Source organism: Nicotiana attenuata, chromosome 1, assembly GCF_001879085.1.
Source record: "Nicotiana attenuata strain UT chromosome 1, NIATTr2, whole genome shotgun sequence".
Lineage (NCBI taxonomy): Eukaryota > Viridiplantae > Streptophyta > Magnoliopsida > Solanales > Solanaceae > Nicotiana > Nicotiana attenuata.
Window position 1 is genome coordinate 17,335,143 of NC_031989.1, and position 71,064 is coordinate 17,406,206.

Genomic DNA, 71,064 nt, shown 5'->3' on the forward strand with positions numbered 1-71,064 from the left:
ATACACTAGGTCTAATAAAACCTTATCTAACAAATCTTGTAATTGTTGCTTTAGCTCCCTCAACTCTGCCGGTGCCATTCGATATGGGGGTATCGATATGGGATGTGTGTCAGGTAGCAAATCAATACCAAAGTCTATTTCTCGTACTAGAGGCAATCCTGGTAAATCCTCAAGAAATATATTAGAAAATTCTCTCACTACTGGTACATTTTCTATACCAATTGTTTCCTTTCTTATATCATTTACAATAGCTAAGATACCCAAGCAACCTTTCTTCAGAAGTTGTTGAGCCTTCATAAAAGATACAATTTTGCGAGTCTCTGGAACCTGACTCCCTCTTAGAATAAAACTGGGTTCATTTGGTATCCTAAACTTTACTATCTTTGCATGACAATCGACTATAGCATAGCAAGAAGATAACCAATCCATTCTCATCAACATGTCAAAGTCAATCATATCAAGTACAATAAGGTCAGCTAGAGTATCTCTACCCTCAACCCGAATCTGACAAGCACGATACACGTATTCAGCTAACAGAGACTCTCCAACAGGAGTAACAACTAGAAAAGGATCATTAAATAGCTCAGGTTGTCTACTAAACCTCAAAGCAAAGTACGAGGACACATAGGAGTGAGTAGATCCCGGATCAATCAACGCAAGTGCATCAAATGAACAGATAGAAAGAATACATGTAACCACAGCATTCGAGGCCTGAGCATCCTGTCTAGTAAATGCAACAACTCTCACCTGACCTCTACCAGCATTCCCTTGTCCTTGATTAACAGTAGCACAGTCTCCAGAACCTCGACCTCTATTTCCTGTACCTGTAGCACATGAAGTATTACGAGTAGTCTGAGTTGGTGCAGCTTATCTAATAGAAGCCTGGTTGAAATTTCTCGGAGGCTGAGGGCAATCCCTCAAGTGATGCCCCAACTGTCCACACCGAAAGCACTCTCCAGTTAGAATACGACACTGGCCCAAATGTGATCTACCACAGGTCTGGCAGACTGGAGTAGTGGCATATATCTGCCCAGAATTACGATGTCCAGAAGATGATGTTCCCCTATTGCCCTGTATATAATGTGGTATGTATGTGGATTGTGAAGACAAATGTGTCCCTGTCTGAGAACCCTGTTGTTGTTGTCCTTGATTTCCTGCTCTTCGATTTTCACTAAAACCGCCACTGAAAGACCCTCCTATCTTGGCGTTCTTACGTAAATCACTAGTTGCACGCTCATCCCGTCCCTTGTTTTTAATCTTTCTAGTAAGTTCGACTATATCAGAGTAGGATAAAGTTTTCATCTGTGGGGCTACTGCAGTGTATAGACGACCAACCAATCCATCAACAAACCTCTGAACTCGAGCTTCTTCGGTAGGCACTAAGTAATGAGCATATATAGCCAGCTTACAAAACTTAGTGTTATATCTTGGCACATCCATATTTGGAGTCTGAACCAATCTCTCAAAGTCTCTAGCATATTTTTGCATCAGGCTATCTGGAAGAAAATGATTCTTGAACAACTTAGTGAACTCGTCCCATGTCAGTGGTGCTGCTCCTGCTGGCCTTCCTAGCAATACTGTTTCATACCATGTGTTGGCCAAATCCTCTAGTTTGTATGCTGCGAGCTCCACGGCTCTCTCACTAGAACATCCCAGAGCACGTATGCCTTGAGTGTCCCATCCAAGAAACTTTGAGGATCTGCTGAATTATCAGAACCTGTGAATTTTGGTGATTTCAATTTCAGGAACTCTTGTAGGGATACTTCCTTATTTCTGAAAGTCTGAGTCTGTGCAGGTGTTTGTGTCCGTTAAGTAGCCTGAGGAGCTGAACTTCCACCCTGAGTAGGCACCAATGCCTCTACACATTCAATAACCTTGCCACTGCGTATGCAGGTAAGGCAACAGTAGGTACAACAGTTGGCACAGGTGGTGGAGCGTCCTGAACTCCCTGCCCTTGCACTTGATCTGGCATAGCAGCTTGGGGTTGACCCATGTTCCCAACTTCAGGTTGAGAAGCAGTCTGTCTTCTAGTTTGATGAACCCCAACTTGACCGCCACCCGGGGTAGTACCACGTCCAGCACCACGTCCAGCAGATGAGGGTGTACGTGTCCTAGCCATCTGTGAAAGAAATATTCCAAAGTCAATCTCAAGTTATCTCCACGCACGATCAAAGAATGAAAGAAGAGAAAACATTCCTAGATGTTCAGTAGCTTCAAGATCATAAGTATGGGCGTCTACATACCCATGAACAAGACTCTACTAAACATTGCTCCATGACTCGGGACTTAAAGCCTAAGCTCTGATACCAACTTTGTCAGGATCCAATTTAGGATCATGACCGGCACTTAGGAGCAACTGCCTCCAAGTAAGCCTCATCGGTATTTTACAGAAAATCGGGCAGAGTTTTTCCTATTTTTGGACTATCGCAAAAAATTTCTCTGTCTCAAATCAACAACCAAACATCCTAGTACCATACCAAACAATTGACAACTTGTCAATTAACCAAAACAAGTCTCCACCATAACTAAACCACCAACTAACCACTAGAAATACTAATTTATCTCCAACTTTGATAAATGAGAACGATACTCAACATAAGACTATAATAACAAAAGAATACTCATGACACTAAAATAATGACTATGGAGCGACTCTAAGAGTTCAAAGAAAAAGATCATAACAATAAATAAAATCTCTGCCCATGCGAACAAGTGCGAGGCTCACCAAGAACTATCAACCTGTGCGCTCTAATAAACGAAATTCTCACCTGCGTCAACTGCTGTTTCTGTAAAAAAAAGCTAGCGGGGAATGAGTCGCTAGCTCAGTGAGTAATAACAATTAACCATAACCGTTTTTATTGGGGACAAATAGAAAACATGCTAGTATATTAAACAGAAATTATCATAAAAATGCTCTTTCAGAAATAATAAATAATTTTCAGTCTCATCATGCTTTTCTTGTAGTATAATACAATTAACAATTCAGTAATAAGCTCAGTAACTACTGTATAATATCAATATTCACATTTGGGAGGTTTCAATGAACGGATCATGTAATCGGTATAAATGTGACTTCTTCGCAAGAAGTCAAATATAACGGTAGTCCCTACTCGAGGAAAATCGGTAACGGTATGCTAGTTCTACCTTCCCACTAGCAAGGGCTGTAACGGTAATATGTAATTACAAGGTGCACCAGGTCTAACAAACCCGCCGTTAGTTACGGTATCCTTCAATGTCTACTCTCATTTATACTTGTCTTTGTTATCCGTATATACTCGTAGAAAAAGTATTTTATAATATAGGGCATTTCGGTTCTTATCAAATCATGTAATTTTATTTCAATGACATAAAATTCACGTAATGGTAAAACGTATCCAGTGACCACAAGAATATTTTAACAACGATAATCATCTCAAATGACTATTTCTGTATCATATCGAGTAAAAGACTTGTCCCACATGAAACTCAAAATAATCGGTAATATATTCATATTAAAAATTATGTGTAGATCATGCAAGTTATGAAAACACAAATTACGGTAAGATTACTACTCACAGTACTCGTGCCGAAATACCAACTGCTTCACCTCAAGCAACTCGTACAAATTCCTCCAATCAATCTATAATTACATAATATCGATCTCATGTTAATTTCCTTATTTAGGCTAATTCATAGCTATTTTTGAATACCCAATCATCGGGGTTCATGTTTGGGTCTTAATTTGTGGATTTATATCTATCCACATATGAGTAATTACTAATTTATCAACTTCAACCTATTCATATAATTTATTACTCCAAATTTCATAAAGTTCTATTGATTCTTTAGGAAGAAAATTCTCAATTGTGTGAATGAACTAGTGTAATTTCTATTACTCTGTAGAATCTTTCAATCAAGAGAATCGAAATTAAAATCTACTAGAAGAAGAAGTTCAAGTAATACCCGTAAGAGAAAACTAGTGCTTAAAATTCCTCAACAGTTATAGCTATGGCTTCAACGCACTGCAGCCACTTCTTCCTCCTTTTGTCTTTTCCTTCTTTCTTTCTCTGCGTTTTTTTTTTTTGTTTTTCGTTTCTGCTGAAGCTTTTCTTCTTTCCCCTTCCCTACCCCTTGTTTTGTTCTTTTCCCTTTTAGTTCATAGAATGGCTTCGGCCCTTTTGTGCTTGCATCCCCTTTCCTTTTTTTCGTTGTTTTGTTTTATTTGTTAGTTCCTTTTTTTTGGGGATTTTAAATTATTTTTTAAATGTCCAATACGTCCTCACTTAAAATATTAGGATATTACAGTTGTACTCATACTACACTTTGCACTTCTTGTGCAGATTTTGGTATTAGTCCTAGTTGCCCCTGAGGTGCATTATCTCGGATCAGCTGACTTGGAGACTCGAGGTAGATCTGCTGGCGTCCGCAGACCTTGAAGTCCCCTTCCATTTCCCCTTATTTTCTGCTCTTTTCATTTGAGACAATTATACTTATTTCAGACTCTATTTGTAGAAATTCTAAAAGCTCGTGAATTGTGACTCCAGATCCGGATTGTACTAATGGTTGTTATGTTATTCCGCACTCAGCTTAGGTTTCATTTTGGTTCAATTGACTTTACATATTTATATTAATGAAAATTGGCTTAACGATCCTCTAACGTTGGCTTGCCTAGTAAGTGAAATGTTAGGCGCCATCACAGTCCCGAAGGTGGGAATTTCGGGTCGTGACATAGGCGGAGGGTGCTGACCATTGGAGCAACCCCTCTTGTCCCCAAGCATCCTTTGGGGACGGAGGGTACTGACCATTGGAGCAACCCCTCTTGTCCCTTAGCATCCTCTGGGAGGCGGAGGGAGCTGACCATTGGAGCAAACCCCTCTTGTCCCTAGCATCCTTTGGGAGGTAAGAACTTGTCCATTTACTGGCCAAGAAGAATGGTCAGAATACCAAAAATAAGTTACCGACTGTATATCGTTTAATTAGATTACTTCCCCCACTTCAGAATGTAATGCAGTTCTTTAATGTTGTCCAGAACGGCAAGAGTTAAAAAACTAGGCTCATAATTTCTTTGTCGTGTCTAAGCGGAAATGGCCAAAGTAACTTACATATGTATCCTTAATTAATTACCTAATTGATAAATAAGTTATAATTAAATAACGATCATGGAGCCAATGTCTAACCAAAAGAGGGGGCAATGATAAATGAACTTTCTTTATTAGAAAGCAGAACAAATTAAAGGGGAAAACTTAGTGTTGACTAATTTCACAAATTTTCGTTTAAATTTAGGATACTTATAAACTTGGTATAATGAGTATAAAAAGTAAGGTTGGTGTGACGATCAATGAATTATTGGCAGCAGCGTTCATCAGTATTGAAACCTAACTTTATCTAATAAAACAACTATTTTAACTTCACGTAATCAATTTATTCAATAACAATGCATAAATACATAGCTAATTTAGGAAAATATTAGTAGGACATTCTTTTAGTTTTTTCTTCCCCTCGTTTTCCATAACTTAAACTAATAGTCAAAAACCTTGTTGAGAGTTTGTTGGAATATAGTAAATAAAGTCATACTCCTATAGATACATTCTTTTGGCCACCAAAAAATGGAAGCTTGCGTGAAGTTCAGTATTATATATATGTATATATATACTAGCAATCAATATATAGATATATATTAGAAGTACGGTTTTGCTCAGACGTAAAAAAGAGTTTATTGAGAAGAGCAAATTAGCATGGAGGAAAAGAAGTACGTAGTTGAGGTTGAGAAAGGTAAAGAAGGCAGAAATGGAAGGCCATCAACAGGACCTGTTTACCGTAATGTGCTAGCCAAAGATAGTTTCAGGCCTTTATCTCATGGACTTGAAAGTTGCTGGGATATTTTCTGGTTAGCTCCCTTTTTAACTTCTTCATTACACCACCACCAACCCCTCCCCCACCCCTCCCCGCGCCCTCCCAAAAACACACAAAAAGGCAGCCCGGTACACTAAGCTCCCACTATACGCGAGGTCCGGAGAAGGGTCGGACCACAAGGGTCAATTGTACGCAGCCTTGCCCTATATTTCTGCAAGAGGCTGTTTCCGCGGCTCAAACATGTGACCTGGTCACAACTTAACTAGGCTCCCCTTCCCCTCCCAAAAACACAAATACTAGTAATAACAACTGACCTCATCCTCTATACTCTTTAAATTTAAGTTATTATATATACTGATACTGTGTAGTTTTTACATTGTTAATACAATTTAACCCGGGGTATATAGCATGTACGTTATCATTTTTACTTGGGTACAGGTTAATAATTATCAAATTTATTTACTTGTAATTATCTTAGAAGTGACCTGCTAGTGTAAGCTGTTTCATCAAAAAGTTAGATTTTTTTTAGTTCACGAGCTGCAGTTAATCTTAACTTGACTTTTTGTTTTGGTGCAGTGAGTCTGTCAATAATTTTCCAGATAGCCGAATGTTGGGTGAGCGGGAAATGTTCCACGGTCAGGTATGCATCCTTTTTACTTTCAACCCATATTTTTATTTATTTATAAGGAGGCTACAGATCCCCTTATGTATTTCTGGTTCTGCAGATTGATAAAGAAATTAAAATTTGCCACTTGTCTTTATGAAAATTCTTAAAATCCATGAATGACTTCTATGAACTTCATGTTTCAAGTAACATAATGAACGACATGACTTGGTGTTAATAAGGTTTTGGAATCAACTCGGATTACACATCTTTTAGCGGAATCTTTCAATTTCTTTGAGAGAAAAATTCTGGTTCTTTTAAGCTCAGCTTCTTGAAGAATTTTCTTCCTTTTATTGTTGCTGATAATGTTCTTGAAATTTCCATCATTTTTGTGTCTTTGTAGGCAGGTAAATACATTTGGTTAACTTACAGGGAAGTGTATGATCAAGTGTTAAAAGTTGGAGCTTCTATTCGTGTCTGCGGTGTTAAGCAAGTAAGCCATTCAGACTTTAAAGTTGAACAATGACAGAGAACTTCATTCAATATAGAGTGTTATGCAATTTTTGAGTTAATATTTAGAAGACATTTAACTCATATCTCTTAACAAGCTTAGAAAACATTCATTGAAACTTGTTACAGAAGAGATGCAGTTTTGTCAGAACCATGGACTAAATTCTTTTATCTGATGAGTTTTTATCTGATTGCTTATATACAGGGTGGAAGATGTGGTATATACGCGGCCAATTGTTCGAACTGGGTCATAAGCATGCAGGTATATATATAACTTCCAATATACTTAAGTTTCTGAATACAGCGGTTCTGTTGTTTGCTTCATTTGCGTTATCTGTCCAATAATATGATACATGTCATATGTTGGAGCTGGAGTATCCCGCAATGTACACAGAACAAATGAGGTCTTTCCCCTTCTCTGGTTCTGAGACAGTGGCATTGGTGCAATATAGGACTATCTTTTGAGGCCATCATGACCATTTTCTTTTATAGTTTTTTTGTCATCGCCTTTTTGCTTATACTCTTGTTGCAGCATCTGTTCTGAACTCTTCCATACACTTGATTTCTTCACTTCTGGTTTGTGTATGAGCGGTAGCTCCTGCAGTTTACTGTCCAGGGGGATATTTCAAGGAAAACTTGTCAATAATTGGATGATAAAACAGATAAATTTCATTACATGCATAATAAATCTTTCGCATGAATTGGATAATTGTGTTATTCAATGTTTTTTCTCATACATCAGCTAGTATATGCTGTCCAAATAAGCAAAATGGTCTACTTATTTTTGCAGGCCTGCAATGCTCATGGTCTCTATTGCGTCCCCTTATACGACACTCTAGGTAAGCATGTTACCTCTCCAGACCCTCTCCCCTTCTCTTCCTGAAAGGAAACACAAAGTTAAAGAAGATGCTTCAGTATTAAGAAAATCCGAAAGAGGACAATATATGTTAGCATGAGTTAGCATATTGTTAGGACTTAGGAGTAATGTTTTCGGTATATCTTACAAATTGCATTTATCAGGACATAGCATCACAGCTACAAGAAAGTATGTTAAACTATCTTGATATGATGTCTAAATGGAGAAACCGTGATGGGAAATCTAGATAGTCAATTTATGTAGAGTTGTAAGGATTGTTTGAGCAAAATGTGTTATTTCTGTTAGTGGTATATAAATAGGTACTAGCAAGATATCGTAGGACAGCAGTAACATATAGACATAGTCAAGTCAATTCAAAAGGGACTGTGTCATTGTTTTAATTAGTTTGACAGGAGTTTGCAACATTTTGCATCATTTTTTGTCAGAGACAAATATAATGTTTGTGTAATCATAGCTAGGAATAGGTTGATTAAGATTTTCATTTGGTATTCTAATACTATATAATTGTTCTCACTCATTGTTGGAGCAATATTATGGCTTCAGGTGCTGGTGCAGTTGAGTATATCATTTGCCATGCAGAAGTTTCCATTGCTTTTTCAGAGGAAACAAAAATTTCCGAGGTAATAACAATCACACTACATTATGACACTTTATTTAGTTTTTGATCCACTTCACTAGTCTACATCTCTCCTATTTTTCTTCATATTCTTGTATATTTCTTTGTCCGCCTGAAGTTCGCTCCATCAGGAACTGACTGTTTACTTTTGGTACATTTTAGGTGCTCAAAACTTTTCCTAACGCAGGAAAGTTCCTAAAAAGTAAGTAACTACTGTTTTAACCTCTTATGATTAGAGCAAGAATCGGCTTAAAGGTGCTAAGTTTGTCACTCCTTTTGTAGCTCTTGTAAGCTTTGGTAAGGTCACACAGGAACAGAAAGACATGGCTGGAACTTTTGATTTGAAATTGTATTCTTGGGATGAGTTCTTGCTACTGGTGAGTTACTTGGCGCTATCATTACAGTTACGTCTTCCTCCTTTTTTGTCTATGGTAGAGAAACATTCTTCACAGGCTGAAATTTTTCCTGGATTTCCCACTTCCTAGCTTTTGCCTTTCTTAATAACTTTTAGTAGAGTGTGTGTGTGTGTATGTATATATATTTATATATGTCAAACAAGGAAGGCCTACTTATCTTATAGTACTAATTTCTACTGCTTTCTGTCCTTTTTGTTCTAATTCACATTTCAACTTTGAGTTATTATTGAGGGAGCAAAATGTTCGGGGTCTGTCGTTTGTAGTGTCACACCTGTACCACATTGAAAGGGTAGGATAATGCTTGGTATATTCACCCTAGATCTGTTTTAACAATAGGGCCTGAATCCAACTCCATTTTCCGGAACGTGCTCATCCTCTTATGTTCATAACTGGGTATCAACTTCTATCCAAGACAATTTGAAACTTACGGTTATTGAAACATTAGCATATATATCAGTTATCAGCTTTCATATACCCTTCAAGTAGGTTTTCACTTTCAAAAACAGCTTTCATTATAAATTGGTCAGCATCAACCAGCATACTTGGTAGCTATATTCCTATTATTGGAACTAACTTTACAAATACTATATTTTCCAGTTCCATTTTCTGTAATTTGTATTCATATTCAGCTTTAATCTGCAGGGAATACAAGAGAAATTTGATCTTCCTGTTAAAAAGAAAACAGATATCTGTACAATCATGTATACAAGTGGAACAACTGGTGACCCAAAGGGAGTCATGATTTCCAATGAGAGCATTTTATCCCTTATTTCTGGAGTGAACCACCATATGGAGACCATGAATGAAGAGGTAATATAAATGATCCTTGTTCTGTTTTCCAAGGCAGCAGAAAGTCTTCAGTAGTGTATCAATCAGGATTTATGCAAGTATATGTTTCATATATATACACATATATACTGTATATTCTATTATGTTTTAGACTGTTTATTTATTCTTTTTATTCAACTTTTTCATGTTCATTTAGTGTGGTCATTTACAAATCTCTTGTGGTATGCAGTTCACTGATAAGGATGTATATCTGTCGTACCTTCCTTTAGCACACATATTTGATCGGGTCATTGAAGAATTATTCATTTCCAAAGGTGCATCGATAGGTTTTTGGCATAAGGTAAGTGAAGAAACATGGAGAATTTTAGTGGCTTGAAATACTTGAAAATAACGACGCTTTATTAACTGAATCCTCAGGATGTTAAACAACTGGTTGATGACATCAAAGAGCTAAAGCCAACTGTATTTTGTGCAGTTCCACGTGTGCTGGACAGGATTTATTCAGGTGAAAGCTACAAGCTAACAGCACTGCGTAATATTTTACTATAGAAAGACAGCCATGTGCTTAGGATGTACTTTACCATTGTTTTTGAGGGGGGTTGAGACTTCCTAAAAATTGGTCAAACCCAAAAATCCATTTCACTACCTCTGGAATTCTGCTAGATGTTCTACATTCTGTTAATTTAGTTCTTGAAAGCCATTTCTTACGGTGCCAAAAGTTAGTGTAGGATAAACTCTCTCTTTCCCTTTCTCACTAGGATTTAAGGAAAGCATAGCTGTCGGAACAGGGTAGACAGGCTTGCACACTAGATAAATAATCTAAGATTTAGACAATGTCATCTCATCTCTTTATTTCTTTTATGTATTGATTCTCAGACAATGTCATCTCAACTGCCATAGAAGACTGTCACTTTAATTGCTACATGAACTTCTCCTTTTTGCTTCCTACAAAGATGCTCTCAGATAATCTCTATTCATAGCAACAGATTCTTGTACTGTTTTGCACAATTCAACTAAGGCACTGAAATTTTAACTATTTTCACTTTCAGGTTTGGTGGACAAGATTTCTTCTGCTGGTTTCCTTAAACATAAACTGTTTAACTTTGCTTTTAACTAGTAAGTGCCCATTTCGTTCGGTGTGCTTCCTTCTTTTGTTCTGCACTATTTTCCTTATTGTGGTAGAATATAACAATCAGGGTGATATTTGAATGGTAAAAGCTTTATTTAGTTGATGACCTTCCCGATGTGCTGCATTACTTGAGTTTATGTCTGTGAGACTGCGACTGAGCCGGATATGTACATCTGACACTCATAACGCTGTTTCCTTTATAGCTTATAGTTGCATATTGAAACAACAGAAATTTGCTTCTAATTATAGTTAAAGCTTAATACATGTAGAGACTCCTTACTGTGTAAAATTTTCGATGTGCATAAAAGACCATTCAGATAAGTTAGTGCAACGATTTTACTATATTGGAAATATCACTAAGAGCTTTTTTATTTGTACAATGATCACATAAAACACATTTTCTTGCAGCAAATTGGGTAACATGAGTAAAGGGTATAAACATGCAGAGGCAGCTCCTATTTTTGACAAAATAATTTTCAACAAGGTAGGAAACAATTATATGTTTCTCAGCAGCTTCTTTTCATCCTTTTCTCCCCATCTTTTGGTGTCATAAAGAGCAGTGTTCTACAGTGATTTGTTAATGCCTTATGTGATGATTATTAATTTAGGTGAAGGAGGGTTTAGGAGGAAACTTGCGTCTCATTCTGTCGGGAGCAGCACCTCTCTCTTCCACTGTTGAAACCTATTTACGAATTGTGACATGTGCCAATGTTCTTCAAGGATATGGTACTCGTTATTATTTATCAGAATTTTCTACTTACAAAGAGTTTTCCTAATGTATGAAAGTAAAAATTCATTAGGTACTAGTATTAAATTCTTATTTAAATATAATAAGCATGAATAAGATGCTAACTTTTCTATGCAATTCTTGGAGTATCATTTGTTTTTTCTTTGTTCCCAAATTCATCAGACAACAAGCTGTTTTCTGATTTTTATGGATACCAATCAGTCAGAAGCCTTATAAATGGTTTCTGTTTCCACTTTCAGCAACCTGAATTTACATCAACAACTTCTTTTAGGCATAAGTCATAAAAGAGCTTATATTTTCAGTTAGTTGCTACTCTTTCCCTTTCTTTTGTTGTTTGTTCAGTTAGACTTTGCACGGAGCTATTAATGAAGTTTTGAGTTGAAGACGAAGAAACGTTGTGAACCAACTCTAACTTCTCGGTATATGCTGTAGGTTTAACGGAGACCTGTGCAGGGTCATTTGTTGCAAGACCAGATGAACTTGCAATGGTTGGTACTGTAGGTCCTCCTTTGCCAATTATAGATGTGTGTCTAGAGTCTGTTCCTGAAATGGGGTATGACGCCCTTGGAAATACCCCTCGTGGAGAGATATGTATAAGGGGCAAGTGTTTATTCTCAGGATACTACAAGCGCGAAGACCTCACCAAAGAGGTGTTGGTCGATGGCTGGTTCCACACAGGTATCTTCATATTTTCAACCCAATTACATGTTTTTGATAGCTTGCCTCATAATGTTGCTTACAATAAACTTGCAACAGGCGATGTTGGTGAATGGCAGCCGGATGGGAGTATGAAAATTATTGACCGGAAGAAAAACATTTTCAAGCTCTCCCAAGGAGAATATGTTGCAGTTGAGAATCTGGAGGGCATTTATTCTCTTGCCTCTAGTGTGGATACGGTATGTTTATTGTATTTTACAGATGACTTGAATTATAATGTTGGGTTTCTACCAGAAGAAATCACATAATAATAAACTCAGTTAGTTTTCACTCATCCCCCTTAAGTTGTGTTCTGTTTGTCCTTCAGTATTAAATGATCAAATCCACTCTAGACAGAGTTGTATTGTCACATTTTATCTTGATGAATTCTTCTGCACAATTGAAACAGATATGGATCTACGGTAGTAGCTATGAGTCATTTCTTGTTGCCGTTGTGAATCCCAATATGGGTGCTCTTCAGTCCTGGGCCGAGGAGAATGGACTGACCGGGGATTTTGATACTATATGTGAAAACCCAAAGGCAAAAGCATATATTCTATCAGAACTAGCCAATACTGCTAAGGAAAAGAAGGTCATCCCTCATCCTGTATCTACATATAGACAGCAAACTCCTTTGTTTTATTCATATTTAGATAGTTTTAACACTATACTGAATGTCTACGATTGACTGTTTTTAAATGACTATATATATGTGATTCTGTTTACAGCTGAAAGGCTTTGAGTTTATCAAAGCTGTGCACCTTGACCCTATACCATTTGACATGGACCGTGAACTTCTAACCCCAACTCACAAGAAAAAGAGGGCCCAATTTCTCAAATATTACCAGGTTTGCTACTCTCCTTCTCCCAAGTTAGATTTAAGGCGTCCATATAGCTGGAAAAACTGAGTTTTTCTGCAATAGGGTCTGTTAACATGAGTTTTTTTGTTTTTAAGTTGGAAGCCAGACTCTTGTTTATTGATGACGCAGAACTAACATGAAATTGCAGAACATCATTGATGCACTGTACAAAAGCACAAGATAAGCAACCAGACACCTTGACTTCACATCCGAGCTGGATATAAGTAACTATATTTATATCTACGATGACAAACTCCGAATGCAGTTTTCTACCAGCTCATATTTATTAGTTGTAATTCATTCTTGATTGTACCTTATAAAAGTCCAATTATGTAATGCTAATTATATTCCTTGCTATTTCTTCAACAATTGAATGTCTCAGATACCTTTCATTTACTGGACACAAAGTTCTTTTTTGTCTTTATCTTCCAAAGATCAACTCATCCAATTTGGGAATAGAGGAGTTGCCAGATAATCTAACCTACCCAAGTAAAGATATCTTGATTGCGAATCATTTCAGAACCCCAGGCATATAGTGGTCTAATCTATCCTATTTTTTGTATTTGTGTTATATTAAATGACCAATTTACAAATGTGTCCAGAAATGGACTTCAGAATTCCAATTTGACTAGACTGTGACACCATGTAAAATTGCCAAAACTTATTGAAAGCCATAGTTTATCAGAATACATTTTACAAGGCAGGTGCAAGATGCCTGTTATATTCAAGGTTTCTATTGTATAAAGCAGACTCGTGTTAGAGACCAACGATAAAACCAAACTGCAGCAACCAGGTCACAAATGAGCCTCTTATTCTAGCTAGACTGCCCACCTTTTGGGCTAAGAGCTAAAATCAGGTCAGTAAGGGACATAACCTGGGAGATAATTTGGCACCTCTCAAGGCACGCAACGCGTTGATAGCAAACCTTGATGCATAAATGGTAGCTCCAAGACTTGGTAAATTTGCAGTCTCTTTTGCCAATACAACCTTTAGTCTATCTTCTTCTTCTCTGAAGAATTTTTCAAGCTTGTTCCTGCAGTGTCTGCGCCATGCAGCTTGTATAAAGCAGGCTGCCCATGTCCTCCAGTGCTGTGAATAGAATTTGGAACAGCCAAAAGTACATTGAAAGTGCTGAGGGCCTTTTCAAAAACCGATAGCAGCCAAAGGATTCTCTTCTTATTTTTTTTCCTAAAAAAAACCATCTCAAGGTGGCATGAAGCCTGAATTTAGCAAACAAAGAAAAAACTCAAAAATAAAAGTCATACATACTGGCCTAATTCCCTACAAAGAATTAGAAGACTGCCTTATCACTTTTATATATTTGGTCTTTTTTCCGACTATATATTTGGTCTTTAATTACAATTAATGTACATACCAAAAAACAAAAAATAAAATTGGTGTCAGGAACCATTAGTCCTCCGTTACTGAAAAAAGGTTTTCAAGAAAACGGAAGGTACATAAAAGAGAGAAGTGTTAAAAAGAAATACAATTACCTATGTGCCCCTAAAAAGGAACTTCTGTGTTGATAAGTAGTCTAAGTTCGACTAATATAGTTTAGTACAAATACAGTAACTAAAGAAATTAAAGAATGATTTCTACCTAATACCAATGTCATATTTATCAAAGTCTAGTTAGTCCTATAAGTTTTTAGTTCTCCACGATTGTCACAAATCATTTGGGATCTATTCACAATTACGCAAGTTGCAAGACGAATTCAACTACCATATCTCTTAAAAAAAAAACATGGACACCAAATTTTTTGACACGATTGTGTAGAAAATGAAGAGTGTGTGGATAGATGAAAAAGAATAAAATTATTGGGACCAAATTGAATATAACACCAAACACCAAGCACCCATGACAGAATTTATCCTTCTTGTTTCATATTCACAGTCATAGAACGTCGTCGTAGCCTAACATACAAATATCTCCCTCTCAATCTCAAACGTTTACCCTTAAACCCTCCGAAGGAGGGCGCAAATAAGGCTTAAACCCTGAAAAACCCTATCCTCATTCTTCTCCTTCTTCGAACCCTAATTTCCCCCCATATATTTATCTCCGTTTTCCATGCCGTTCAAGCTTTTACCACAGCTTCGTTTCTTCAATTCTACATTTCCAGTTACCCATTTTCCCACCATGAAATGCAATTCTACATTAAAGCCTAAAACAGTACCCGTTTTATCTAGAATGTTCCCTCACAAGCTCAAGTATCGGTCAATTGGATTTCCAATTTTACCAACTCAACAACAGGAGCTCCGTAGGTTCTCGTCCCGCTCAGGGAGACCAAGACCCGGGTCGGGTTTGGGTCATGAGGTGCGGGTTTCGAAGAGCTTGATTGAAGATGAAGCTGAACTCAGTGATTGGGTAAGTGGGTTGAGGTCTGATTCGTTTAAGAAAACTCAGGTGTATAGTGATAGTGATGATAACGATGGTGGTAGGGGTAAATTTGGTAATAGGCGTGGTGGTGGAGAAGAGAGAGGTGAAAAGAGAAGGAGAGATGTAGATTCTGATGATTTTAATGGGCCTGGTAGGAGAAGTGGAGGCCCAATGCAGTCAAATTCGAGAAATGGAGGGAGGTTTGGAAGTGAATTGGACGGTGGAAGAAGTGGGGGAAGAGGTCAAATGCAGTCAAATTCGAGGAATGGAGGGAGGTTTGGAAATGATAGAGGGAGTAGAAATGAGGGTAGAGGAAGTGGAGGTCGAGATAGGATGGTGTCGTCCCCAAGGGGTGGAAGGTTTGGAAGTGATATAGGTAGTGGAAGTGAGGGTAGGAGAAGTGGAGGCCGTGATCGGATGGAGTCGTCTCCGAGGAAGGGAGGGAGGTTTGGAAGTGATATAGGGAGTGGAAGTGAGGTTAGAAGAAGTGGAGGCCGAGATCGGATGGAGTCCTCTCCGAGGAAGGGAGGGAGGTTTGGAGGTGAAATGGCAGGTCCCAGTGACAGTAAGAGGGGTACGGGCAGGGTTGGTAGTGGATATGGTAGAGATATGGGAGGACAAGGTGGTAGTGATAGGTTAGGGAGGAAAGAAGGGACGAGTATGGGGCGAGGGAGTTCGACATTGTTAGATGAAGATGATACAGATAATGAGGATGAGGATGAGGGGGAGGAGGAAGAGGAAAGTGGTTATAAGGGGTTTCGAGATTTGATTGATAGTGAGGAAGAAAGTGAAGAGTCTGATGAAGATGATGAGGTTGAGGATGGAAAAATGTTCTCTTTGGAGAAGGAGGACATTCCAAGGGCATCACACCCCCGCTCAACTGGAAAAAGTGATTCCCACCTCACTAAGACCAGGTAACTCATAAACACATGACTAACCATGTATTCTGCAGCATGCTGATTGTTAGAATCTTTTTGAGTAGCTGTCTGGAGCTGTTAGAAGCATGCATAATGAATAAATAATAGCACTCGGAATTATGTGCCAAAAGTTGCTGAATCTGTTGCTAGAAAAGCAATGTGGATTTTGGTGGTTGTTGTTATTCAGTACTTCAAACTCAGATTTAGATCTCTGATAGTCGTGAGGGGGGGATACTCTTAAAGAAAGTAGAAAGAGATAATGCGGGAAGGACTGGATTCTTGTTGTGTGTGCGATTGGATTAATGACAATTTAGTGGATAATATATCACCAAATATTATGGGAAGAAGAGAGACACTGTATATGCTTAATAATAGTGTAGGAAAACATAAACAAAGGGGACCAATAAAGAAACGTAGATGAAGGTGTTGAGCGCGTGAATGTGCAGAGTTGCTCTTTTGCTTGTCTCTGTATGAACTGAGGAATTTTGCCCAAGGATGTGGTACATTGTCCAGTTTTAGATGGATCTTCTATAGAACCTTTCATTCTTAAGACAGTTATACTGTAATATTTTTGTTCATGCTCCAAGTAACCAAGTAACCTCAAGGAAAAGTAATTTTCTTCCGTCAATTTAAATATCTTTTATTCTATTAGATAATATTTTTATCCTTTTCGCTGCAGATTTGATAAGTTTCCAATCTCTCCCTTGTCTCTGAAAGGAGTTAAAGATGCTGGATACGAGACGATGACCGTAGTGCAGGAGGCAACCCTTCCTGCTATTCTGAAAGGTTAGCCTCTTCATCTTTTGAAGCTTGAAGCATAGTGTGTTGAGATGACATTCATCACTTAATATATAGAGGTTAAGCACTATTATATGTGTTAATGATGACAGTGCCTGTTGTGATCAATTGTATTTGGTAGGCAAGGACGTTCTGGCCAAGGCAAAGACTGGCACTGGCAAGACTGTAGCATTTTTGGTAAAACACTATATCTTTTCCATCAGAGAGTACCTATTGATGCATGAACAAGAAAAAAATGTTGCATGCAATTCCATTTACAAAAAAATATATACTCACTTGTGTCATCTGTTATCGTTGGTGTTCCGTCTTCTAAAATGTTTATAACTTCCTTGGTGACCTGCGTAATTACACATCTCTACATCCTGGATTTCGTGGAACAGGGCTGACGGAGACACCATTATTCGAACTGTAGGATGAGTATCTTCATGTTGTAATGTTACCAATATGTGTATTCTTTTGGTTTGTCGAATGTGTAAGCTCTCTTAGAAAATGGAATTGCTCTACTTAAAGATTTGAGTGAGAACTCCAAACCTTTGTCCCGTTACAACAAAAAAATAACTTTTCACTGGTTTAGTTTGTCACTTTTGGTGTTCCATTTCCTATAACTTCCTTGGTGACTTGTGCAATGGATGATGAGTATCTTTGTTTTGTTCTATCACTAACATGTGGATTCTTTTCATTGTTGAATTGAAAGAAAAATGTAGTTCACCATTCTTTGTCTTTGTTTAAACGTGAAAACTCATGTACTAAACATCACCGTGAGAATTCCCCACCTTGTCTTTAAACAATTGCATTAGTGGATTTTCCTAAGAACTACATATTAAAAAAAAACTCTCCAAAGTACTGCACTTCATCAATATCAGATTGGATATAGCTTGAGAAGGTCAAGGAAGATACAGTGTTATCAAAGGCGCGCTTAAAGCCCGATTAAGCCCTGAAGCGAGGCTCAAAACATGTTGAGCGCTTCGCTTAGCGGGCGCTTTAGCCTTGCTATCAAGGCTTTAAGACATACTTTTCTTTGCTAATGAGCGTAATCTGGAAGAAGCGATACTAAACAATCGATATTTCACTTTATCGTAAATTTTCTTCAATTTCTTTGTCCATATATTTGGTATTCATGCTTGTTGATATTAGTCTTGGACTACACATACATATTTTTTCATTTGCGCCTTTCTTCATTAAAGCCACGCTTTATTTGTGCTTTGTGCTTAAAGCCCCAACAGACCTTAGAGCTTTTTTTGCGTTTTTCGCCTTTGATAACATTGGGAAGATATTCTCTGGAACAAACTACATGACCTGTTGTCATAGTTTGAGAGTAAAAACCTTTGGTATAAACAATAGTACTTCTATATTAGGGGATTTTCATAGTTAAGTATCCATATAAATTTTCCTATGTCTAGCAACAACAACAACAATCCAGTAAAATCCCACTAGTGGGGTCTGGGAAGAGTAGTGTGTACGCAGACCTTACCCCTACCCCGAGGGGTAGAGAGGCTGTTTCCAAAAGACCCTCGGTCAAGAAGACGAAAAGAGACAATATCGGTAACACCAAAAGACAGTTTTCCTATGTCTAGCAGTAGCATAAAAAGAAAATAACATTCACCTTTCTTTCGTTGTTAGCTCTTATTTCATGAAAATGATTAATAAAATATTTACCAAAAGATATCACAAGATAGTTAATTGGACCTGTTTGAAGTTTTGAATAAAAGTTTTTCAGTTTTTTTTATTTCATAGAAATTCATGAAGTTACCCTGTATGTCACGAAACAACAGATTGTATACAGTTTTGACTTTACTAGTTAAAACTATTTGATCCAATTTTAACGAGTTAAATAAATTTTTAAACATGAATTTTCTTTTGGTGAACAAAAAGGTGATGATAGCCTGCTTATTTTGAGTGCCAAATTGTACTATGATTATATATGACCTTACAATTCTCAATATGCTGGTTGATTATTGTTCTTTGGTAAAACTATGTGCTGTCTTCAAACTCCGCCTCACACTTCAGAAAAAGCATTATATACAACAAGAAATGGACAAACTAGGGAAGCTAAGACATGTAAGTAATAATACTTAAGGACAAAGTTGCATCTATTTTGGGTCATGTACTTTGCCTTCTGATAGTATTAGCTTTAGATCTTTTGCGTATTGCATATAAGCAACTTCCAGTAATTATCAGATTTTCTGGTAGTCAACATGTCTCATTTGTTGATAGCTGCTTTTCACTAGTAAAGTTCTTTCCTTTTAAGAGAACCGGAAAGGAGAGACTCTAACAGCCATTTTCTGATTGAGTTATGACTTCGAAAATGGATTCTGTTTACGTAATCATTTTATTTAATAAATATCAACTCTGTTAACTTAAGTCATGTTAAAGTTTCTCCAAAAATTGATATAGAGTTTGCATAGTCATTTTAAAATTCTCTGAGAAAATAGCTGGCATCTCTGCGATCATGTCAGCCTAATCATTCCAATAATTTGAATTTCAGCTTCCTTCAATTGAAGTTGTGGTAAACTCACCCCCCAACACTCGTGATCAAAAGAGGCCACCAGTTCTGGTGCTTGTGATATGCCCTACCAGGGAGCTTGCAACTCAAGCAGCTACCGAGGCCAACACCTTGTTGAAATATCACCCTTCAATTGGGGTTCAAGTTGTTATAGGAGGAACACGGCTTGCACTTGAGCAGAAAAGGATGCAAGCAAATCCATGCCAGGTAATTAATTCATTGTGAAGTTCCTGCTTTATAAAATATGCGTTGGCTCTTTTGATAAATAAAGCAGCAGCTCTCTATCCGAGAAGAAGAATTTAATTAGAAGAAAATTCTGATACGTTAGTAAAAACATCTTAAGTTTTTGGCGTCTCAGAAAAGGAGGTTTGGATGACCAGAATCTAATAGAACTTCTATATTTCTACAACGATTATGCTTGTGTATTGGATGTAATGTTTCAGGCATGGGGTCACAATCAGTGTTGTCAAAGGCGCGCTTAAATGCGACACTGAATAATTGATATTTCACTTTATCGTTATTTTTCTTCAACTTTTTTTGTCCATATATTTGTTATTAATGCTTATAATTATTGGTCTTGGACTACATATACATATTTTTACTTTTTTCTCCCGTTGCGTCTTTTTTCATTAAAGGCCATGCTTTATTTGCCCTTTGCGCTTAAAGCCCCAACGGGCCTTAGAGCTTTTTTGTGCTTTTTGCCTTTGATAACAATGGTCACAATAAGGGTAAATTAGGCCCTAGATGATTTGAAAAGTGCTTCTCGACTTGTGATTCCTTATTGATCTCACAAAGCACCTTGTTATATCAATAGTCACGGACCTCTTAGTTTAGTCGTAGTCATCTTTTGTATGCATTCTTCAGACTGAGTAAGGCATGCTTATGAACTTTCTGTGGGATAAAGTGGCAGACAAGTCTTTGAGAAGGTACAGATGGGTGTGTAAGAGGCCAATTTTTGAACCATCCCAGTGCATCCTATCATTGAGAATGAATAAATTTATTATTTATAGTCATGATTGTCTCTCTCATCACAAGCAAGAATGGGCGTAGTCGCAAGTCAGCGTTTAACCAATGATCAATTAATAAGAAACTAGAGCATCATGGTTGCTTCTATGCTTCCAAATCTGCTTTCTTTGTTTAGTTCTGTTTTGTCTTTATATCATGGATACTGATTGAATTTCACTCCAGAAATAACTACTAATGTCACTTGTCAAAAAAGAAATAATTACTAATGTTTTCCAATATGTGACTCAGATACTTGTGGCGACACCTGGGAGGCTCAGAGATCACGTGGAGAATACAGCAGGATTTGCTACACGATTGATGGGTGTTAAAGTGTTGGTGCTTGACGAAGCTGATCATTTGTTGGATATGGGATTCCGTAAAGAAATTGAGAAAATCATCTCTGCTATTCCAAAACAGCGCCAAACACTTCTCTTCTCTGCAACAGTTCCGCCAGAGGTATTTAATTTAATTACTCTCTTGGAGTAAGTAGTATGAAGAGATGGAACTGAATTAACCTTTAACTTTGCAGGTCCGTCAAATTTGCCATATTGCTTTGAAAAGAGATCATGAATTTATCAATACTGTTGAGGAAGGCAGTGAAGAGACACACGCACAAGTAGGTCTTGGTTATTTCTTAGAGTTCCTAGAACTGATACCTTTGTTGGATATGACTTGACTTTTTAATTGTTTCTGAAATCTTCAGGTTCAGCAGATGCAGCTGGTTGCTCCTCTAGAAACACACTTTTCGCTCCTTTATGCTCTACTAAAAGAGCACATCGCTGATGACGTTAACTATAAGGTATTATACTTCGAAATTACTATATTTATACACATTTGTTTCTTCGGTTTCTCGAGGGGAAAAAGGAAAAGTAGGTCAATTTCGGTAGCTTGGAAAGTCAAAATGGTCTTGGTTAGTCACATCTATTATGATGCTCTTCTGGTACTTGAAGATACCGCTCACTGGTTAATGTTAATGATCTGCTCTTTTTATCCCAAAGTACCCCAAAAAAAAGATATTTGAATTCTTAGTAGGTTCTGCCATCACAGCTTACTTGTCATATATGCTATATTTGTTTTTTTGAATGGTAAGTACTCTTGTCATATATTCTATATTTGAATGGGAAGTTCAAATAACAATAACTCGCAAGTGCTTCCAAATTTCTTAGACTCTGATGCTTGACTGCAGGTTCTTGTATTTTGCACAACTGCAATGGTAACAAGACTCGTCGCCGAACTTCTTAGTGAACTTAACCTAAATGTCCGGGAGATTCATTCCCGTAAGCCACAAAGCTATAGAACAAGAGTTTCAGATGAATTTCGCAAGTCAACAGGTCTTATTCTAGTTACCTCGGATGTCTCTGCCCGTGGAGTAGATTATCCAGATGTCACCTTTGTTATACAGGTATGTATTGTCAACTTGGATTATATGTGATGTCACCTGCTCTATCTGAAATGTCCTTAGTTCAGTCTAGTGTTTAAATTTCTCTTCCAAGCCAAGGCTGATATTTGTGTTTGTAAACATAAGTTGTGTCAAAACCCTCTTACCTGACACGAGTGATACCAAAAACTTAATCAACCTTGATTCTATCATCCAAAAGTCTAAGTTATACATTCGTTGTTCAGTTGGAAGTGTTTTCTTACCAGAGTCTTTTTGCTATTCATCTGGACTGATTTCTTAGAAATCAAGCTTTATATATATCGTCTTTTCAACTGCTTATTAATGGATACCATGCGTCTGTAGGCTTATGTCGACTCTTTACTTTTGTAGATTGGTGTGCCAGCTGATAGACAGCAGTATATCCATCGTCTAGGTAGAACTGGGCGGAAAGGCAAAGAAGGACAAGGCATTTTATTGTTGGCTCCATGGGAGGAATACTTCTTGTCTACAATTAAAGATTTGCCCATATCAAAGGCACCCGTACCTTTGATTGATCCAGAGACCAAGAAAAAGGTTGGTATCAACTTTATGTGAAGCATGTTTCTTTCTAGCTAGTGGCACAATCTGAAGCGTGAAGCTGAATCTGGAGTACTTTGTTCTTGAACTTGTTTAATTCCTTGTTTTTCTTTTTCTATTTTATAAATAATATGTTTTTGATAATACCAAGATTAAGCCAACATATATGCTTGTGTAGGTGGAACGTGCATTATCCCATATAGATATGAAAAGCAAAGAAACTGCATACCAGGCATGGCTTGGTTACTATAACTCCAACAGAGCTATCGGTAAGGACAAGTACAGACTTGTTGAACTTGCAAATGAGTTTAGTCGGACAATGGGGCTCGACAACCCTCCAGCGATTCCAAAGCTTGTTCTTGGGAAAATGGGCTTGAAAAATATTCCCGGACTACGTTCCAAGTAAGTTGAGATAGCGTTGCTTCTTCATATATGCATACAAGTGTATATATACATAGTGCAGGTCACACAATGCAACAATTATTATTTTTAGCTTAGTGCTGATTTTGCAATGTTTGTAATCTCGCTACTAGGGAGAATTGAGAGCCTACAGAAACATAATTTTGGAGTTCCTTTTTGCTAACAGGCAAGTTGGCCTTTCCTCTTTCTAGTTATACTATATTGATTCTTCATTCAGTGTGCGGGAATTACAGAATCGTAGTTTTGTTATCTAACTTTTCATAATGTGAAGTCAAAACCACAAATGGCGCTAACAAGTTAATGATGTGTATCTAACTTGTGGGAGGACATCTTGAAGTTATTTTCAGAAATTCTTGAATTTGTTGTTATCTAACTTTTGCGATATTGAAATGAAATAAACATGAACACAGTGGGAATGAAGGTGTAGCTGACATATATATATATGTGTGCGCGCGTGTGTGTATGTGTGTGCCACTTCGTGAATTATTATAGTTATTTCTTTTTTAGGTTTATTCTTTTCTTGAGAAATTGGTTTAATGCTCCTATTGCTATTGACAACATCAAGTTCTAGAACATATGACTGACCCCTTCAAGCCCAAATTGGCTATCACAATTACAACGGTCAAGAGGATTTATGCTTATATCTATCAGATACGGGTATGTTCTAACAGAAAAATTAGTATTTTCCTATGTGTATTGAGACCAGTTATGATTTGACCCCAACTGTGAAAACGAGAAAATCATTGGCGGCCCCAATAAAGGGATTTTCCATATAGAAATCAAGGTCGTACTAATGTAAAAGGTAGAGCAAATGCTGCCCAACCCCAGATTTGATTCAGGAGGCACTAAAGTAATCTGTGGAAAATTGTTCACAAGGATGGATGGAACTGGCTCAACAAATTTTTTCAAATAATAGGATCTAAATCGTAATATATAATTCGATAAGTACCTGCACCATATGGATGAACTTCAAACTATAAATTTAAAAGTCTCAGTAAATTCTTTTTTTTCCTGTGTTCTGGATAAGGTGATTACATTGTCTAAATACGGCAATAAATTTGATGCGTAATTGACATATGACTACGAACATTTATTGGATAAATAAATAGGAATCTGTACATGGTATGTGAGAGGGAACTCTTAGAGTCAATTCCCTGGATGGTCATTCATGTTGTAGAAATAACTTAAGAAAGTCACTTTTGTTTTTTCTAGGACAATAAAATCACTCATGTTTGCTTATATATCTCAAAAGGTCACTACTCACACTCTCACCTAAATCATTTGCCATATCATTTAAAATGCCTATTTATACAAGAATACCCCATTTTGTAATTATTGTTTAGGATAATGAAATCACTCATGGGCATGTTTTTTTTCTAGTGATGATCTCTGCTACTCTTGTGGTGGTTTTACTTTTTAATTGTGACCACTTCTAAGGATCGTTACAAATTATTTTCAATTACAGTACTAGTTTTACGGACTTTAATGTCGTCAGAAAAAGTCTTTTGTGATAACTGATATTTTTTTCATTGATTATGCTGACTGACAGTCCTATTTCTTGTTAGTGTTTTGAGACAGTTTTTTTACGATATTCGATATTCATTTAAGATATAAAATAAATTTAGAATCTTGTCACTATATTGTCATTCCAACCTAGCCAAACTTGCCTTTATTCAAAGTATATGTCACATGACTTCGATTAATGGCTTGTCCCAACTGATAAAACCTCCCGCTACGGTAATTACCTCTCATAATTACTACTAAATCTTATATTGCCTTATTATCATAATAAGCTTTTGAAAAGTGGTCCTTAAAAAACAGTCATTTAATATATATTTTAGATTTTGGATCGAATGGTTGCGGATTAAAAAATAGGTTATTCTTGTATAAATAGGTATATTACATGACATGGCAAATTATTTTTGTGAGAGAGTGAGTAGTGACCTTTTAAGATATATAGGCAAACACGAGTGATTTTGTTGTCCTAAAAACAAAAGTGACTTTCTCGAGTAATTTACATAACATGAATGACCATCCAGCAATTGACTCGAACTCTAATTAAGTTGGTTGGACATTCATGACCCAACAGGGTGTTACTTCTTGATAAAAAAAAACGTGTCAAATTCAAGTCTCATTATTATACGGTAATATAAAAGGGGGAAGTGCACGGTTGGCCACTAATAACACATATATTTACTTTTAAGCCACCATTTAAAATGTCTTTAGTCTTTAGCCACTGCTTTAATAAACTTTAACTGCCCGGACGAAAATACCCTTCTCCTCATGTCCTTAACTTTTGTACTTAACTTCAGGACTTCAGGACTACATGATTTAACTTTTGAACTTGGAACTCTAAGTTCAGGACTTCAGGACTACATGTCCTTAACTTTTGAACTTGGAACTCTAAGTTCAGGACTTCAAGGCTACATGTCCTTAACTTTTGAACTTGGAACTCAAACTTCAAGACCAAGCGTCCTTAACTTTTGAACTTGTAAGTCAAAGTTAAAGGACCTATTGTCCTTAACTTTTGAACGTGTAACTGTAAGTTAAGGACTGTTTGTCCTTAACTTTTGAACGTGTAACTGTAAGTTAAGGACTGTCTGTCCTTAACTTTTGAACTTGGAAATCAAAGTTAAGGACCCATTGTCCTTAACTTTTGAACTTGTAACTGTAAGTTAAGGACTGCCTGTCCTTAACTTATGAACTTGTGTCCTTAACTATTGAACTTAACTTTAGGACTTCAAGACTACATTTCCTTAACTTTTGAACTTGAAACTCTAAGTTCAGGACCATGTCCTTAACTTTTGAATTTAACTTTAGGACTTCAGGACTACATGTCCTTAACTTCTGGGAAGGAATTGCACTTCCTGTTTACTCAACACTCTTTTTCTTATTTTCACAACTTTTAGATCTAAAAATAAATTCAAGGAGCTAAGAGCAAATTCAAGGAGCTAAGATATAAACGTTATTTGTATCTTTTCACAAAATAATAATAATAATATTAATAATTGCAATTTATATATAAGATTGATGTCAGGTTCGGCTTGGATGCAACATTGATAAGACAAATCTACATAACCTTTTCATTATTAGTCTGATGAAAATACAAGTGACGACGATTTGTTTTCTAGAGAATGAAACCAAAATTCTCTTTGATTACTCTCAGATTCACAATACATGTTTATTCCCTAGTAAGCTTACATAAGGCGAATTCAAAATAGTCGCTTCGTTAGACTTCAAAAACGGATGGTTAAACAAAAAAAGTAAAAGGTTAAATGCCAGAAAGGAACGAAATATTCTTTTAATAAATTAAGAACACTGGGAGCGGGTGGTTGAGGCGAGGGTGAGGGAGATGACGTCTATATCAGTGAACCAGTTCGGTTTCATGCCGGGCCGCTCCACTACAGAAGCTATCCACCTTGTCAGGAGATTGGTGGAACACTTCAGGGATAACAAGAAGGACCTGCACATGGTGTTTATCGACTTGGAGAAGGCGTACGACAAGGTCCCAAGGGAGGTGCTATGGAGGTGTCTGGAGGCGAAGAGCGTGCCGGAAGCCTACATCAGAGTGATCAAGGACATGTACGATGGAGCTAAGACTAGGGTTAAGACGGTGGGTGGCGACTCAGACCATTTCCCGGTGGTTATGGGGCTTCATCAAGGATCTGCACTTAGCCCTCTTATTTGCTTTGGTGATGGATGCTATAACACGCCATATTCAAGGGGATGTGCCATGGTGTATGCTATTTGCTGATGACATAGTCCTGATAGACGAGACGAGGGTCGGTGTTAACGAGAGGTTGGAGGTCTGGAGACAGACTCTCGAGTCCAAGGGTTTCAAACTAAGCAGGGCTAAGACAGAGTTCCTGGAGTGCAAGTTTAGCGCCGAGCCGAGCGAAGTAGGCAGGGACGTCAAGCTTGGATCTCAGGTCATCGCCAAGAGGGACAGTTTCAGATATCTTGGGTCGGTGATTCAGGGGGACGGAGAGATCGACGGGAATGTCACTCACCGTATAGGGGCAGGGTGGTCGAAATGGAGGCTTGCATTAGGAGTCTTGTGTGACAAGAAAGTGCCACAGAAACTCAAGGGGAAGTTTTATAGAGCTGTGGTTAGACCTGCCATGTTGTATGGGGCTGAGTAGAACTCCCATGTCTAGAGAATGAAGGTTGCGGAGATGAGGATGCTCGGGTGGATGTGCGGGCTCACCAGGTTAGATAAGATTAGGAATGAAGTTATTCGGGAGAAGGTGGGGGTGGCCCTAGTAGATGAGAAGATGCGGGAAGCGAGGCTCAGGTGGTACGGGAATGTGCGGAGGAGAAGCCCCGATGCCCCGGTGAGGAGTTGTGAGCGGCTGGCGGTGGTTGGCGCGAGCCGAGGCAGAGGGAGGCCCAAGAGGTATTGGGGAGAGGTGATTAGGCAGGACATGGCTAGAATGCGGATTTCCGAGGACATGGCCCTTGATAGGAAAGTCTGGAGGTCTAGTATCAGGGTTGTAGGATAGGGGCTTCTAGAATTTTTCGTACTTCTGTCCCGAGGCTGGGGGGGGGGGAGGGTTTGGTAGGGCTCTCCATAGATGATATGTGTATTGTATTGTGCCCCCTTATGGTAGTTACTGGTCGATATATTTGCATGCCATTTTATTTATGGTTTATGTTTAGATAATTATTTATGTGATTTCTGCTGGAGTTACTAATGCTCTTTTGTTTTTTGTTTTTGTTTTCCTTTTCCTTTTCCTGAGCCGAGGGTCGATTGGAAACAGCCTCTCTGCCCTTTCGGGTAGGGGTAAGGCTTATGTACGTATTACCCTCCCCAGACCCCACCTTGTGGGACTATACTGGGTAGTTGTTGTTGTTGTTGTTCTAACATTGATATTCATTCGTAAGTCAAGTATATGTTTGAATCAGAGTTATTATCAAAAGGGAATTGATCAAGTACAATTATAAACGCAGGTGCAAATGTATTGGCCAATACTGGCGCCAGAACTTGAGCAAAGTTCATTCCCGTTGTATTTTTGAAAGCATTCCATTCCCGTTCAATACAGTTCTTCTCCCTGACATGAAAGAGATAGAAGAAAGGGTAACACAGTCTTTTCATATTAATTTTAATAGACTAGTGGCTACTATTGCTAAGCATTAAAAATGCTGGATAAAAAGTAAATACCACTTTAAAAAGTGGCTACCCCATACAATTTTTACAATATAAAACTCATTAAAAATGCTTGACGTTTAAATATATAGCAAATGAAACCAAGAAACATCACATAGGAAAGAACGCCAACATAATATATAGAATATTTGAATGATTTCCATGAAGGCATGACAAAAAAATGAATCGACGTGGATAAAAAGAGAGCAATGACCTCCAAAATTTATCCCTTCCTGTTATATGCACAATTAAGCTGCCTTGCGTCTTAATAATATTCACAATATAATTTACTTATGTATTTTGATTTAACATAATATTAAAAGTTGTAGTTATCTTAGAATTTATTTCAAATATTCAGTCGCTGTACAATGATTTGGTCTTCCACAATTCTAATACGAAACTATAGTGGTTACTTGCTACCTCCCATCGATACAGATACCAATTACCAAGTAACTGTAGTAAGGCTTTGCCTCTGCTGAAATTTAAACACGAGTCTCCCGTGGTATATTCCAGTTTCATTGATGTTGAGTGTGTGCTTTCTAGAAGCAATAATATGACAAGATCCTTTCACCATTGCATGAACCAAAAGAAAACTTACTGATGCGCAGAAGCACCTTGAGTAGTAGCACAGCAGATGAACCATCATGTTTGTAAACGATTCTAAATTCTCTGTGACCATCACAGTCACATCACTACACTGCAAATATTCTGCATAAGCTGAAGCTAGTACAAGTTCAGTTTTCGACAAAATCTTACTACATTCTATTGAAAATGAATTTTTTAAATGGTAACACTGCTATAACAAGTTTAAAAACTCTAAATTCTTGGAAGAGTTTCTACTTCAATGAGATTACAATATGCTAATCTCTCTACAAGAACAGAACCAAACCTATATCTCTTCTCCATCCAACCACCTGCACCTTATGTTTTGAAGAGGGTTGCTGCAGCTAAACAAAGATTCCAGAACATACAGAACTAGGAACTGAAGGACGACCACTTTCTAGCAAAATCTGAAGAGTAATTTCTCAAGGTCCGGTCTTCATTGCTAAACTAAAGCGAGGATGTGACTGACTGGTAACGCGCCAGTCCCTCACCATTGTTTCTTCCATCACCAAATCACTGTCTTCTTCCACCTTAATATTAAAGGGTTGAAGAATTTGTACCGATAAACGATAATTTCTTCCAGCCACTTATCTGGCAAATTACTTAAATCCTCCTGTTCAGAATATGAATTGGAAAGTTAGAAATTGCCATCACCAAAAAGAAATTGGCAGCGAATGATAGATGCAGCCATAATATGAAATAATCTAATCAGAAAACTCTACATAATACTTCTCAACACCACCCCACCACCCCCCCCCCCAAAAAAAACAACGCGAAAAGGATTTATTCGGATTATGTTTCATTTCAGGACTTCGAAAAAAGTTCGAAGTGGAAAGGATCTAAGTTAGACCCTTCAACAGAGTGATATGACAATTAGAGACTAGACTGCAACACCAGCTCAGTTTCACAAGTAACTGCAATTTGAACAAATGCCCCCTAGTCATAATTTCGAAAATTCCCCTGAAAGTAAACATAAATATTACCTTTGATGATGAGGTGAAGATGGCTGATCTGGAGAAGAGTGTTGCCCAGAAACTGCATGAAATCTCTGTTCCTCGAATGCTCCCCGTTGTCGACTTACCTCACCTGGCTGAGGTTGTTCATTTACACCTGAGAATCCTACTGGACCCAGAGACCCAAACTCAAGCTGTTCTCCATGTGAACCATAACTGGCATTGTCGTCAAATGGATACAGCATTACAAAAGGTGATCCACCAGGTCCATTTGAAGTCACTCCACTAGGGTTCATTGCTGTTAAAGGATACATGCCGTATGCTGCATTAGGAGGGCCACTGTGGCTTGAGTTTCCACGCAATGGACCATTTTGGGACAGATAAGAAGGAATGGAGTCGTGTCTATGTGAGTTCCATGATCTGTCTGCCCGGCTATCACCGGATGCCAACCGATCCACTCTTGAGTTTGACTTCTCAGATTGGCTGCGGTTATAACTGCGCCCAGCAGCACGAGATTTTGAATTCATATTCCAATTACCCTCTCTGTCCACATGGTTATCGTTTCTCTCATAGGTGTAATTGCCCCTTCTTGTACTAGATGAGTGCCGATCCCTAGCTGACACCTTCTGAAGCAACATCAAATTGCAAAGGTAAAATATCAATTTGAAATGATAGTACCATGTCTCAATCAAAAAACACCTTGTGCACATAATCGAAGAGCTTTACACGAAATCAAGCTTCCCTAATGGAAAGACAGGCAAGATGATCAGTATGTGGAAAAGCATGGAAAAGCAACAATTCTCACTGTAACCATCCTCAGCAACAATTCAAAAGCATGGAAAAGCAAAGCTGAATAGTATTAAGTAATTCTACTTTTCACAAACATCTAATGGAACTAGTGACAAGGATAATGCTGTCTCCCACTAATAAAAGAGGATATGAGCGCAACCATTTTTATCCTAATGCTTGAACATTTATGTGAAAAGGACAGAATGAAAACATCGGATTGCGTTAATAAATCTATTAATCACATTCAGCATGATGAGAACAGGACGATTAGTTAGGAAACAAGAAGAGAGATGTGCATGAATATTTTAATTTGAAAACAAAAGATGCGCAAATTTCCCTAAAATATCCACCTAATACTATCTATTAAAGAGAGATAAAAAGAGATATAGATATTAAATTTAATAATGTACAGTTTTATGAGTCAACTACTACTTACAGGATTTGGCAGGTACGTCCCAGTCCCGCTACGGAATCTTGGTATCTCATCAACATACCGTTGAAACATATTAGGAGGTCTGTTAGAAACAGACTGAAGTGGTGCAACGGGCAATATACGAGGACCATAGCTCATCAACTGAGTAAAGAGGTTCATGTTGGCTGAATGAGGTCTTCCAGGACCATCCCACGGGAAACGACCCTGTAAATATACAGGGGGTACCATTACTGGAGAAGGATAAACAAGTGGTCCAGGATGTCTAGGGTTTTGGCAAAACCTTCCATATTGCAAATTTTGAAAATGACTAGCAAAGTCGCTGTTAAGTATATCGGACTTGTGTTCACCAGGCCCCTCCATCGAAGTGGGCCCCCTAAAAGAGCTGGATGGAGTTAAATCTTCGGAGTGGTCAAGTCCCTCAGATGTATCAAAGTTCTGACCTGAATCACTATGATCTAGGCATTCTTCTCCTCCTAAATGGCTTGTTGAAGAATCAGGAGTTCCTGCCTCAGGTGGAATATTATATATTGGAAGCATAGTGAGAAATGGAACTGGTGGCCCAGTGGGATAAAATGCAATAACCCCAGAATTATCACCCATTCTTTGCCGAGAACCAGGCCCAATAAGCATTGGTGCGATGGGTATCATTGGGTCTGATCCACTTGTCTGAGCAACTTCATGTTCAGGCACATGCCTTGCAAGGTGCATGGGAATAACAGATTGAGGTCCTTGGCTTCTCTCAGCCATTTCGGTACCCACATTTGACACAGAATTCCAATCCTGATCATCCTCCTCAGCTTGATCTGACACGTGGTCAGACATCATTTTACCTTTTCCATAACCAGTAGTTGGCTCTGTGGCAGCTGCTTTCTTTCCCCGCCTTTCCCTTGTTGACTTTGTGCTTTTAGCGGATGACCCATCCCAAGAACTCTCAGAAGAGGTTTTACTTCTCATCGAACTACTATGAGCACTGGACGAGAACCTGGAACTTGCCAACCTTTCTTCAGCATAAATGTCATTCGCTCTGCTATCCTGAAACTGAATATTATCAGAATGTTCTTCCCTAATTGGCCCACGTTTTTCCTTCATATACTTCTGCTGAGCTCCCAGAGAGTTACCAGAGCCACTAACCCAAGATGAAGGAACAAAGTTAAAACCTGAATGTACAGATTGTGGCTTAAGATCAGATTGAACTGTTTCGTAATTTCCATTCTCTGGGTCAAATCCAACACTGGAGCCAGCATCTGGCTCTTGCCAGAAATCATTTTCTGCCTCGCCTGAGTTCATCTCCATAGAACTAAAATTCTCATTATTGCGGTCAACTGGATCTTCAGAAGTTGGATTCAACCCAAGGCCTGGGAAGTACTGGTTGAAATGAGGTGAAATCAACCCATGCGGAAATTGCATGTTCGAAAATGCAGGATCCATAAACGGAATATTAGTGGGAACTCCTGGCATATTTCGTTGATTATAGCCCATAGAAGTCAGAAATGAAGGAGAGATAGGAAAAGGTAACTGAGCTGAAGCCCAATTAAAAGGAAAATGAACTTGACCATTAAATCCATGGATTGAAGTAGATGCCATCATATTCACAAGATCTTGCTCTTCCTGATGCATACCCTGTGTCCCCCCACCAGTCGACGAGAGCTCTTCATTCAGAACATCGATGCCTGATTCTCGGTGAAAGCTATTTAATCCACCATTGGAATCGGTCCCAAGATCATGACTCTGATGGGATGGAATGTGTCCGACAGTTGGCGTGTTATCATTTAGAGTTCGACCGCTCTGACCTGCAACATTTTCAGATCCTTGATTCCTCCTTTTATAACTGTTGTCCTGCCTCATCGGAGTGGGTTGCATTTTTGCAGTCTCTGGAGCTCTTCCATGCCTTTCTCGATTGTTATTATCACCATAGGTGTCTGTAAGCTCAGGACTAGACCGCGTTCTGGCGAAAACAAACCTACCCTGGATATCATTCAGTATTTGATCAGATTTTGAATCTCTCTGAATTTTGTCAGCATGTGAAACCTGAGAGGTAGCAGTTTCCTTCTGCAATTGATCAGAAACCCTTGAGTTGCTCAAATTGTTGTGGCTCTTTCGGTTTTCAGTATAAGAGGACACAGAAAAATCATTTGTTCTAGAGAAGGTTCCAGAAGAATGGCTAACATATTGAGAAGAAGCATTCCGTGGATTGGCTCCCTCCGCCTTACTCACCTTTTTTCCACTGGGTTTGACCCTAAAATTCTGAGACTCCGGTACGTCATCTGGTGTTGACAATCTTATGTGTGACAATTCAGCCTCTGGGGCATCAGGCCTTTGGCCGCTGCCATGCCTGTCCCAGGTATTCATAAAAAACTGATTTACTTCATAAATTAGATTTTCTTTGGGGCAATCCAGCAATCTTGCCAGCCTTTTGGCACCAAATGCAAACGCACTCCGTATCCTATAAAAGTTACCTGCCAGAATAATAATCAGCCGAAATGAAGTACTAAGAAGAAATGATGTGAAGAACATGCCATAAATAGACCTTTTAAAACCATGGAGTTATTTTCTATTAAGCAGTTGTCATTCAAGGCTGTCCCTTATGAATTTCCCTTACTCAGGCTTTTGCTAGTCAAAGAAAATAGTAAGATACTAAACAATTGAATTACTTTCTGTTCTTCTAGGACATCAATCACACATCATGTATTCTGATATGGTTAAACCCACCCCTCCAAAACCCACCTGCCGAGGAGTCACCAGCCCTTCCCCATTTTGCACCCTAGGTGACTGGAACCCCCACATTCAAGGTTGTAGGTGAAGAATGTTCTCTAGGTTATCCCTCACTCGTCAGTGGTGGCAAAAATTAAACGTCAGAACCTTCAAATATATAGTTAAATCTACCATCAGAGAAGTAAAGAAATTACGGAAAATATCAAGAAGCAACTAATTGTAAGTGACAGCTCATGTTCAAAGACCCTCATAAGTATGGCCAAGACCAAGAGTGAACAGAAGCTTATTAAAAAACGACATCAAAGCTTATATTGACATAATTAGTGAACAGATTCAAATTTCAAGTACCTTTACTCACACTACGACCAAGGTTGTTGTTTACTCGTAAAGGATCAATCACATTAAAATGTTTAGAGACAAAAGGTAGCCCTTGGTTTTCCTGCCCACCAGGAAAAACAGCATACACAGAGCTACAGGCATCAAGAAACAATTTGCTGAGAAGCAATTCTCCACCATCTTTGCGAGGAGGTTCCGCTGTAACATGACGCAAAATTAAGCCATCAAATTAACTCATGCCAAACTACAGGAAATCAAAAATACTAAATGACCCTACACATGTGCATTACCAGCGACATCAGGAAGTGAACTAATAGCCACAGGACCCCATAAACTAACACAAAAGTTGTCCCAATCAAAGTTGCTGAAGAACTCCAAGAAGCGGAAAAGGACCTGAGTATGAATTGTAAACATTAAAGAGCAAGAAATAAAACCCGTAAAACAAAAAAATAAACATCAGTTAAAAATCAGTCACCTCAAGTGGCCCAGAAAAGGAATTGTTGAACACATGAAATATGTAAAGAACTAAGGTTTCCAAGGCATAAGTTGAAATGAGACCATGATGAGCACCCAGTATACGGCTCTCATAATAACACCATGCCTTAATCAAGATAATGCTGCGCTTGAACAAATGATTCTGGTTTATCAGGTGATCAACCTACAAATAACAAACAAGTACAGTAAAGAGTTCATGCTCCTTTAGAACTCTTTATTTCTCCACTAGTTCCGTTTTAGGAAAAGTAATTACTTAGCACAGCATGTCAACTCTATGGCTGTATCATCAAACAGCAGATTTTGTAATAGCATAAGAAACTACACACCTCCTCCAGGAAGCAAAGGGTACATAGACCCCCTAACTGATTGAAAGATATGTCAACCACGATATTTTCAACTAAACATTTTATTAATTTCACCTGCAGTCAAAAAAAAATAGAGAACAATGAGAGGGATTCATTGAAAACAGAATCACCAAGGCGCTGGTGAAAATAAAGAGTAACTACAGAAAATTCAACAGCATAACCAAGTAAGCACCATTAGCATCTACTATCCTTATTAAGCTATCCAGGTAGAGAAAGATGATTGATTATTCATCTTGAAGTATTAGCGTTCTTTCTTTCCTTTTTTCTGAAACAGATATATTAGCTACAAACTTAAATTACATCCCCTTTTATCTCCCAACTCCACTCAACACTATAATCTCTTAGTGCCCATGCTTGTCCCAAATACTAGTGGAACTGGATGATGTTCCTCACAACTTGCGAAAAGTCTATGCAATGAACATACTCCAACTAGACAAGTCTTAAAAGATTCTATATGTAGCTTCAGGAGCTCCGATAATAACATAGCTAAGTATCACTACATCTGATTGATAAGATCCACACCGGAAGGGTCAAGTGACTGCAGAAAAAGACCAAAGAGGTTTTCTACGGAGAACTTATACACCCATTTCTCAGTTCCTGATAGATAGTCGGACAGAACAAGGGGAGAGAAAATGTCTATGTTTAAGCACTAACAAAAAATTACACTGTTGTGAAGTCAACAGTAATCATTCCTAAAAGCAAGGACAATAGAATTAAGAAGGCATAAAAAGTATTATATTTATTGACCTTGGGAACGAGCATTACAACAAATCCAACTATAGACGTAAAACTATATACATGATGAAATTCCCCAAGTTCTTCAATATACTTAGTGTGGGGAATGAAAATGCAAACAGAATATATGATGATACCAATATAACTCCAATTAAATATCCGAAGAAGGTAGACTAAGCGGAAAGGATGTATATTAAATGCCAGATGCAACATCGATTCATTCAATAAATAGGAGCATTGGAAAGAACACTTTGAACTGATGATTTTGCAGAACCTATTGTGGTGCTTAACAAACATGAAATATCAGATAGAAGTCGATTTAGTTTTTTTACTGGCATGCAATCTCATAAATAAATTACTCTTGAAAGTTGAAACACATAACCCCAAAGAGTCCTAAATCATCTAAATGAACGAGAGCAAATGTTAACATCTGATTCTATGATATCTTCATATAAAAGCATTCAGAAAGAAACTTAATATAGCATTGACACAGTTTCTAGAATACTACAATTCTGCTCTTACAACTACAGTGAAAGAGAATCATACTTCTAATGTTCATATGAGATGTTCCTTTAATGCTAATTAGGATCTAGTCTCAAGCAAATAGGAGAGAGATGTTTCATTACTTTTGCAACTCTAAAAAAGGGTTCAAATAAGTGTCACATATTTTCATAGGAATAGTTCCTTCTATTTTTTTATAAGGCAGGAATAGTCCCTACCATATTAATTAAAAAATCAAAACAATAGATGGTAAGTAATCTCAAATAGATATGGTAACACAATTTTTCATTACACAATTATCAAAGAAGAACCACAAGTCTTGATAGTTGCACAGAGAAATCTTCTGCTAAAGTGACCATAACCACAAGACAAAACCATTGCATCAACCATAAAAATAAGAAACTAGACAGTGCATGCTTTCTTGCATCCAAATGAAAAGGAAAGAAATTCTCTGAAAAGCCAAATGGAAAGAAAAGTTTCAAAAGATTGATCCAAAAATAGTCACAAAAGTTTAATTTGTTTCAGCAGGGAAGCTCCATAACTTTATACCATCCTAGATTAGAATCCCAAAAACAAGGGACAAGTGAAATTCAAGTCCCAAATATAACCAACAAAAGATGTTCATGGTACCATCTAATTTTCTGAATTAAAAAATACCCGAACAGCACTCCTTATAACTAAAAGATACTCCTAAAACATTCTCCATGCCACAAGTTGCCGAATCCCAACTACCTCCTAAAGAAAGCTAGCCAGAAAACTACCTACTCTTCTAATAGGCATCAATGCAGAAGATTAAGAATAAGTACATGCAAATCTCAAAGAAAAGGGGGTTTACTAAAAGGGCTTACTTCTGCCTGAATGTACTGGACCTCCTTCACATGAAATTCAGCATTTTCATTTTTCTCCTCTTTCTCTAGCATATCACGAACCTGATGAGCCCATGTATCTTTTAAACTTTGGTTATTACTGAAGGCAGTTAAATCAATGTCCCCATCAGGAAGATAAGTCTTCAAGGGTACTGAGCCGAATGTAAAAACCTGGAAAACCAGAAGTGATTAGAAGAAATTTATAAGTAAAACGCCAAAAGATGAGACAAAACATAAACAAGGCTGGAAAGTAAACCAAAGTCCTATATGGCAACTCCAAGTAACCACTTCCATTGTGAAGGAAGACTTACAATCGGATCAAAAAAAAAATAGAATAGTAAAATGTAGAAGTCATGCACGCTTATCTAGAAGACTCATTTCACCCAGTAAATTCATTATCTTTACTGGTATCTGACATAGAACAAAGTTTTTTGACATATCAAACGCTATGTGTGTATGAGAGCGACGACTCCACTCTTTTAGGAAAGATTGATTGCGAGGCAATAGTTTGAACCACCAAAGAATATCACCAGTCCACCTTGTACTCTCTTCACCCACCTCCACCACATACCCACACTCTACATTCTATTATATTTTCCCACTTCAGAACTCACTGGCCTTCATAATATCCTCAACTATTTCTATCCAACTATTGTATCTAATCCGCTCCCTTTACTTCTGGAAATAAAAGAAACATAGAAATCTGCACTTCATAGTAATATTACCTATTACAAGAAAATCCAAACTTTTAACCAACTCTCTAACTTACTCTGCTGTTTCATATTCAATAATGAGCTCCAGAATGCAGAATAAAGATCACTAATTTCAAGAAGATGTACATCCTTTTAGAAGTTCACAACGCAAACTAAAGTTCCTAATGCATTTAGAACAAGAAAATTCATTGGTCCTTCTTCATGGAGGTAAGTAACTCATATCACAGAGAAGTAGCAAAACTTCACATAACATAACAACAGATAAATCCAACAATGTTGCAATAACTATAATTCAAGACAACCTGACATGGGAAACATTTCATGATGAGGCGCTGAACGTAATCAGCAACAGCATTTCTGCGCTCCTCGGATGGTTGGTTAGGCTGAATGCAGGCAATGAGCTCAGCAGTCCTTTCCTCAGCCTTTGACCATCTCTCAGAGTCAAGGACTCCGATCACCGGTCCTGCATCGGGCACTAGCCCATTCGGCAATAGCCCACTTGGCTCTGCCCATTCCTCGTGTTCTCCCATACAAGAACTACTTGTTTAACCTCACTACAAATTGTTCAACAAAAATCCAACCTTTTCTCCCCACAAAGCTAAACTAGCAACCCCTTTATCAAGTATCTCATACAAAAGCTAAATTTGAATTACAAATAAAAACCCCAAGAATGCAGTCAACAATATGGTTAATAGATTAATAAAAGCAAGGCCAATTCTTCAATTGCACAACCATAAAATGACCAAAAAGGGTGTTAATAGCACTTGGTAGTTTTTATATACTCCTATATATCAACCCCCCAAAAAAAACACCTTTCCTCAACAATTTAAAAAAAAAAAAAAAATTAAAACAAAAAGAACCCTAAAGGGAAGGTCTGAGAGAAATAATTGATCAAGGGATTAAACTGGAAAAGGAAACCCTAAAATAGAAAATCAAATAAGCCCTGAGATACAACAAAAATGACGAATCCACAACTTTTCTTGGTTTTCTAACAGATAAAGATGGAATTTTCAATCCCAAAATAGAAAAATAGAAAAGAAAATAGAATAGGGAAAAAAGGAAAATGTGTTTTCCTGGAAAGGAGAAAGGGAAGCGTAGAGAGGTGTGTGTGTGTGTGTGAGAATGGGAAGCACAGATTAAAGTGTGTGTCTGTGTGAGAGAGAGAAAATTGGAATTCAGGAAAGAGAAAGGAATTGGTTTTGACGCTTTGAGTTTTGAGGATGTTGGCCTCGTAGAAAAAATATTGGGGAAAGGAGGAAGAGAGATTTTGTTTTTCTTTTCTTTTTTGTAGGTCCTTTTTTGGCCCCTTTTTATCCTTCTTCTCTATTATTTGGGGATGTTCTAATTCTAATAATCAAATGAAAGGGATGGGTCGTTAAACTTTTGGCAAATGATGGAATTTGATTATTTTAAAAATTACAAAAATACAATTGTTGGTATAATTAAGACCCTCTTATAAGTTTTTGATGATGAAAATTGATATTTTAAAAATCTTAAAATATATTTGTTGGTATAGTTAAGTCCCTTTTATAAGTTTTCGGTTGAAATAACTTAACACATAAAATCTTAGCTTCGTTGACTTTACGAAATAATATTCGCGTTTTTTGTAAAAACAAAAAAATTAAGAGAATGAGGTATGGGGGTAGACATGAATTTTATTAATTTATTACCTTTTCAATTTCAATGATATATCACAATTTGAATCTAGTGAATCTTCTCTTTTTGGTATCTTATTAATAATAATACAAAAAATTTATACTACTTATTATTGTGGGAAGGAAATATCAAAAGTGCATGGACACGTTATGCATTTTGGGCCAACAATCTAAGCAGTGTGCCCTAGCTGTAGGTCTTGGCGTTGGGCCTTAGGCCTAAGTCCTAACCAAAACCCTGATCAATTTCATTTTTTATTGTTTTCTTTTTTTTTTAACTATTTAAATTTAATAATATTACTTTATTTTATGAGGGGGCAGTTTTTTCCATTTTCTCGACTTTATCGCTCCTCTTCGCATACCACTGCCTTGTATTAGTGCTAGTTTTCTAATGTAAACTTTCATGATATGTCCTTTGCCTTAATATCTTTGCATATTTCCTTTCTATTCATAAAATATATTCATCAATTTCAGTTTATTGCAAATGGTATTCATGTGTGTTCATTGATGCATGTGGTGTTAATTTTTACCTCTCCTTATCACTAGTTTCTAATGTACATTTTCATGACATCTTTTGCCTTCATCTCTTATTCTGTTATCCCCTTTTCTCTTTAGCATGTATTTCTTTATGTTTAAATTTATGGATATCTGAATTGTCAAGTGTTTTTCAATTAATTAATACGTCAATTTTACATTAAAATATATGTGTGTATTTTGAAAAGAAGTAGCCTTGAGAATTAAGTCAATATAAATAAAAAGTTCAGAATCGATTCTAGCGGTGGAGATCTATTAAAATGGTCCTTGGTGGTGATATGCATTGTTGTGCATTTCTCCTACCATTGAATCATTTCGTGTTCCACTTGTTTTATCTTTGTGTAGGCTAAGTATAAAATGCTTGTGAACATAGAGTTGACATATGACGCAAAAAGAGAATAACGAGTTATTATCATTAATGGATGATGTTTAATAGGATCATGTTTAACGCCAAATGGTTTTCTTGTAGTTGTTTAAAAAAATTAATTTTCATTTCAGGATTATCAACATTAGAAGAAAAGGACTATATATAGAGGTGGGTGGCAGGGGCGTATGCAGAAATTTTTGTAAGCGGTGTCGAAATTTATAAAAAAATTGACATATAACTTTGATTATCATACCTTTAGACAAGAAAAATCTTAGTCTATTAATTTTGTTGAGTCTTAAGTTATAAAAGGTCCTGAGTATGTGTTTTCGTATTGCATAAATACATATATTTAGTAAAATTTTCCGACGAAGCGGTGTCGCGTGACACCGCTTCGGTAAGCGTAAATCCGCCCCTGGTGGGTGGTAAACGACAAGTCATTAGGGACGGAGGTAGCTTATCGGCTACGGATTCGTTTGAACTCATAACTTTCGATACGTGATCACGCCCAATTCTAGTCCTAAAAAAGATAAGCGGTCGCTGCAAATATACCGGTCTAAAAGTCCGGAGTCGAATTCCACAGAGAACTAAGGTTTAGCTACAATTATTCACTATCACCAAAAAAATAAGTTTGAACAATTTCTAAGTTATAAATATAAAGATTCTTATGTCTAACTAACTAACTAACAAATTAAAGGAGTGAATTAACAACTAAAGATTCTAAGGATTAAAAACAAGATTAAGGAGGTCTAGAGTTATAATTTTTCCTATTGTCGAAATTCTTCCCGCTACGTCTCCTATGATTTTGCCTAATTATTCTCTACTGATCGTGAGTATTTCAGGTGTCGTAATTCTCTCCCGAGCAACTATAACAATTAACTAGACATATTCTCCTGAACCACACTAGCTGGCACAATCTTACCGCTCACTATGACCACGTCAAAGCTTTGTTATTCCTAAACCCACCTTTAAACCTGTCGTATTGATTCCTTATATACGTTAGGAGTGATGTTGTTCAACAACTACCTAAATATGTACCCTTTTCCAAGCAATATATAATAAACAGGCATTGTCAATTGATAGTCATTCAATCAACAAAAATTAGCACGTAACTGAACAAGTAAAGAAATTCAAAGGCTAAATTATATTCAAACATAACAAGAATTCATCCTCCAAAAGGTTCCATCAATACCCTAAATAATAAATTAGCTACTCATAGTAATACGTGAAAATACAATACTAAAATTCATAACCAACAATAGAAAACAAGAAGAAGAAAGGAAAAACTCGTGGTTGAATCTTCTCCCTTGCTCCTCGTGTATTCTTGCTTCCAAAGGTATTGTGTAACCCTAAAGTAGTGTCTCCTCCTCCAAAGTTCTGTAAGAATCATGTTTAGCTTGCATTTAGATGACCTAGGTAGGGTGGAGGTTCTCCAGTGCAATCCAAAATCGGGTAGGAAAACTGGAGGCCGTCAACTTCCGTGCAGCACGCGACCATGGACGCGGACTCAGCTTTTGAATTTTCCAGTTTGCGAAGTGATCAGTGCCTTTGCTTCGCTTCGTTGTTTTGTGCCTTCATTTTTCTCCTGTGCCCGTTTTCGTGCCATGCACGAAATTGGACGAGCTCCCAATTCTTTCCATCTCTTCTTTTTGTGTCGAATTGTCATCTTTTGATCATTTATCATCCAAACTCGTTCCTACACATAAGAAACTGATATAAATTAAAGGTTCACCAAACTATATAGAGAACCAGGTTCTCTATTAGTTCCCACAGAACACACTTACACTGTAATAAGTAAATGACACAATGGAGTTTTATGTGAAAAACTCCCAGCTCACGGGATCAAAAACCCTAACCTACCCTTGTAGGATTTCAACTTCACTACTGAGCAAACTTTAGATTACAACTATAGTAACATAGGAATTAACCTCTTAATCCCTTACTAACTTATAACAACACTATTACAAGTCACTTTGTAACAACTCTATTACAAAGACTTTACAACTCGACTAACTCTAGACAAGACACAAACACAAGGGTTTATGATTTACAAAGATTTCCTACACAATGATTCTAATTAAGTTAAGTAGGAATTACAAGTAGAGTGCTTTAACATATATACAACACAACTAAGGATATGCAATTATTCGATACAGGGAACTGGTCCGTTGTTATGTTGTTCTTTGTTCTTGATGCCCTTGAGAGTCACTTGCAAGATTGATGGATGACTTGAGAGAATGCTTGATCAATTGTTGAACGTGCAAGTGTTTTGTTTTACCTTTGTTTGATGTTAATAATTCATTTGTGACATCACTTGAATGATGCAAGCAAGTTAGGTAAAGGGCATTCCCCATAAAGTTGACTGTTGCACTGTTGTGTGTGCATGCATCAACTTTATAGCTGGCACTACTAAAAAAATCAGGTTTTAGCGACGGACAAATTCTGTAGCTAAACAGAAAACTTCGTCGCTAATCTCATCTAGCGACGGATTAGCAACGAATTATCAAGAAATTCTGCTAGCTACGAGAGTTTTAGCGACAGATTAGCGACGACGTTCATAGCTAATTTCAGTTTTTTTTGTAGTGTGGGGGAGTTGACTTGTACAGTCACCACAAGAACTGGTAGCTATCTGTTCCCTTTAATGTTCCTTTGACTCTGAAGAGTTGAACTGTGTCTCCAACTGGAGACTTGTTGATCTTTAAGTTCTTGAGGATGTGTATCTGGTTCTTAATAGTAAGTTTGTTAGATCATCAAAACATAACAGGGATACACATATAACCTATCAATTTTCCCCTTTTTGATGATGATAAACTTATAATTCAAGTTCCCTCTAAGAACCAGAATGACATTCGCATTTTCTGTATTCCCCTGAATCTGTTCCTCATCCTGTTCCCCCTTAATTATTTTTCCCCCTTTTGGCATCAGAGAAAGATCAGTAGCGAGCCTTAAATAAAAAGAAGTCTAGCTTTAGTTAACTCATGCCACATGTGTGCACACAATCAATAAGCAAGGAGCAGTTCCATTGCTTCTAAACACATCCACAAAATAAGAACAGCAAAAACAAAAGTACCAGTCATAAACATCATCAGAACAAAAACAAAAGACGGACACTAAGGACTTGACACTTTGGAAGGACATTGTTTAGGGAACACTAAAAGGGGAAGGCCCAGATGAAGAGGCAAGAGTGCGAAGAAGGATGTCCATTCGACCATTAGCTGACACCTGCTCGTTGAGCAGTCTCTCCTTCAGGTCCTCAACCTGTTTCTTGAGGTCGGCATTTTCCTTGGTCATACGGGCAACCTCTGTGCTTTGAGAGCTACTAGAACCAGGTGCCTCCTGAAGCTAACTTAGCTAACCCTCAAGGAATGGCATTCCTTGCCTTCAGCTTCCGTATCTCCGCAGTGGCATTGTTTTGAGGGTTGATCAGCTGGGAGATAGTAGAAGTGCTGCCAACCCCTCCAACCTTTTCAATGCATTCACATTCCTCAAGGGTAGTCTTAGAGAAGATTTGCTTACAGGTACCCACTTTAGCTTGTCCCAAAGTGACTTTGAAGAACTCAAACACTTAGTAAGAACGAACCCGTTAGGCAGCTCATGATTACCATCCTTGAAATCTGCTACCTTCTGCATGTGTTCTATGATGATGGCAGGCAGGTTGATAGTTGTGTAGTTGTCCAATGCTTCCATGAGAACCAGGTCTGCTCGAGATGTAATGTACTGTCACTCAGCACGAGGGAGCAAGATCTTGTTCACCATTTCAAACAATAATTGGTACACTAGAAAGAGGGCTTTCTTTTGTACCCGTTCCCCGTGCTGAACTGCCGCATCTTTCAAGATAGCATTTCAAAAAGTTGGAAGAGCAAGTTCCCTGAACAGAAGACAAACCCTTAGCAGGCACACCCAAAATAGTTCCCAGCACAGCAGAGTCCGTCACAAAATCAACACCATTCACCATCATACAAATATGATCGTCTTCAACTTTAAAGAAGTCGGCATAAAAACTCCGCACTTCTTCCTCATACATTTTGGGACTGTCACTTGTGAACATGTGTGTCCATTGTTAAAATTCACAGATTTCCACCAATTGACAATTGCCAGCCATTTCCAGAGTATTAGGGGCAAATGTACGGTCCCAAAACACCTTTTGATTTTTCAATTTTTCCTTCTCAGGACCTTGAGTTGCATCAACCTTGACCTTCTTTGAGGAACCAGGTTCCTCACTTGTACCAACCTTCCTTTTTACTGATTTCCGTGCACACCTTCCGTTCTCAGCATATGACACCTTGTTAACGGACTTCCCAACCATTCGCTCACCAGACTCTTCAACCAGATTTTTACTAGATTTTTCACCCTCGACTTTGCTCACACCCATCTCACTTTCTTTCTCAACAGAGTTTTCACCCTCAACCCTTCTGGTCTTTAGAACAGGAGGATTCTTCGAGGACTTACGGACCAACGAACTAGGTTCCTCTTCGACCTCATCATCAGCATTCACAACTTGTGCAGGAGGCACTACCTTTTCATTGACAACCTTTTCGTCTTTCACCAGTCTCCTCTTCTTCTTTTCCTTTTTACTTTTCCTTAAAACAGATTCAATTTCTTCCTTCTTTTGCAACCTCGTGATAGGTCTTTTAGACGATGACCCCTTAGGAGGTTCCTTTCTACTCCTAGCACTGATAAAACTCGCTAGAGCAACATTATCATAATCTTCTTCTTCACTATCCTCTTTTTCCTCCCTAGACACTGATTCATCTCAGGGACAACTATGGACAAAGGCTCAACATAAAAGTGAGGAGAGGAAGCAGGATCAATATTGACCTGGGGTGATTGAGAGGAACCCGGGGTTGGCTCCTCTTGAGTGGAGGGATCAGGTCCCTCGGTAGGTGTCCTAGTAGCACTGTCCGGTGCTGATGTTTCAATAGGCACCAGTTCCCTACTCTCCACTAGTGTAATATTTTGTTCCCCCGAGACTCGGACACACCTTCACCACCCCCAATGATACTTCCCTCAGCAGCTATAGACAACATGTTTTCTATTGCTTCTTGTTCTTCTACCCCCATGGTAAATTTAGAAGTAGAAAGAGTATTACCTGTAGAATCAAGGCCAGGGGCCGTCATTGTCGATTCAGCAGGGATATGACCAACATCTTGTTCCCCCTCAAGAGCAGAGCTTTCTTGCACATGCAGACTAGTAACCTCTGGATTTTATTCTCTCTCTACAGTATCATGTTCGACCATTGCTTCAAGCGAGGCAGAATGAGAGGTCACATCCATAAACTTTTTGGGAGTCAAAGTTTTGCGACTCCGATGAGAATTAGTACTCGACTGGGTCAGAGAAGTGGGTGGTTGTGACTCTGATTTAGGGTTTGGACTGGTCGGAGTGGGGAGTGTTGGCTCTAACGCCGGTGTTTCAACGAGTGAAGACACAGTGGAGACGATAACTGGAGCGCTTTGGGCTTCCTGATTTTCAGTCATGATGGAGTTTAGTGAGTTGAAGAAGAAGGTGTTTGGTTTGAAGAAACGAAAAGAGGAATTTTGGATTCTTTGATGTGGATAGTTGTGAAAGTGACTGATAGTTGTAAAGGTAAAACAAGACCCTCGCTTAATATGAATTAAATCATGCATTTATCATTAATTAACAATTTAAGCAATAATATTTTATGAAATTTAATCTCATAGCTTTTTTCTTTTTGATTTTAGAAACCACATTTTGCTTCAAGGGCTTTCTACGTAGACTTTCAAAATTGAAATATGACTTAATCCATTTTATTACTTGTGTTGTTGCCAAGTTTAGCCCTCTACTTTCAGATATTGTCTACATTTAACCTTCGTTATACTATTCGGTTAAATTTATCCCTACCATTATACTATCCTGTCAAATTTGTCCCGACCATCAGTAAACTTTTAAAAATTACCCCTCAGTCCTTTAGGTAACTCAAAATCTCCCAAATTCCTTTTATTTAAATCACTTCGTTTCTTCATGGTTCATTCTTTCATAAATTACTACTGGTGTGAATAATAAGGGTACTAAACCATACAAATTATTCATAGATATTTTTAATTATTGTTGCACCCATTTCTCTTTTTGTGATATAGCGGATTTGGAATTGGCTTAAATTTTTTATAGTTTTTCAACTATATACACACAGTAGAATTACATGGGTGTGTTTGTTGTGTATTATGTGCATTTGTTCATCATGTATATGTATATCCGAATATCTTTTGTAATTGTCTGGTTAGTATAAAGTGGGTAAACAAACTTAATAGTGCACAATGCATAGACATTTAATTAAAGCAAAGTTGAATTAGACAATATTGATTCTCCAAGGAATTTCAACTTATTATACCTTTGGTGCAACGAATTCATTAAAGGTGGGGGTGTTATAAGTACTTTTGAATTTTAGACAAGCTACCTAATATAAATTCTTTAATTTACTATACTTTGTTTACGAACCGCTGTATTTTTTTAATATGTCTTTTTTTTCAATTAGAAAAGCAGGCAAACGCCAACTATTATGAAGATAGTTGATCAAGAAGAAGAATAAGCGATTTAAATAAAAAGGATTTGGGAAATGGGTTACATAATCAGAGTAAGGGGTGATTTTTAAAATTTGCTGTTGGCATAGATAAATTTGATCGGATAGTATAACGGTATGGATAAATTTGGTCGAATAGTATAACAAAGGTTAAATATAGACAATATTCGAAAGTAAAGGGATAAATTTGGACCTTTTACCTTTTTCTATTATTATGTCATTCCGCACATTTCAAGGTCTAATAATTTTTTAAAACAAACAAAATACGGAAATCCCTCTTACACACATGTTAAATACGAAAATAATATTCTACACCAAAACTTTTAAAAGTGTATCTATTACATACCTTTTTTGCCACGTGTCACACACTTGTATTGCACATAAAAGAGGTGTGTGAAAGCTAAAAAATTTATCTGAAATTAAGTCCCCCCTTTACACTATTTCCTTTTCAAATTAAAGAAAAAAACATAACCCATGTCTTCTTTCCCAACCCCAAACCCCAGCGTTCCCCCTGGTTTCGTCATCTTCCCCAACTCCACCCTCTCCCTAGCTTTGTCTACTCCTTCATGTTTAGTATCCGCAACCGCCATGACTAAGAAAAAAAAGAATAAGTAGAAGAACAGAGGAGCTATTGGGTCATGTAAAAGTCACCATTATTGACCTTTTGGAAAAACCTGAAAATTTAGGTTGGTCTTGGTGATTTTGGTGTTCCATAAAATTAGTTTGAATTCGTGATTATTGTTGAGTATAAATTTTCTTAAAGCATACTGAAAATTTGGTGATTAATTCTGATAAATTCAAAAAATACCACTAACAAATTTGAAGCTTTGGTTTTAAGCTTGGATATGAATTTTGTTATAAGGATTTATGATGAATATTGTTGAAACTTGTTAAAAATCGACAAAGAGTATAATCTATAGTTAAGAATGAAGGTGCTTATGGTGGAAGGATTGGTAGTAGTTTGGTGGTGGTGGAGAAGATGATGGAGTTGGGAAGCTAAGGAGGGGGCAACATATTTTCTTTTCTGTATTTTTTTTCTTTGGGAAGATCGGGAGAGGGGGCTTGGGGTGGAAGGGGGGTGGGGGTGGACAAAGGTTCTTTTCCGTTTTTTCTCTCGATATATGACACGTGTCGGATGCTGATTGACGTGTGTAATAGTAATCTTTAAGCATGTGGTCAAACATTAAAGTAGTAAGCATGTGGTCAAACATTAAAATAGTGTATAATAAACACACCTTTAAAAGTTTTGATGTGTAATATTATTCTCGTGTTTGCCCTTTTCAATGTGTAAAAGGGTTTTGGGGGACAACTACAACGAGTAAAGTATGTATTGTGTACAACAACAACAATAACAACCCAGTAGAATCCCACAAGTGGGGTCTAAGGAGGGTAGTGTGTACGCAGACCTTACCCCCACCCCGAAGGGGTAGAGAGGCTATTTCCGAAAGACCCTCGGCTCAAGATAATAAAAAGACAAAAGGAGAGAATATTAGATTCATCACGGAGATCATAGGAAAAATAGGAACATAAAATGCAGAAGAAAAATGCAAAGCAAAAATGATGGCTAGTAAGTGGAACCTGCGTCAAAAATAGAAAATAGTAAGAAACGACATTACCCCTAGCTATCTTAGACAAAACCCTACCGGACTAGGCTCACAAAAACACAAAGTAACGCAAGACTCAACTACCTCCTAGCCTACAACCGTAATACTCGACCTCCACAACTTCCTATCAAGTATCATGACCTCGGAAACCTGAAGCCTCGCCATATCCTGCCTGATCACCTCTCCCCAACACTTCTTAGGCCGCCCTCTACCTCTTCTTGTGCCTTCCACAACCAGCCGCTCACACCTCCTTACTGGAGCATTTGGGCTTCTCCTCTGTACATGCCCGAACCATCTGAGCCTCGCTTCCCGCATCTTCTCATCAATGGGAGCCACGTGCACCTTCTCCCGAATATCATCATTTCTAATCTTATCCATCCTAGTGTGCCCGCACATCCACCTTAACATCTTCATTTCTGCTACTTTCATCTTTTGGATATGTGAGTTCTTAACAGGCCAACACTCAGCCCCATACATCATGGCCGGTTTAACCACCGCTTTATAGAGCTTACCTTTGAGTATCATTGGCACTCTCTTGTCGCACAAGACTCCAGATGCTAACCTCCACTTCATCCATCCTACCCCAATATGGTGTGTGACATCCTCGTCGATCTCCCCTCCCCCGTGGATAACCGAACCAAGGTACTTGAAGCTGCCTCTACTTGGGATAACCTGTGACTCAAGCCTCACATCCACGTCCACTTCCCCCAGCTCGGAGCTGAACTTACACTCAAGGTATTCCGTCTTCGTCCTGCTTAGCTTGAAACCCTTAGACTCAAATGTCTGTCTCCAAACTTCCAATCTATCATTAACACCGGCTCGTGACTCGTCAATCAGAACTATGTCATCGGCGAATAGCATGCACCACGACACCTCCCCTTGAATATGGTTTGTTATCGCATCCAACACCAGGGCGAATAAGAACGGACTGAGCGCAGAGCCTTGGTGTAACCCCATCTCAATCGGAAAATGCTCAGAGTCGCCTCTTACTGTCCTAACCCGAGTCTTAGCCCCATAATACATGTCCTTAATTGCCATAATATAAGGAACCGACACACCTTTTGCCTCCAAGCATCTCCAGAGAACTTCTCTAGGAACCTTGTCATACGCTTTTTCCAGGTCAATAAACACCATGTGCAGATCCTTCTTTCTCTCTCTATACAGTTCCACCAACCTCCTAACAAGGTGTATAACTTCTGTGGCGGAACGACCCGGCATGAACCCGAACTGGTTATCGGATACAGACACTGTCATCCTCACCCTCGCTTCAACCACCCTCTCCCATACTTTCATGGTATAACTCAGTAGTTTGATACCCCTATAATTATTGCAACTCTGGATATCACCTTTGTTCTTATACAGTGGAACCACCGTACTCCACCTCTACTCATCTGGCATCCTTTTCGCTTTAAAAATAACATTTAACAACCCAGCCAACCACTCCACACCTGCTCTCCCTACACACTTCCAAAATTCCACTGAATCTCGTGTGGCCCGGTCGCTCTGCCCCTACTCATCTTACGCATAGCCCCCACGACCTCCTCAACCTCGATATGCCTGCAGTGCCCGAAGTCACGGTGACTCTGTGCTCCAATTCGCCTAGCACAATATCACGATCCCCTTTTTCATTGAGAAGTTTATGAAAGTAAGTCCGCCATCTCCTCTTAATTTGGGCATCTTCCACCAGTACTCTACCATCTTCGTCCTTAATGCATCTCACTTGGTCCAAATCTCGAGCCTTCCCCTCTCTCAATTTGGCCAGCCGGAATAACTTCTTCTCCCCGCCTTTTCCCCCCAGTTCCTCGTACATACGACCATAAGCTGCAGTCTTAGCCTCTATGACCGACAATTTAGCTTCCTTCCTAGCTACCTTATATCTCTCCATGCACGCCCGCCTCTCCCCCTCACCTATGCTCCCTACTAACTTTAGGTATGTCGCTTTCTTCGCTTCCACTTTACATTGGACCACTTCATTCCACAACCAATCTCCTTTGTGCCCACCGGAGACACCGGTCGAGACCCCTAGCACCTCTCTCGCAGACTCCCTTATACAGTCTGCTGTCGCTGACCACATAGTGTTCGCGTCCCCACTGCTCCTCCAAGCTCCCATAGCCGACAACCGGCACTCCAACTCTTGGGCTTTATCCTTGGTCAAGGCTCCCCACCTGATTCTTGGTTTACCCCGAGCAGACCTTTTCCTCTTTAACCTAATACCAACATCTAGCACCAAGAGTCTATGCTGCGTCGTGAGTGTCTCACTCGGAATCACCTTGCAGTCCTTGCACAACCCGCTATCACACCTCCTGAGGAGGAGATAGTCAATCTGAGTCTTCGCTACCGCGTTTTGAAAAGTAACCAAATGCTCTTTCCTCTTCGGAAAGTTAGAGTTCGCAATCACCAACCCAAAAGCCTTAGCGAAGTCCAACAGCGGGGTACCTCCTCCGTTCCTCTCCCCAAAACCAAAGCCTCCATGCACCTCGCCATAATCACCCGCGGTCGCCCCAATATGACCATTGAAATCTCCTATGAATAGCTTCTCAACAGGCGGAACCTGTCGCACAATCTCATCTAACCCCTCCCAAAAACGTTGTTTTACCTCCTCATCTATGTATTGTGTGTCTCTCATTGAAAGTACAAATGATCCATTCGGTTTTTTGACTATGGAGGGGGTTTATTGTCCAATTGAAAAATAGCAGGGGTAATTGTAGCGAGTGAAATAGTGGTGTGTCAGTTTGTTAGCGTCGTGCATGGAATATACAGTTATCTGATCAGTGCTACAGCCTACAAATACCCCCGTACGAGCTGTGCAACCTGCTCCTTTATTCAGAATCGAAACCCTAGCTCTTTTGAGCTTATCTTTTCTTTGCCTCTTTTTCTTACCTTTTAAGCTTCTTTTCCTTTTTGTTTGGAGATAGAAATCTGCCATGGCTGATTGGAACCAAGAACTGAAAGGCCTGGAGGAGGGCGTTAGGCGAATGGAGTCGCAGCTTCAGTCATTTGCTGCATACAACAAGCAGCGTCTCGATAAGCTTGAAACAGACCACAACCAGCTAACCTCCATGTTACACTCAATCATTAACAAACCCCCAAAAATTAAACTAAAATTCCACGAATTTGACCTTGAAAATCTAAAGGCCTGGATATTCCGGTGCAACAACCTGTTCGACCTTTGTCAAATTCCAGAGCATAAGAAAATGGCGTATGTTGCCCTGAACATTAAGGGTGAAGCTTATATTTGGTATCAATGCTATTTGAAGGACAATGGAGTATCGGTTACTTGGGAGAAATTCTGCGTTGACATCTGTCAAAGGTTTGGTCCTGAACCCATGGATGTAATGGCCAAATTTAGGAGTCTTGAACAGACTAGAGAAATGGATGTTGAGCAATACCTATTAAGTTTTGAGAAGGTTCAGTGCGACATGATTGATGCCTATCCTGGTTTACAGGAGATGTTCTATTTGTCGTGTTTTATTGCAGGACTGAAGCCAGAAATTAAGACTATGGTGGATATGAAAAACCCAACAAGCATTATTGATGCCTTTAAAGTAGCTAAGCTACAGGAAAAATACCTTATAGCCATAGATGAGAAGGAGGAGGAATGAAGAAGTTATGAATGAACAAGAGCAAAAGTGAGACCCTGCATCTTAGAAGTTAGAAGTCAAGTTAAATTTAGGATAGTTATGAGGATTAAGATGAAATTTTCCTAAAGTCAGTTTTCAGACTTGTTTAGCCAATCTGTATTTTTTTCTTCTTCTCATTTATGTGAATTTAGAGGAGTTTTTGAAAGTACCTGCAGGTTGAAGGGTGAGAACTGAAGCTAGTCTCTGTTTATTTACCCTGTAATAGGTTATAGGTTATCCTCCGAGGAATGCATTTTTAAAAAAGTATCTTATATCAAATAGAGTATGATTATTGATGAATTACCATTTCTCGAGTTTCATATTTTTCTGGTCATTTGGAATTGTGATATTGTCTTTGCTCGTGACATTTTTGGCTGCCCGTATAGTTTTACTTTTTAATAGGTGAAGTAAATTCATCATAAAGCAGCAAGAAGGTTCTATAAATGTACAAGTTCTATAGCTGTCTGAATAATTCTCAATAAAACAGGAAATGACAATTGAGAGAAGAGCAATGCTTCTGAAAGAGTATATAACTAAACAGTGACAGCTTGTTGCCATTGATACAATTGAATAACATTGAGCAGAGAGTTAAATTTATGCATTAGCTAGCATCCACTTTCTGAAATCACCAGTTCATCTTTCAAATCTGTTGGTCCACTTTGACACTTAACTCTTGAAACATTTCCTCTTTTAATATCTGAAAGGAGGAGTGTGGGTTTCTATAACATGTCTGTGCTTTATATGGATGAGTGTTCACATCAGGTACTTGAACAACTTTGAACAATATAGGACAACTTAGTATAGCTTCTTGGTTGTGATGAGGAGAGAGAGCATTATGAACCTTTCAGTGATCTGATGCTGTGTGGGTGATGGGAGAGGAGCTTCCAAAATCTTATCACTAGTTTTCAAGTAAGACTTCACAACTCACAAGTGACATTTTATTTACATTATAAACAACTATTTCCATGATACATTTACTTGACAAGGTGTTGTGACTCGCTAGACTATATACAAGATGATACGATTTGACAACTTTTAGAAACATTTCCTGTACTTCCTCTTATGATTTCTGTCATTACTATATCCATTCTCCATTTCCGAAGATCGTTACTAACACCATGCAGTTCAATATTGCAGTGTGAAGAATAGTAGTCATACCAGTCTCCTTTGCTTATTGCTTTCCTGATAAATCAGCACTTTGTTGCTATATGGTACATCAACAGTCTTCATATAATAGGCTGAACCATTTTCTCCCTCGTATGGTTCTGTCAAAATCTTATGTTGTAGGATAACTTAAGAGGTTCTAGTTGGCAGGAAGATTTCTCAAATGAGGTTTCTCTTCTAACAGTTTGTAATTTGGCACGTCTGAGGCAAGAGAAGACTCAAGGGAGGGGGTATGAATTCTCGCTAAGAAATCAAACGCTTGACATTATTTCCTTTCTTAATATTCCTCTAGTTTCCATGTTGCGCTCATGGCTCCATGCATGTGGAGATTGTGAAGCCAATAATGGCCAAATAATGTTCCTCTGTTTTCTTACTCTCCGGACAAGGAGCTTCTTCCGTTGTCTTATAATGCTGTTCACAGCCTTCAGATAATTGCTCGAGTCATGGTCCCTGAGAATTGTACCACCAGAACCATATGCTGTAGGGTCACTTAGAATTTCTAATGGGTGTGGAGAATTCAGAAAGGCTCTGAAAGCTCTCCTAGTAAATGCACAATGGTTGTTGTCTAGGGTATAAAGGCCACTGCCCGGAGGAAGAAAAGGGTGAGGAGCGGATGATTTCTCATCAGGCTGGATGATGAATATTTTTCCCATTGGAGAGTATAACATTTTCTGCAAAAATAAGCACATGTACCAGGGTGGGTTAGATTGTTACACAAAGCTGGAAGTAACATCTGAGTTGTAAAAATGTAAATGTAACTTTTTTTCTCGGTCACTGGATGGGATTTAAAGTAACTCCAAAATTCTAAATGTAGAAACTATGAAAGAGAGAGCGTGCTCACATTCTTATTCAGACAGGGATGGGATCTGAATGTACTATTCAAACGTTTGAGGACTTGGGCCACATGGTTTGGGTAGACGCATGAAAATGCCCTCGGAACAATGTCTCTATGCATCATCACACATTGCACATGATTCTCATCCAAACCCAAATCATTGAGCACTTTTTGACCACCACAGAACACAAATGGTGATCCAAAAGTGACAACTGGTAGAAGAGAGGATGGTTTAACGACCTTTCGGGTTAGCAGCATTAAGTTGACCAAAAGTGAGAGGCTTCCTCCAAGAGAGTGGCCGGTAAATTGAAACCTTGCCTTGTTGCCAAACCTCTGCAGATGCTCCATTATCTCCGGCATGAATTGGTCATATATTCCTTTTGCAGCTTCATAAATTCCTCGATGAACCAACACATCCATTTCCTGTGAAAATGAAATTATTTGTAGTTGATTCAGTTCATCTTCTCCATAATTATAAATACAAGATTTTCCTATCAAAGAATAAATAGATACAAGATATAAAGAGTCACTACTGATGCCTACCTCAAAGTTGCTGGGTTCAAAGAAGAGATTTGCCTGCCATGATGCCAATGAGTCTGATCCCTGCAGTTCACACATGGATAGCTTGTCAATCTGGATGAAAGTGAATAATACCCACATTTTTCTCGTAAAAAGTATGTTTTCAGTATCCCACTCTATTGGATATCCAATTGTTTATTTGAACTGTTCTATTTCTACACTAGAATTTGTTTACCTGAATAACAAAACAACGAGTATATGTGGTTAAGTCATCACAAATGAACCATTCGCAAGGTGAGGACTGAAGTGATTGAAGGTCCCTTGCTGCCTCCAGTTTTTGTTCCTCATCAGCAGCAACCATTGTTGTCATTGTTGATGCAGCTACATATGCAGCCATCTCTGACTTGTATACCCTTGGGGAAGAGTTATCTTTTTCATCTGTTAAACCCTCTTTCTTGCCTTTCAAGGCCACATCATCAACTGCCAATTTGGATTCACTGCCAAGTGATAATAGGTCCTTAGCACGGGATTGGACATAAGATGCTGCCGAAACTGCTATATCATAAGCAACAGATGGCCGAGGTAGATGCTTATGCTCCGTTTCCTCTGTTTTATCTGTATTAGGCACTGCACTGTCTGATGATGGCACTGGAATACGAGTTGAATCCTTGTCGAACTTGGCTTTGATAGCCATAGCTTCTGCTTTTTTCACCAAGGAAGATGTTACGAAGTCCAGGCCATAGCATCTTTCTAAATCCTCGGGCTGCATATTGGAGGAGTGATTTTCACTTCTTAGACTTGATGAGAACAATTTGAAATAAATACTAGTACTCTAGTAGTAATTAATCAATGATGCCGCAAGCGGGAGAATTTCTTCAAAGGTGGGGTAGATTAAGAATGACCTAAAGGCGTGAATTGCTCTAGGCGCCTCTTGATTAAATGACTATTTAACTGAAGTACAGCTATGGTAAACTTGTTTAACATCAACTAGGAAAAGATGTTTGGGACCGCACTGGGAGGCCGTCGTTGAGCACTGCATATGGCTGTCCAGGTAAATCTACCTACCTTGTTCTGGTTTCAGTGTTATTATGTGGTCTAAGGCTTCCTGTGCAAAGAAATCCCCTAGCCTTGGAAATGAAAGGCAAGTGCCAAATACTGATAAACCATTTACTTCAGATAATGACCTCTAAAAATAACGAGCAAAGCTGAAAGGGGGAAAATCTGGGATCTTTTCTTTGGTAGTTTTCACTATGATGGATCATGGATGTAATGTTCAACAGTTTTCTGTCAATTGTCATGCATGTTATGTCCTTTTTTGCACAGTAAGGAAGGAAGAAAAAAACACACAAAAGAAAAGGCCAACATACACAATGATGAATACTAGTAATAAATAGCTTATCTATATCCATTTTCTGTTTGTTTCCTTTTCATATATAGCGGAGTGGGAGGATAGTGAAGGTAAAGATTGAATCCAGATAATAATGGGCAAATTAGTAATAAAGAAATAATAACCAGCTTTATGCATGTCCAGGACAAGTGAACAAACCTTAATCTCGGGAATAACATAAGCCATGTTGCATAAGAAAGCCAGCTGAGAGAAAAGCTTGGAATCTGACCAGGAGACTCGCCTTAACAACCTGGAGAAGGATTCTCTATCAATGTTCATCTCCCCAGCTGCATCATTGTCATCTTCATAGTCTACTTCACAACCTTCATCCTCGCAATCTCCACCACTATTTTCCATGTCGAGCATCTCTGCAGTGTCATTATTCTTCTGTTTCTCTATCCAATTTCTCCGAAGTTCCACGAGCCTTCGAATCCAATTGGACCTTCTTGTCTCGTCCTCAACCTCCATCCCGTTGTTGTCATGATCATGATCATGGTCAGGATCAGTCTCAAAGATAACGTCATCTATGTTAATATCCTTATTGGTGTCAATATCAAACAAGAACGACCGAAGAGAATCAGGGAGGAATGAACTTGACAACTGAAGTTTAAAGGGACCTCCTGTAGAATGACTACTCTTCAGTTTTGGCTGTGTTGCTGAACTCTGGATACGATTTGCACGACAGCACAGGTGGTTGTCGGAATAGGATCTTCTCATTTGAGTTTTTTCATGAGTGCCTTTGCTCGAAAATGAACTCCGAAAGTTGTCTTGCTCTTTCCACGTATCTTTAGAGCTTTTGGTCACAGGAGAGCTTATTATGGATACACAACTGCATGCCATGATTGCCAATACTTGATCACTGCTTGTGGCGACCTAGAACCTGCACATTAGAGGAGAGAATAAGAAGGATTCTTGGAGGCTTGTTGAATTTAAACAGTAAAGGAGAGGGGTCTTATAAAGAAGCTATTCATGACAAAGTATGGCTTTGTGTACAACGAGGATGATTCCATTTAACGACCGTAAAGCACAAATTTGGAGGACTTTGAACATGACTACTTTATCATAATTAATGTAGCTTGCCTAATCTATCAAAAAGGATATGGGCATAACAGTAATTTGGGCCTGTAGACAGATCTAATTTTAGAGTTCAACACCGTAATCGATGTTTACTTTGGATTCTACAATCGTTTATATTCCTAAACCAAAATTTGACTTTAGATTCCCAAGGACAAATGAATGTCTAAGTTTACTATTAGCATAGTTTATATGGCGAAGTCCAATCTGGGGCTGCCTAATATCAGGACCTTAGGATACCATGATCAGGCCGAACCCCCACATGGCTAGAGAACAAATTTGTGAAAAGAAGGTTTAGATTTTAGCCATCCATGTCGCTGTTGCGTAATCAATGCATGTGGCATCCACATTTTCCTTTTGAAGTTTACACGAAATATTAACTAAGTCCGTACCTTGGTAAGCAACAAAGATTTGTCTTGAGCTATGATGAATTTTTCGATGTAGAATTCTCAATTTTAGCGGTCTCAACTAAGACAGTCACTATATATGCGTCCGTCACACGTATATTCCAAGAGGAAGATGAAAAGAGAATCAGTTTTAAACTGCAGCACTGGAAACAGATTTGAACTTCATTTTTTCATGAAAGCAACGATAAGTCGATAACCTGGAATTTTATCTATTAGGTGCTGGATCAGTCTAAGGAGAAAAAAGGGGCGTGGAGGGTGATGGATGTTGGATCAAAAAATATATACCCTGTTTCTTTTAATCTTCTTATCTTTATGAACTTGCTCCATACTACTCCAATCTCAAATATTAATTGTTTTGACAAATTAAATTTGTTTCAAAATATTTAATGTTGTAAAAACTAAGAAGTCATTTATTAATCTTTTTCTAATATACTCTTACTATTTCAATTAGTGGAGTATTAATTAATTAAATAAAATATTTAAAGAAATATAAATCACAATTTAGAAAAATGCTCTTATAATTAAGTCCATATATAATATCTTTAACGTATACAAACGCCTATAAATAACATGATTCGAATTAAGAGTACTAAAGAGTTACAACAACCTACAAAATCCCAGGCACGTGACTTAATGCAACAGCCCATGAAACCATTTAATGAGAGGATGACACAAAGTAGTGATTTGATGAGAAACTAGAAATTGAAGTTTGGGTATGGGAAGATGGGTCACTCCTAATTTCAACTCCTACATTGACCATATCGTTCATCCTATCCTTCTGCATCCTTGGATTTATCGTCTCTGGTTAAGTCCTGCGATTTGTAGTCCCATAAGTTTCCAAGCTACCACCTAATATATATGTTCACATTACAACGGAAATTCTAGGGTGAAATTTAAAAATAGCCAAATTTACAACTGGTCGTTCAAAAATAGCCCAGTTTCAAAAGTAAACGAAATTTAGCCACTTTTCATGTAAAGATATATCTGAGCGAAAACACTGTTCAAAACCCCGAAAAATACGCCAGTATATTATGCTGGAGTTGCAGCATAAGTATACTTGACCTCCAGCATATTATACTGGAGTTCCAGCATATGTACACTAGAACTCCAGCATAATATGATGGAGTTCCAGCATAAGTACACTAGAACTCCAGCATAATATACTGGAGTTCCAGCAAGTATATTGGTCTAGCATAATATACTGGAGTTTGGAGCACCGGTGCTCCAGTCTCCAGTATATTATACTGGAGCCAGCAAAGTATATCGGTGCAGCATAATATGCTGGAGTTCATACACAGGTGCACCGAACTCCAGTATATTATGCTGGACCGGTCTCTGTTGCAGCAAAATAATGGTTATTTTTCATTGACTTAGTAAACGCTGGCTATTTTTGAATGACCAGTCCGAAAACTGGCTATACCGTGCTATTTTGACAAATTTCGATGCAAAATAGTAATATTACGAATATAATATTCCTTTTGACCATCATAAATGAACACTGCAAAGTACTAGTCCCAACTTAAAAGGAGGCTCCTTAATAAAGTACACCTACTTTTGGAAAGTTCTTGGTTCATTGCTGTAAAGGAGTCGGTTCTTTTGCTACTCCTCGCAAACGCATTCTTCTAATTAAATTTATCTTAGTCAGCAATTCCCGGGTTTCTTTGTCTTTCGTCATTTTTATCGTTCAATTGATAAAACTTGTGGCTCTATTAATTCCTTTGTTTTTTCCTATTTCGTCTCATCCCCTTTACACTGAAACAAAATTTCCGGGTCACACTTGGTTTAGTAATTACTACACTATTTTAGAGGAACAAATAATAGTCAAGCAACTTCAAGAGAGAACATAAAAGTGTATAAAGTCCATTAAAATGTATTATTAATTCTATATTAGTTCGAGTCAGTTTTTGAATTTCAGTATTTATTAGAACCAAAGTATTTTCCCGTCTTTACCCAATGTTAAACTTATTTAGTAGGGGTGTTCAAACCGAACCGGAAAACCGCATCAAACCGAAAAACCAAACCAAACCGATTAAAAAACCCGACTAGGTTTGGTTTGACTTGGTTTGGTATTGAGTAAAAAAACCCGAACCAAACCGATATATAAATATATAAATTTTATTTATATTTTTAAGACTTTGTAGTGATTTTTCTTTAGAAAATGTAGAAATATTTGGGATCCTCTCATGTATTAACCTTGAAAGCGTAAATTAACGAAAAATTATTGTTAGACGACTAAGAAAATAACTATCATGTGTTACTAAAAAATTTCTCCCATTAGAATATTTTAATAGATCATATGTTTGTCAATTTTTTTCATATTTACTAAACATATATTCACTTATCAAAGCTTTATCTATAATTTTAATAACGTAAGATTGAAATAATATTCATGTAACAAAAAAATCCGAAAACCCGAAAAGCCCGACAAAACTGAACCAATCCAAACCGATATAATTGGTTTGGTTTGGTTTTGATAGAAACCGAACCAATCCGGTCCATGTACACCCCTACTTATTAGAATAATATATACCTTTCTAACTAAAACTAATTACTAGCCTATCCATCCCTAGTTTTGTTTGACCATCTCATAATCTTTCCTGCCCATTTTAAAGATCCACAATCATGTAAATACCATCATGAACCTCCATCGACATTGCCAAGAGTACGACACCGTGATAATCTTTTTTTCAATTGATTATTAGTCATTATCACATAAAAATAATGGATGTAATGTCAAATCTGAAAAAAATAAAATTGAAACTCCATATGAATGAGTTCAAAATGCCAGATCTAATTTTTCATGGTATTTTACTGTTGAAATTCGTTAGTTATTATTCTTGGATGTGTAGAATATGCCTTTGAAGCTAATTTTCAGAGACTTACTGTAAAAAAAATTAAATCCACCATTGAAGGATCTTGAAGCTTGAAACTCATAACTTGATCTGTTTGAGTTTTTAATTGTTTTGATCCGATCCTACATGGGGTTTGTTTGAAAAGTTGATTGGAGGTTGTAGATAAAGTTTAAGTCAATTTGGTGGAGATTTTGCAATAGATTTTAGAAATTTGGGTTGAAATATAATTGAACTAGCGAAGAAGACGAATTTGTATTGTATACCCAAATAGTACACAAATATACCATTTTGGTATACAGTTTATTCTCACATATACCATTACGGTATACAATATAATATAATAGTATATTGTTATAATTTGGTCCTTTTTAAACTTTTCCATTGGGTCCTTTTTACTTTTAAAAAAAAATTTCAACGGATTTCTCATGTTTTTCAAAAAATTTCTTAAGCCAAAACATTTAGTTTGAATATAGATTGGAGGTTGTGGCTGAAGTTTGAGTCAGTTTGATAAAATTTTTTAGAAATATTTGAAATTTAGGTCAAAAATGAGTTGAGCTAACGAAGAAGACGAATTTGTACTGTATACCAAAATGGTGTAAAATTATACTATTTTGGTATACAATTCATTCCAACAGCATAATGTAATAGCATACTGTTTTAATTTGGTTCTTTTTATTTTTCTTGAAAATTTTCGTTGGGTCATCTTTTAACTTTTCAACGGAGTTCTCGTATTTTTAAATTTTTTTTCCTTAAACCAAACTATTTAGTTTTAACATTGATGAGAGGTTGTGGTTAAAGTTAGAGTCAAATTGGTGAAAATCCTGGAGTTGATTTTTAAAATTTAGGATGAAATTGAGTTGAACTAGAGAAGAAGACTAATTTTTTACTATATACCAAAATAACATACTATATACCATTTGAATTGGCGAAAAAGAATTTGTACAATATACTAAAATGCTATACTATATACTATTTTGATATACAGTTCATTCCAACTGTATACTATATAATGTAACAGTATACTGTTATAATTTGGTTGTTTTATAATTTTTTGAATTTTTTATTGAGTTCTTTTTCAAGAGAGTTCTTATATTTTTTTTAAATTTTTTTTCTTAAACCAAAATATCTAGTTTGGAATATTTGATTGGAGGTTGTGGCTAATGTTTAAGTCAATTTGATGAAATTTCTGGAGTAGATTTTTAAAATTTAGCTTGAAAATTGAGTTGAACTATCGAAAAAGACTAATTTGAACTATATACCAAAACATTATACTATAGATCATTTGGTATATAATATTTATTTCAAAGTGTATAATTTATTGCGCTGGATTAACGGAGAAGAATTTGTACTGTATACCAAAATAATATACTATATATCATTTTGGCATACAGTTTATTCTAACGATATACTATTATAGTATACTATGTAACAGTACTATTACAATTTGGTCCTTTTAGAATTTTTTGAAATTTTTATTGAGTTCTTTATCAACTTTTCCATCGAGTTCTCATATTTTTTTTTAAACTTTTTTCTTCAACCAAAATATTTAGTTTGAAGTATTTGATCGGAGGTTGTGGCTAAAGTTTGAGTCAATTTGGTAAAAATTCTATAGCAGTTTTTTTTAAATTTTGGTTGAAATTGAGTTGATCTAGCGAAGAAGATCAATTTGTACTATATATAAAAATAAAAAAACTATATACCATTTTGGTATATAATATTTATTTCAATAGTGTATAATTTATTGCAACACCATACTATTACAACATATGGTATACTGTAACAATGTAGTTAATTTGATATTTTTTAAATTTTCAAAAAAAAAAAGGGTCCTTTTTCAATTTTCTAGCAGGGTTCTCGATATCATACACCATGTCAGTATATGATATATAACATATGGGTGTCATAGTATACTGCGATAATATACTTCAACTGCTACTAAAATTATTTTTGATATACTATATGCTAAAGTAATTTATTTTCTAATAATTGATAAATAAAAAATACAAATAAATAAAAATAACAAAAATAAAGGAGCCAAAAATATATGCAAAATTAGATTATGTAAAAAAGATAATAAAAATTGATTTGAAATAATAATAAATGAAATTAAAAAAAAATGAAAGCAAGAAAGAGAAGAGAAAACAGTTATAATGTATAAGTTGTTCTATTAATTTTTGAACAAAAAATGTATATTATACCAGTTATATTAAAAAGTGAACAAATATTTACTATATAAGTTATCTTTTCTTATTGTATAAAAAAAAGAATTATAATAGAAAAAGAGCAATAAAATAAAATAAATGAAATTAGATAATGAAGACAAAAGAAAATAAAAGAATAAAAAGGAGTTAAATGAAATTCGAAATGGAACAAGAAATAAAGAAAATAAACAAAAGGAACGAAAAAAAAAATAAAAAAAAATAAAGGAGTCAAAATTGAGTGTGAAATTAAATTACGTAATCATAATAATATGATCTGGACAAAAAATAAATGAACAAAAAAGGAGAAAAAAGAAAAAAATATATGAAAAAAAGGAGGAAAAAGTAAAGGAGAAAAGGAAGAAAAGGAGGGAAAAAAAGAAGAAAAGAAGCAGAGAACAAAAAAGAAAAGGAGAAAAAGAGGAAATTACTCACAAAAGCTATCACGGGTAGGAAATGTAATTAGTTTGATGGGTAGAAAAGTAAATAGGTAGTGAAAGGTAAATAATTTTGTTTTTGTAGTAACTGTGTCATTCACCCTATTTATTGTGCTATAGTCAAACCCATATCATTCTAATAATAAATAATTAATCAATTAACGATAAAGACATTTGCCATAAATCAGCCTTCACCTATGCTTTGCTTTGTCCACTTGGTTCTGTTTTAAGTACTACTTTTGTTTGCAAGATATTTCTGTTACTTTTGTGACAACTCTCTTTATTATGGCAGTTAAGCACCTTGCAATTCTGATTGCTGCTCAACTACTTAAAGAAATAACGCTTAGTAATGGTTCAAAAGTAGGTTCTAACTCCAGCTCTATAATTAGACTTCCTTTTGCTTTTTTGTTATAAATTTTATAAAAGGGAAATCAACGTATTTTTCAAATAAATCAACTAAAGTAGAGTTTAAATCTAGAAAATTTGTTTCTCAAAAGGTACTTAATTATATTTAATTTCACTCCGGAAGTTGATTAAATTGCCCCCCCAAGCAGAACAGGGCACATAAATAAACATAGCGAGAGTACTCATTTGCAAGATTAAATAAGTGGATTAAGCTTCGGTATTTAATTTGAGATGAGTTTATCTCAGGTTTAAATTTGATTTGAGAAATAAAGGATAATTAATCTCGGAATTAAATTTGAAATGAGTTTATCCCACATTTGCTTGGGATAAAATCGTAATATAACTAGTATTGGAATTGTAGTGTTATTTTTATCTATATGAGAGCGTGAGATAGAGAGGGTGAGATAACAATCTCTGTATAACTAATTCCGGAATAATTAATCCCGGGATCACTTGTTTCGCTACTAAACGAACTATACGATGTATGGCGTTATTGAAGTGAACAATCAGTGGCGGAGCCACATTCAAAAAGAGGTGTCAAATGGCACCCCTTCGCTAGAAAATTATAATGTATTGTTAGATAAAATTTTTTGTTTTATTTATATTTAATATACATTGACTCCCTTTGATTTTTTATGTATTTAATTTTTTATATTTTGACACCCTTAGTGAAAACCTGTCTCCGCCATTGTGAACAATGTACCAGCGAACTATAACAGCATTTAAGAACAATACACCATCCACATTTACTCCAAACATTGACCACAAAGAACAAACTAAAGAAAGAACAGGTTTTTGTCTTTTCTGAACAATTCAATGTATCAGTCAATATTGAAAAATATGAGAATTACTATATCAGTCAATGTTGAGAAATCATATTTTCACTCGATAGTAAAAAATAATAATTGAAGTTACTATGAAGCAAAAGAGAAATAAATACCTGGAAATTGTCAATATGATTAACGATTCCACACGACTTCTAGAGTTTTTTCCAGGTCATGAAATCAGATATCGAAGTCCCGATCAGAAAGCCACCGGAAAAGAGAAACCAAATGCCGTCTAATTCCGAAACTATTTTATACATAAATCCAATCGCCACGTTGAACAGAGAGCAGCAAAAACAGAGGAAACCTCTGATCACTCCGATCAATCGTCTCTGCCGACTGCCGGAAAACGTTCGAGAAATGGAGTCACTTTCGTCGGAGCAAAAGCCTAACTCCAAATGTGAACGCGTCTGTGAAAGGGGAAAAGATTTAGTGCATTTCCGGCTCAAATTAATAATGGGTGAGAAGCTCATGCATCCAGCATTTACTCCAAAAATCTACCACAACAAACGAAACTTAACATACTAATGAATGTTGTATTTTTTTTCCGAAACAAATGAAAAAAGAGAAGGTAGAATTAAAAGCAACAAAATAAATGATCTAACATACTATGCGATAGCCGGTACCACCCTTGGTCTTGGAGCTACTTCAAGGCCGATTAAATCAGACTCCAAAACTTCAATTTCCAAATTTCTTTTTATGTATAAACAAATGTCAATGCGTACCACTGCAATGAATCCTATTAGAAATCTAAAATTAAATGTACTTGAACCAAAAGTTGTTCAAGTGCTGAGAAAGGTGAAATTATTTGGTAAATTTTCATATGGTGAGAATGTCGTGAACTTGCTGAGAGAACACATGAACACCAAGATCTTCACTCTCTCTTTGCTAAGAACATATAATTAAAAGTTCGAGAGAGTGAGATCTGGGGTAGTGTTGTGGTGTCTGTAAGGGTATTATATAAGGGGCTTTGGCAAATGGCAGGGTGGAATCACAAAAACCAGCCTCACAGAATCTTGTCACGTGGTATTTGAGTCCATCTTTCCTTTGAGAATCTTCACCTCCATTTGACATTTTTAACCTTGGCATTAAGGCCATTTAATTTCCTCATATATTTGTCATTTTTATTTTCGACATTCAAATGAAGCCATTTTTAGTTAATTTTTAAAATGTATTCTTTTGTTATTTTTGTTTGAGAAAACTTTTGTTGGGCACATGCCCATGTTGTCCGGCCAAAGGCCCAATGACCTAATCCTATTCTCTTTTGGTTTCCAATCCTATTTGGAATTGGATTCGGTTTATTCCTATTTTGAGTGGGTTTTGGAATTAAGAGAAAGCACCACTCATGATCTATAAATAGGACAACCTTGGAGAATTATTCTATGCTCATTGATACAAGTCTTTGAAAGACTTAAGCACATAAGAGTGGGTTTTGAGAGAGCTTTCATCAAGAGAGAAGAGACAAAAAAGTATTTGTTTTGCGGCAGATTTTTATTCCGACCAGCCAACTTCAAATCACGTTTTTCGATTCGTTAACTGTTGGATCGGGCTAAAATTTTGACTGAGTGTTCGTAACATCTTGGTCTTAGATTTGAACGGTGGAGATCGGATTTGGAAGCTCGTAGCATCTGATTTCGAGCCTCGAACAGCAGCTTCGTTTTGTGAATTATACTCTTTCTTCAATTGATTAGTTGTTGCTCTTGTTGGTCCGTGTTTGGCCCTTGTTGTGTAGCCAATTTGGAGAACTTTTGTAACCCTCTTATTGTTATAGTGGAGATTTTTGGATGTTTGTGATCCCGTGGTTTTTACATTCGATTTGAAGGGTTTTCCACGTTAAAATTTGGTGTTCTTTATCTTCTTTATTTTCGAGTTTGCCTCTTCCTCGACATAACAACTTTTACATAGTACTTGTAATACATGGATGCAATTTCTGAATCCGTAAAGTCAAATTCTAAAAAGAGTGCATCAGTTGAATTAGTAGCCGATAAGCAAAAAATTGTCAATCGTATCGGAAGGTTAATGTCGATATAATCATATGTTGTCACTAACAAAGATTGGAGACCAAGAAATAAATCAGTAATATTTGTATAACTTCAAATTTTCACTTGTTATTTACAAATTTTTTCACAAAACTAAACCATTTTACAGAAAGCTTTATATCGTTTCTTGCTCATTGAGCTCGTGAGATTGAACCTTTAACCATGCAAAAGCTCCTTTTGATGACAAAGAGAATGAATGTTTTCAGCACTCGCACTTGCTCGTGACATCAAACCTTACCATGCAAAAGCATCTTTACAATGACAAAGACACATATCAATATGTACGGGATCAACATAGTCTCATATGATCTTTTCCTTTTCAAATTAAGTACTGTATGTACTTTGATTTATACAGAAATTAAGACAAGAGTTTAAATATTTTCACAAATTCCTCTTTTAAGTCGCTCCGAATGAAAGGATAAAAGAAATATGCATTGTCCACCGTGAGTGTCCTAATTATGATCAGCGCCCGGGATATTTCTATATTGATCAACCTGCATATTGAAGATGCTATGAGGAATATTATTTTTAGTTCAACGTATTTATTGTATATTCAAATTAAATCACGTTTAGAAGTGGGAAAATAAAAATAAAAATAGGAAATAGAAAAGGGGTATTTTAGTCAGGAAACAACAAATTAAACTCTGACAGCGGAGAAATATTTATATATTGAGAAAATGACATACTAATTCCAGTTCAGACAATAAAGTTTAGTTAAAGTGAGTGCCAAATGTGCGGTTGCATGCAGCGGAACACCGGTGTCTCTCGCCACCCGGCTACAGAAGTACAGTTGCCCTTTTTCCACAGTTTCACACACATTTTCCCCAGCAGCGAGCCAAATGCCCAGAAAACAAACAAAAAGAAGCAAAACCACTTACTTTGTCTCTCTCAGAAACCATGCAATGACTCTCCGATGAAAACGTGTCACCCCCCATTGGATCTTTGTAAAAACGAAACTCCTAGTTCAATGAATCCTCTCTGCATTTCAGTGATTGAACATCATGTTCACTTATCGCTGAAATGTTTCAGCTATCACTTCCAAGACATATTGTTTATTTCTTGGTAGTAGCGTACATAAACAATATGTACGCTAAAACATTTCACATGAAATGGATCCACATAGAGAATTGTGGTGCTCAAGCACTCATTGCCCATGATATCGAATATATAATTTTATAGACAATTTCACGCGTGATTTCGAGTTTGATTCTTATGTAGTGCACTTTGACTTTCTTTTTCGTCTCTCTTTTACATGGCTTTCCCTTTTGTTCTTAGCTTTGTCGTTTTTCCTTTTTTCAATTCATGTAGTTCATCGTGGCACAAAAAGAAAATATCTTTAATTTACCACCACCAAATTTGAACGCCTGTATTGTGATTTGGAATCCTCACAATAATTAATGTATATTCAAGAAAACATGGATATTCATATTTTTTGTCATTCAATCTATGTTTTATCCGTATTAAATATGAGTGGTTCAGAAATTTTATCCGTGTTGTCTAAAACGTATTCAATCCGTCCATATCAATCCGACTCCACCCGCCATTTACTAGCATGAATTAATGAAGAAATCTACAATCTACAATCAAAGAGAGAAGTTGAAATCTGAGAATTTTGAGGAAATTGAACAAGAGCTCAGCTCTGTACATACGTATGTCCAATTAAGCTAAGAAGAGAGGAAGCTACAGTATTTGTACAGTATTTAACTAACACTAACTGACTTGACAGCTGTACTCCACTAATTCTAATACTAACTGCTAATACTAACTAACACTATGGTTAAGTTAACTTAACTAAGGTTAGCTACTAATATTCTTTACACCCCCCTCAAGCTAGGACTAGGAAAAATGTTGAGTAGACCTAGCTTGGACAGTAGATAAGAGTGCTGAATGCGACCAAGTCCCTTTGTGAGTATGTCAGCTTCATGCTCAGCAGTAGGGCAGTAGAGAGGAGACACAAGACCATGTTGAATCTTTTCTCGAATAAAATGGCAATCAATGTCAATGTGCTTCGTACATTCATGAAATACAGGATTAGCAGCAATGGCAAGGGCTGATTTGCTGTTACTGTAGATAGGCACAGGTGAATTATGATCCACTCTCAGCTCCTTGAGTAAACCAATGATCCAAATAATCTCTGCAACTGTGGATGCTAGGCTGCGATATTCAGCTTCTGCTGAGCTTCGAGAAATGGTGGACTGCTTCTTGGATTTCCAAGAAATCAAGGAAGAACCAAGCTTTACAAAGTAACCTGTGACTGACTTTCGTGTATTGGGACATGCAGCCCAGTCTGCATCACAAAATGCTGAAAGTGATTCAGAGCACTTAGCAGCCATGAAGATTCCTAGACCAGGACTATTTTTGATATATTTAACCACCTTGAGTGCAGCTTCCATATGAGAGACCTTAGGATTATGCATGAATTGGCTCAAGCTCTGAACAACAAAGGATATATCTGGTCTTGTAACAGTCAAATAAAGAAGCTTCCCCAAAAGCCTTTGATATGGCCCTGGATCAGTAAATAATGTGTCATCAGAGGTTCCTGCATGAGTGTCAAATTCAGCAGTAGTTAGCCTTACATTTGGCTCCATAGGACAAGAAACAGGTTTGTAGTTTGCTAGCCCCATCTCAGCTATGAGCTCCAAAGCATACTTCCGTTGATGCATCAGTATATCATAAAAGAAAATACTTAAGCTCTCCCAGGTCTTTGATCATAAAAGAGGCTTTCAAATCATCCTTAGTTTGTTGAATCATGATGAGATTATTTCCAGTAATAAGTAGGTCATCAACATAGACAAGAACTACCACCATGTCATTCCCTGATCTCTTGATGAACAAAGAATAATCCAAATGGCTCTGTTGAAAGCCAGACTCCACTAAGGCTGATGTGAGTTTGAGATTCCACTGTCTTGACGCCTGCTTAAGTCCATAGAGGGACTTAAGCAATTTGCAGACCTTGAATTCTGTCTTTTGTCCATTAAACCCTTGAGGTACCTCCATATATACCTCCTCTGATAGGTCTCCTTGCAAAAAAGCATTGCATACATCCATTTGATGGATGAACCATTGCCTTGAAGCTGCAATAGACAATACACTCCTGACAGTAACCATTTTTACCACAGGTGAAAAGGTTTCTTGGTAATCTAAACCTTCTCTTTAGACTTATACCCTTTGGCCACCAATCTAAGCTTTTGAACCGTTTTCAATTTTCTCCTTGATGACCTTTANATTTCGATCTTATACACCCACTTGCTATCCTATTGCCTTCTGTACCTTGTAGGCTAAAGGTATACTAGTTTCCCAAGTTTTATTGTCTTCCAAAGCTTTGATTTCTACCTGCATTGCTTCTACCCATCTTTTGTCCTTCACTGCCTCTGAATATGAGGTAGGTTCCAGTTCCACTAAAAAATTTGCCAGATAGCTTTGATATCTTGAAGAGATCCCCTCATATCCAATCACCTCTGAAATAGGATACTGGCAGCAACTTGTAGACTTTTTCTTGTCATCTCTGACATAATCCTTAAGCCATATGGGAGGCTTAGACACCCTTATGGATTTTCTAGGTTCCCCATCATCAGGCAAACTAATAGGATCACCAGTACCACTCATACTGTTGTACTCAACAGGATATGAAGTATCCTGCTTAACTGGATCAACTGTGGTTGGAGTATAAGAGTGTGGCATAATGGTTCTCTCAATATGTGTATCAACAGTAGGGCCAACTGCTCTCAGTTCTTCATGGTTAATTAGCTTGATTTTCATGGTATCAGAGCTTTGATCGAGTGATTCTAGGGAATTTCTTCGCGGAATTGAAGAGAATTAGAGAGAATTTACTCAAGCTCGAAAAGCTTTAACCCTAATTTTGTGATCTATCAATAATGGCACCTGCAGAGAATTCAACTGATAATGTGAACAATGGAAACAATACGAGCATCGGAACGATAACTAGCTCGATTGTGTTAGATCATAATCATCCTCTCTACTTGCATGCATCTGATGGTCCGGGATCGATGTTAGTGGGACTCATTTTAACAGGTATGGAGAATTACTCTCTTTGGAGTCGCGCAATGAAAGTAGCGTTGTTAGGGAAAAATAAATTGTGTTTAGTTGATGGATCAACATCGAAAGAGGATTTTGGTCCAAATTTAGGAAGTCAATGGGATCGTTGTAATGCGATTGTGACTTCATGGCTCATGAGCAATGTGAGCAGAGATCTGGTAACAGGAGTGCTGTTTTCTTCGAATGCACAGAAGGTGTGGGCTGCTTTCAAAGAACGTTTTGACAAAGTAAATGCGTCGAGATTGTATTACTTGTATAAGGAAATATTCACCCTAACACAGGGGATTTCGTCAGTATCAGTTTATTTTACCAAGCTAAAAGATCTTTGGGCAGAATATGATTCCATACTGCCACCACCTATAACAGCCACTGAGTATATTGAACAATTGGAGTATCAGCGATTATTGCAATTTCTGATGGGGTTAAATGACAGTTTTGAGCAAGCAAGGAGTCAGATTCTGTTAATGGCAAGCTTGCCATCTATAGATAAGGCTTATGCTATGGTAGTTCAGGAAGAAAACAGGAAATCCTTTACTGGTAGTACATATGGGCATAATGATCCTACTGCACTGTTTACTGCTCAAGCTATGTCTAAGCCAAGAAGAAACTATAGCTTAGAATGTGACTATTGTCACATGAAAGGTCACACTAGGAGTGGATGCTATAAACTGGTGAAATGTGAAGTTTGTAGCAAGACAGGGCACTTGAAGGAGAATTGTTACAAGGTCATTGGATATCCTTCTGATTTCAAGCAAAAAAAGAAAGTAAAAGCAGTAATGATAGATGGATCTGGACAGCATGGAACAACTGGACAGAATGGAGCTATAGCCTATGTTGAATCAGCTCAGTTCTTCACTAAAG

General features: G+C 37.4%; 6 protein-coding genes across 8 annotated transcripts; 3 read left to right on the plus strand and 3 right to left on the minus strand.

The window, feature by feature from the left end:
* On the plus strand, positions 5,647-13,495 carry LOC109209271 (long chain acyl-CoA synthetase 4-like). Its single transcript, XM_019372547.1, has 19 exons — positions 5,647-5,866; positions 6,409-6,472; positions 6,840-6,929; positions 7,152-7,208; positions 7,737-7,785; positions 8,367-8,443; positions 8,602-8,641; positions 8,722-8,816; positions 9,498-9,665; positions 9,874-9,984; positions 10,062-10,149; positions 10,694-10,760; positions 11,182-11,257; positions 11,382-11,499; positions 11,954-12,199; positions 12,278-12,417; positions 12,627-12,809; positions 12,946-13,065; positions 13,226-13,495. Exons 1-19 carry the CDS (start codon positions 5,715-5,717, stop codon positions 13,259-13,261), a joined length of 1,977 nt encoding a protein of 658 aa, XP_019228092.1. The 5' UTR covers positions 5,647-5,714; the 3' UTR covers positions 13,262-13,495.
* LOC109209349 (DEAD-box ATP-dependent RNA helicase 31-like) lies at positions 15,013-23,266 on the plus strand. Its single transcript, XM_019372641.1, has 10 exons — positions 15,013-16,367; positions 17,050-17,156; positions 17,290-17,345; positions 19,654-19,878; positions 20,926-21,132; positions 21,206-21,292; positions 21,380-21,475; positions 21,863-22,078; positions 22,445-22,627; positions 22,809-23,266. The coding sequence occupies exons 1-10, from the start codon at positions 15,145-15,147 to the stop codon at positions 23,034-23,036; spliced, it is 2,628 nt and encodes an 875-aa protein (XP_019228186.1). The 5' UTR covers positions 15,013-15,144; the 3' UTR covers positions 23,037-23,266.
* Positions 26,403-29,175, plus strand: LOC109233471. Its single transcript, XM_019399360.1, has 4 exons — positions 26,403-26,742; positions 26,813-26,979; positions 27,208-27,446; positions 29,028-29,175. Exons 1-4 carry the CDS (start codon positions 26,403-26,405, stop codon positions 29,173-29,175), a joined length of 894 nt encoding a protein of 297 aa, XP_019254905.1.
* On the minus strand, positions 28,842-38,979 carry LOC109209436. 2 transcript variants are annotated; one of them, XM_019372790.1, is made up of 9 exons: positions 38,000-38,979; positions 36,967-37,155; positions 34,844-34,936; positions 34,498-34,680; positions 34,313-34,415; positions 34,035-34,220; positions 30,978-33,430; positions 29,783-30,375; positions 28,842-29,412 (listed from the first exon to the last, which is right to left on the minus strand). In XM_019372790.1, the coding sequence occupies exons 1-9, from the start codon at positions 38,225-38,227 to the stop codon at positions 29,403-29,405; spliced, it is 4,038 nt and encodes a 1,345-aa protein (XP_019228335.1). In that variant the 5' UTR covers positions 38,228-38,979; the 3' UTR covers positions 28,842-29,402. The 2 variants fall into 2 exon arrangements, with proteins under 2 accessions (XP_019228335.1, XP_019228279.1); XM_019372734.1 differs by having other exon boundaries at positions 29,783-30,378.
* On the minus strand, positions 53,118-65,076 carry LOC109209561. 2 transcript variants are annotated; one of them, XM_019372890.1, is made up of 7 exons: positions 64,718-65,076; positions 64,225-64,518; positions 56,071-56,791; positions 54,760-55,287; positions 54,549-54,608; positions 54,012-54,428; positions 53,118-53,841 (listed from the first exon to the last, which is right to left on the minus strand). In XM_019372890.1, the coding sequence occupies exons 3-7, from the start codon at positions 56,749-56,751 to the stop codon at positions 53,422-53,424; spliced, it is 2,106 nt and encodes a 701-aa protein (XP_019228435.1). In that variant the 5' UTR covers positions 56,752-56,791; positions 64,225-64,518; positions 64,718-65,076; the 3' UTR covers positions 53,118-53,421. The 2 variants fall into 2 exon arrangements, with proteins under 2 accessions (XP_019228435.1, XP_019228494.1); XM_019372949.1 differs by lacking the exons at positions 64,225-64,518; positions 64,718-65,076 and having other exon boundaries at positions 56,071-56,868.
* LOC109233481 (uncharacterized mitochondrial protein AtMg00810-like) lies at positions 67,962-69,255 on the minus strand. The gene is made up of 3 exons (XM_019399370.1): positions 69,075-69,255; positions 68,264-68,749; positions 67,962-68,122 (listed from the first exon to the last, which is right to left on the minus strand). Exons 1-3 carry the CDS (start codon positions 69,253-69,255, stop codon positions 67,962-67,964), a joined length of 828 nt encoding a protein of 275 aa, XP_019254915.1.

Coding starts and splice junctions, on each gene's coding strand:
- LOC109209271 (XM_019372547.1), top strand. CDS start 5,715: ATGGAGGAAAAGAAGTACGTAGTTGAGGTTGAGAAAGGTAAAGAAGGC. Junction 8,817..9,497: donor GGGATGAGTTCTTGCTACTG/GTGAGTTACTTG, acceptor TTTAATCTGCAG/GGAATACAAGAGAAATTTGA. Junction 12,200..12,277: donor CGATGGCTGGTTCCACACAG/GTATCTTCATAT, acceptor AACTTGCAACAG/GCGATGTTGGTGAATGGCAG.
- LOC109209349 (XM_019372641.1), top strand. CDS start 15,145: ATGCCGTTCAAGCTTTTACCACAGCTTCGTTTCTTCAATTCTACATTT. Junction 21,133..21,205: donor CTGCAACAGTTCCGCCAGAG/GTATTTAATTTA, acceptor TTAACTTTGCAG/GTCCGTCAAATTTGCCATAT. Junction 22,079..22,444: donor ATGTCACCTTTGTTATACAG/GTATGTATTGTC, acceptor TTACTTTTGTAG/ATTGGTGTGCCAGCTGATAG.
- LOC109233471 (XM_019399360.1), top strand. CDS start 26,403: ATGACGTCTATATCAGTGAACCAGTTCGGTTTCATGCCGGGCCGCTCC. Junction 26,743..26,812: donor TAGCCCTCTTATTTGCTTTG/GTGATGGATGCT, acceptor CTGATGACATAG/TCCTGATAGACGAGACGAGG. Junction 27,447..29,027: donor GGCAGAGGGAGGCCCAAGAG/GTATTGGGGAGA, acceptor AATTCTTGGAAG/AGTTTCTACTTCAATGAGAT.
- LOC109209436 (XM_019372734.1), bottom strand. CDS start 38,227: ATGGGAGAACACGAGGAATGGGCAGAGCCAAGTGGGCTATTGCCGAAT. Junction 37,156..37,999: donor TGAAATGTTTCCCATGTCAG/GTTGTCTTGAAT, acceptor CTGGTTTTCCAG/GTTTTTACATTCGGCTCAGT. Junction 34,937..36,966: donor TCCAGTACATTCAGGCAGAA/GTAAGCCCTTTT, acceptor TTTTGACTGCAG/GTGAAATTAATAAAATGTTT.
- LOC109209561 (XM_019372890.1), bottom strand. CDS start 56,751: ATGGCATGCAGTTGTGTATCCATAATAAGCTCTCCTGTGACCAAAAGC. Junction 55,288..56,070: donor ATGTTATTCCCGAGATTAAG/GTTTGTTCACTT, acceptor TCCAATATGCAG/CCCGAGGATTTAGAAAGATG. Junction 54,429..54,548: donor TTGAACCCAGCAACTTTGAG/GTAGGCATCAGT, acceptor TCATTTTCACAG/GAAATGGATGTGTTGGTTCA.
- LOC109233481 (XM_019399370.1), bottom strand. CDS start 69,255: ATGGTTACTGTCAGGAGTGTATTGTCTATTGCAGCTTCAAGGCAATGG. Junction 68,750..69,074: donor CAAATTGCTTAAGTCCCTCT/ATGGACTTAAGC, acceptor CAAACTACAAAC/CTGTTTCTTGTCCTATGGAG. Junction 68,123..68,263: donor AGAGATTATTTGGATCATTG/GTTTACTCAAGG, acceptor ATTTTATTCGAG/AAAAGATTCAACATGGTCTT.